The 72,089-nt window shown below is 44.9% G+C and overlaps 1 long non-coding RNA gene across 1 annotated transcript; it reads left to right on the forward strand.

The window, feature by feature from the left end:
- Positions 1 to 26,755: 26,755 nt before the first annotated feature.
- LOC147374878 (uncharacterized) lies at positions 26,756 to 34,824 on the forward strand. The gene is made up of 3 exons (XR_015161476.1): positions 26,756 to 26,957; positions 30,693 to 30,821; positions 31,409 to 34,824. It is a non-coding gene; the product is annotated as an uncharacterized LOC147374878 (long non-coding RNA).
- The last annotated feature ends 37,265 nt before the right edge of the window (positions 34,825 to 72,089 follow it).

Here is a 72,089-nt window from a genome sequence, read left to right on the forward strand (position 1 = left end):
TAATTCTCATGCATCTGAACGATCTTCCCAAAGAAGGCTGTCAATCACTTTATTGCAGAGGACATATAAGAGTCGAATATTTAAGAAAAATGAGGTCCTTGATTTGTAGGTTGAAACATAATATTTGTTTGTTGAAAAGGAAATCTATGAATATATGAACAGAAGAACTTGTTTCCCATGATTATGCAAATACCATCTGGGTCCTGTCCCAGGCAATTTTATTGCTTTTATCAGGAAGTGAAGACAAAAGCTATTTTTAACAATATTTTTATTATAAAAGTAATAAATATTCATTGAGGAATATTGGGAGAATAAAGAACACAAAAGAGAAAACAAAACCCCCAAATTTTATACAACCTTTCCTTGACTCCAAGTTTTAGTCTTTTATTCCCTTCTTTTATTCCTCATTCTGTGTTTCTTAAAAATATGTCATAGTGCATATGATTTTTTATATGTAGTGTAAAATATTTTATATATAATATGTAAGTGCATATAATTTTTTTTTCTCTTAATATGACACTCTAGATATTGGTATTATGCCTACTCTTTATTCTGTTTTTTGTTTTTTTTTTAAATAACAAGTATAGAATTCTAAACAAAATCAAAGAATTATATTATAAACATCTATAAATTTGTGTTTTTCTTTAAATAGCATTAGGGCTTCCCTCTTGGTTCAGATGGAATTTTCCCATGTCATCAAATTTGCCAGAGCTTACCACCTAACTGTAACCAACATTCAGTTCAGTTCAGTCGCTCAGTCATGTCCTACTCCCTGCGACCCCATGAATTACAGCACGTCAGGCCTCCCTGTCCATCACCAACTCCCGGAGTTCACTCAGACTCACGTCCATCGAGTTGGTGATGCCATCCAGCCATCTCATCCTCTGTCGTCCCCTTCTCCTCCTGCCCCCAATCCCTCCCAGCATCAGAGTCTTTTCCAATGAGTCAACTCTTAGCATGAGGTGGCCAAAGTACTGGAGCTTCAGCTTTAGCATCATTCCTTCCAAAGAAATCCCAGGGCTGATCTCCTTCAGAATGGACTGGTTGGATCTCCTTGCAGTCCAAGGGACTCTCAAGAGTCTTCTCCAACACCACAGTTCAAAAGCATCAATTCTTTGGCACTCAGCTTTCTTCACAGTCCAACTCTCACATCCATACATGACCACTGGAAAAACCATAGCCTTGACTAGATGGACCTTTGTTGGCAAAGTAATGTCTCTGCTTTTGAATATGCTATCTAGGTTGGTCATAGCTTTTCATCCAAGGAGTAAGCGTCTTTTAATTTCATGGCTGCAGTCACCATCTGCAGTGATTTTGGAGTCCAAAAAAATAAAGTCTGTCACTGTTTCCACTGTTTCCCCATCTTTAAATATCTTCAGATAGGAACCTTCCTATCAGTCCAGTGGTTAAGACTTCACCTTTCAATGCAGGGGGTGTGGGTTTGAGCCCTGGTTGGGGAGCTAAGCTGCCGCATACCCTGTAGCCAAACAAAACAGAACATGAAACAGAAGCAGTGTTGTAAAAAATTCAATAAAGACTTTTAAAATGGTCCACGTAAAAAAAAAAAATCTTAAAAACTAGAATCTTCAAATGTTTGTCCATAGATGGATATTTATGTGAATGGACCGATTTTTAACATAAAGGGAAAGTATTTCCTGGAGCCATCACATACTTTCCCACATGATTCATGTAATGGTTCATGGGATCTCATTATTTGGCTTTTCAATTGTTTATTTTCAGGCATGTAGATTGCTTCCAATTGTCATTATTACAAAATTGAGTTGTTTAGCAACTTCACCTACTGCCTCTTAGTAGAATTTCCCAAAGGCTTTCAAGTGGCCAGAGGCTCTGTGACCAGATTGCTCTCTGAAAACCTCGAACCAAGGTGTGTGTCTTCAGAAGCAGTCACGTGCCTACTTTTCTACATCTTTGCCAACAAGGAGTTGTTAATCTTATTTCACTTAGAATTTTAGAATTATCTGAATTATTTTAAATTCATTCTTTGATAAAGTTCAAACATTTTACATTTATTTATGGGTTCCTTACATTGCTCTTCAGTCACTAAGTCGTATCTGTTTCTGTGACCCCATGGACTGCAGTACACCAGGCCTCCCGATCCCTCACTATCTTCCAGAATTTGCCCATATATTATTTCTTTGTAATTCCTTAATCACTTATTTTACCTTCTTTTTCAGTTGGCATAGATTTGTCTTTTTCTTAATGATTTGTAAATGGCTGTGATACATTATGGCTTCCCTCATAGCTCAGTTGGTAAAGAATCCACCTGCAATGCAGGAGACCCCAGTTCAATTCCTGGGCCGGGAATATTCCCTAGAGAAGGGATAGGCTACCCACTCCAGTATTCTTGAGTTTCCATTGTAGCTAAGCGGGTAAAGAATCTGCTTGCAATGCAGGAGATCTAGGTTCACTTCCTGGGTGGGGAAGATCCCCTGGAGAAGGGGAAGGCTACCCACTCCAGTATTCTGGCCTGGAGAATTCCGTTGACTATATAGTCCATGGGATTGCAAAGAGCTGGACACAACTGAGTGACTTTCACTATAGCTTCACACTATAGCTTGATACACTGAGACTCTCAAACCACTACCATTTATTTTGGAACAATTTCCACTCATTTGTCTTTAAACTTGAGTATGGAGTTTTCAGATATACAAACTGTTCTCATTTTATACAGTCAATTATTCTCTTGATGGTTTTTGCCTGAGGTTTGAGGTCTTTGGCACCCTTAGATATTATAAAGTCAACATATTCTTCTGTAGTAATTTACACTTTTATTTTCATACATTGCAATTTTTCAGTCCATTCAATTTAATCTATTTTAAGACAGATGGTGAAGCAAGGGCATCATTTGTAGGCTAAGTGTAAAGTGAGAAAATTTTTTAGCAAATAGTTTTCCTGGTAGTAGCCTTTACCTGTCAGTTTTAAGTATCACATCCCTCTCAGTTGCATTTGTCTGGGAAACTAATTCATGCCAGAGTCCTGGAGCCACTGTGAACTGGGAGGCCAGTGTGAACTGGGAGGGCCTGGAGACTTGCTTTATGGGCATATGGAACCGTGCACACCTCTCTCTTCTGAGAGGGTGCAGGAGGGGAGAGAAGGGGAAGGTTGAATCAGGGATCAGTTTTCACTTCTGACAAGATGTGTGGCTTTGGGCGAGTTGGCTCTCTTTCTCATGCCCAGTCTCCTTGTCTACAAAGGCGAGCCCAGGCCGTGAAGACGTCTAGGTCCTTCTTGTCTCTAATGACCCAGTGGCCCTGCAGGGCGGGTGGGGCTCAGGGGTGTGCATGCCAGGGTTCAGGGAGCTGGTGGGGCCTCTGCTCTGTGAGTCAGCACTGGGAGCAGATGCCAAAACCAGTAGCTGCAAAGGCTGATGTGGAAGTCTCTGAGAGACTTCACGGATGGAGGGCGGGTCCTGTGGGAGAAAGAGCGGGTGGCTTCCAGCGTCCTGCTCAAGCCCACCTGAGCCTGTGCCAGGTTCTTGCAGAAATGATGTGCCAAGTCACTGTTGGCTGTCCAGTGGGATGGGTGAGGGCTTTAGCCCTGGTGTGGTGCCAGGAAGGTGTTTTCAACTCCAAAGGCAGCATCTTACCCAGAAAAATTCTCATCCTCAGTAGCAAACTTGGACCCAACTTTCTCACAGTTCAGCAATCTGCCTCACTCTTTGGTTTCTGTTCTCTGCTGGGGCGTAAAGATTGTTGCCCAAATCTGGGCTTCGGTTCCTACCCTGTAGCAACATTTCTTTGGGCAACTCATGTCAAATGATATGGCCCATTTTCCTTGGCTCAGCCTGAATGAGAGCCCTCAAAACTGCAGAGCTGCACCCAGAGATCCATAAAAAGTTTTTTGATTCCAAGCTTTCTGAATGTGACCCGGCACCATTCCGTTCCCCGCTTCGTTTGTAGGGCAGTGTGCAGGAAAATTAGAAATAAGAATCGTGAAGTGCCATTCCATTTAGCATAGATAACCAAAAGATGCTTGAAGATCCCAAAGGATAACTTTGGAATACCAGATTTCCACCATTCTGTCGGTAGAGGTTCTGTTCTGCCAAGGTTATACCCATGTTCAGAAGCAAAGCCAAGGACAATGGCCTGTTGTTGACAATTTAGTACAGGAAAAAAATCAGAATTTTGATTCCAAATCCAGAGAGTAACAAATTTCAAATAAACAATCGAATAAAAGATTATTTTTCTTTTTCAATTTTTTTTTTCCATTTAGACTTTAAAATAAAATTGCTACTCTCCGGTTGCACTGTGGCCCAGTAAAGTTTTAATTTGTTCTTTGTAGTCATTTTCTTCATCCTCAGGCCCCCTTTACATAGTTATGTTCCTGCCTGGCATCTGAGGCCGTGACCCCTGGTGAAGGGTTCCTGGAGACAGAAGCCCTGAGGGGCTCTCTGTCCATGTGGCAGGAGGGAAAGAGTTGGGCTTTGGGAAATAGTGGCGGGAGGAATGAGTGGGAAGCAATAGGTGAACTTGGGGCCCAACAGAACGTCCCCAGAGTGGTTGGGGGGCCGGGGAAGAGGCATGGGCGAGCAGGAGCATCCCTGAGAGATGCCTGCTGCCGCCTGATAGCAAGACTCTGCGTGCTGGGTGTCCACAGCCTTTCCAGGTTTTTCCTCCTGGCATTTGGAAGCACATGAGAGATTGTCTTTCTCTCTCTCACTCCATTTATTCATTCACTCAATTATTTACTTACATCAGTGTGGTCTCATGACTTTGATACTGCACTTTCAAGTATAACCTCATACAACATCATCTCGTTCAAATTGCTTGGTTTTGGCTATTGGGACTATTGGACTACAGTGGGCTCCTGTGTCCCTTGCAACACCTTTACTGCCCATTTGCAAGTTTTTCCCTTTGTAAGTTTTTGAACCTCTTCTTATTTTCAGCGCTACAAGATGATTCAGGCTTATTTTCCACTATAGCCCTAGAATCATCCATTCCTCCAAGGAGCACTGGTTCCTTGTACTGAAGTATCCTTTCATCAAAGTACTAGAAACCAAGATTTGGGCACAAGATGTATACATTACGCTTTTAAACTATTGCTTAAAATTTATTTCTAATATTCTTTACCAGATGTCATAATTCTTTTAGACAGGTTGACTCTTTTACATTTTTCACTATTATAAACTATGGCCTTCCCTGGTGGCTCAGTGGGAAAAGAATCTGCCTGCAATGTGGTAGACCTGGGTTCGATCCTTGGGTTGAAAAGATTCCCTGGAGAAGGGAATGGCTACCCACTCCAGTATTCTGGCCTGGAGAATTCCATGGAAGGTATAGTTCATGAGGTCGCAAAGAGTCGGACATGACTGAGCAACTTTCACTTTCATTCACTTTCTTTAAACTATGTCCGGTGAATCCTGTAAGCAGGTATAGTGGGATTTTAGAGGAATCTCATTGCAGCCTGTATTTCGCCATAATGACCTCTAAAATAATTTCACTTGTCACTTTCAGTTGTAGAAACAGAAGTGTGTGCAAATGAGTATCAGATCCTCTTGGCTGTGGAGCAATTCCCCTGCTCCTCCTGTTCACTCTGTCCCAACCAGAACCGCTCATCCCAGGACAGGTGACAGGGAAAGTAAATACCTGAAGGCTGTTGACCTTGCTCTGGTCTGCAGCCCCCATGAGATACCTCCCTGCCTTTGAATATATGAATATATTCATATTCTCCCAGTGGGGACCGAGTCAATCATTAGCTATCCCTGAGATCTCTAGGTGGACACAGCTTCACAGGATCCTTGCAGAGTAGGAGTAGATGCCCAATATGGTTAATTTGTAAAACATCAAGAGTTCAGTTTAACCTCATAGGACAGACTGAGGATGGGTGTTAGACTCTTTTATCAGCAGGTTTCCACTGAGGGTTCAGATTTCCATCTTACACAGCATCTTCTGTTTTAATCCTCTGTTGCCCTTGCTGGGTGGTCTCCCCAAGCATGGTTTGGAAGGAGCTGTTGGTTCCTTCCTCTTGCTGTTTGCTCTCAAATCCCACAGGGCACAAAGCCATAAATTTTTTTTTAATACGTAGCTGACATATTTAGTCACGGGCACATTACTTAAAAGCCTTGAAATGGCCACACAGAGTAGGGCAGAATCATCTCAGGATATTGTCTTTGTCTCTGGTTTGCATATAAGGCATGAGGATATGGAAGACACTATCGACACACGTTGGTTTCTACAAGTTTTGAGGAAAAACTGTGAAATTCTCTTTGCTTATACTCAGGCTGTATACCAGAATATTCTCTCTCTCTCTTTTTTTTTTGCTTTCTTTTCAGTTTTTTTTTTAAACTGGAGAACAATTGCTTTACAATATTAATTTCTGCTGTACAACAAAGTGGGCTTCCCAACTGGCTCAGTAGCAAAGAATCCAGGCAATGCAGGAAACGGATTTGATCCCTGGGGTGGGAAGATACCCAGGAGGAGGAAATGGCAACCCACTCCAGTATTCTTGCCTGGGAAATCCCACGGACAGAGGAGAATGATGGACTGCAGTCCGTAGGGTCACAAAGAGCTGGGCAAGCTGAGTGAGCACACACTTACAACAAAGGGAATCAGCTCTATGTTAACATATGTCTGCTTCCTCTTGGACCTCTCTCCCCACCCCCATCCCACTGCTCTAGGTCATCACAGAGCCCCGGAACTGAGCCCTCTGTGTTATAAAACAGCTTCACACTAGCTATTTATTCCACACATGGTAGTGGATATATGTCAGTCCTCGTCTCCCAGTTCGTCCCTCTCTCTCCTTCCCCGGCCTGTATCCACATGTTGCTGTTGTTCAGTCACTCAGGTGTGTCTGACTCTACGACCGTAGGCTTCTGCAGCACGCCAGGCTTCCCTGTCCTTCACTGTCTCCTGGAGTTTGCTCAAACTCATATCCATTGAGTCAGTGATGCCATCCAATCATCTCATCTTCTGCCATCCCAGTCTCCTCCTTCCTTCAATCTTTTCCAGCATTAGGGTCTTTTCCAATGAGTTGACTCTTCATATCAGGTGGCCACAGTATTGAATCTTCAGCTTCAGCGTCAGTCGTTCCAATGAGTAGTCAGGGTCGATTTCCTGTAGGATTGACTGGTTTGATCTCTTGAAAATCAAGGGATTTTCAAGAATCTTCTCCAGCACCACAGTTCCAAAGCATCAGTTGTTTGGTGCTCAGCCTTTTTTATGGTTCAACTCTCACATCTGTACATGACTACTGGAAAAATTATAGCTTTGACTACATGGACTTTCATCGGCAAAGTGATGTCTCTGTTTTTTAATATGCTGTCTAGGTTTGTCAAAGCTTTTCTTCCACGGAGCAAGCGTCTTTTAATTTCATGGCTACAGTCTATCCACAGTGATTTTGGAGCCCAAGAAAATAAAGTCTATCACTGTTTCCATTTTCCCCCCCATCTATTTGCCATGAAATGATGGGACCGGATGCCATGACCTTTGTTTTTTGACTGTTGAGTTGTAAGGCAGCTTTTTCACTCTCCTCTTCCATACATCCACATGTCTAACTCCACGTCTCTATTCCTGCCCTGCAAATAAGATCATCTGTACCATTTTCCTAGATTCCATACATATGCATTAGCATACAACATTTGTTTTTCTCTTTCTGACTTAATTTACTCTGTATGACAGACTCTAGGTCCATCCACATCATTAGAAATGACCCAATGTCATCCCTTTTTAAAAGTCATAAATTATTTAACACCTTTAACTTCACCTTACATTCACTTTTAAATGTTTTATTTAAAATTGTGCAGAGAGGTCCAAGCTTGCAGAGCTCTGCATGGAGAATTCACTTTTAAATGTTTTATTTAAAATTGTCCTGAGAGGTCCAGCCTTGCAGAGCTCTGCATGGAGAGTTCCGTGTAAAGTGTGGTACAAACAACAGGATGTGGAATCAGAAAACCAATGAACCAACCAAGCAAGCACCCAACCAACAGATTATAGGGTTGTTCATCTCTGATGGACTTGAGGTTGTGACTTTACAGTTCTGTCATTCCTGGGAAGTGATTCAGTCTCAGAGACGAGAGTGCTTAGCATCATGTATGAAGACATCCTACATCTAGAAAACAGTGAAGACTTCTTTTCCTTGCCTTCCTTCCTCCTGTCTTCCTCCATCCCTTGTGGACTGTCTCCTCCTTTATCTCTCAACGGGAATAGAAGGAAACACACTTCCCTCTAGGCTTTGGAGACAAGGCCCGCCCAGGTTTGTGCGGGTTGTGAAAGGCTGCCCACGTTTGTTTTACCCAATCGCTTACTAACAAGACCACTCCCACCAAAGACAACTCTAAGATATTGCTGTGAGAGCCCTTGCTGAATCATACAAAATTGCTTCCAGAAGTTGGTTAAGCCATGCATCAAAATTGGAACCCATTTTCCCCTTTCTCGTTTTATTTCTCCAAGTTGTGACATAAATTATGCTTACAGAAACAAGAAGGTCATCGTAGAGCCTTTAGTATATTCTGCAAAATACAGAGGTTAACCTGCCAGGTGGGATTATGATGATAAGATAATGAATGCAATACCATGCACAAAACCTGGCACAGATGTGCTTTAAACTTTTCAAAATACTCAGGAGTGCTTTGAGTTAAAAAATGCAAGCTTGAACATTTAAACATTGAGTAAACAGTACTCTGAATTTGAAACATTTTTTTTGTTAGTATGTATTTAAAAAACTTTTTAACTGGAAGAAAATTGCTTTACAATGTTGTATCAGTTTCTGCCATACAAGAACACAAATCAATTGTACTATACACACACACCCACCCACACACACACACACACACACACACGTATATATGTCCCCTCCCTCTTGAGCCACCCTCCTTTCCCCCAACCCCATCCCTCTAGGTCATCAGAGGGCGCCAGGTTGGGCTCCCTGTGTTATACAGCAAGTTCTCGCAAATTAGCTGTTTTACACATGATACTGTATATATGTCAGTGCTACTTTCTCAGTTCGTCTCACCCTCTCCTTCCCTCGCTATGTCCACAGGTTTGTTCTCTATGTCCGCATCTTCATTCTTCCCTGCAAATAGGGTCATCAGTACCATTTTTCTGGATTTCACTATGGACAATAGTATGGAGATTCCTTAAAAAATTAGAAATAAATCTGCCTTATGATCCAACAACTCCACTACTGGGCATAAACCCTCAGAAAACCACAGTTCTAAAAGACATGTGTTCCCCAATGTTCATTGCAGCCCTGTTTACAATAGCCAGGACATGGAAGCAACCTAGGTGTCCACTGACAGATGAATGGATTAAGAAGTTGTGGTGCAGATATACAATGGAGTATTATATGTTTAATCACTTCAGTCACGTTCGACTCTTTGTGACCCAGTGGACTGTAGCCTGCCAGGTTCCTCTGTCCATGGGATTCTCCAGGCAAGAATCCTGGAGTGGGTTGTTATTTTCTACTCAAGGGGATCTTCCCAACCCAGGGCTTGAACCGATTCTCTTTTATCTCCTGCGTTGGCAGGCAGGTTCTTTACCACTAGCGCCACCTGGGAAGTCCAGTGGAATATTACCCAACCATAAAAAGAACAGATTTGAGGCAGTTGTAGTGAGGTGGATAAATCTATAGCCTGTTATACAGAGTGAAGTAAGTCAGAAAAAGGAAAATAAATATTGTATATTAGCATATATATATATATATATATATATGGAAGTTAGAAAATGAATTTGAAACATTCTTAATTGATTTATATATTTGGTTCCTGTGTATCTTTTGTTCCACTTGTATTCTTAAGATAGCTTCATAAAATATTATTCAAAGGCAGGACTCTGTCTTACAGGATTCACTGTATTCTTGGGCTCAGAGACTGCTATAGCTGGAACTCATGCTTGCACCCTGCTGGCTTGGAGGTCCTAGACTGCTAGGTAAGAACACTTCTGTCCATGAAATTGTTCCACTAAATAGAACATGAAATGGTTCCACTAAACTGGAAGGAGAGACTTCCACACAGCCAGTGGGAGACCCTCATGGCCTGGGATTCACAGCCAGAAAAGGAGTTAGTCTGCTGGCTGGAGTTATTGATTCTGATTATCAAGGCAAAATGGGGCACAGAAGACCGTGGCTACATGGACTGAGCCTGGAACCCAGGGGATTCTCTGAGCATCTCCTTGTACTTCTATGTAAGAACTAACTCATCATTAAGTTTAATGGGAAGCTAGAAAGACCAAAGGCAAGGCGGGATCAGCAAGGACACGGATGCTTTGGGTGTGAAAACTTTGGCTCCTCTTCCAGGTAGAAAACCCGGAGTGGCCAAATCCTGGCTGATAGAGATAGTAGAAGAAGCGGCTGTAGACACCAACGTGGCTTCATGACAAGCAGCCAATAAGAGACCATAGAGGCTTTACATATTTTCTGTTTGCTCATTACAAATAAGTATTTTTTTTTATATATTAACCATTCTTCACTCTCTTCCTCATTTTTACTTTATGTGCAAGGTTTTGGAAATTAATTTTTATAATTTATGCAGAAAACCTCAGTGGGACAGTGACTGAATTGGAGGAATAATTAATACAGCTGATAACTGATACAACAATTATTGGGACTATGACTCCTCAATCTTGAGAAAGAGTGAGCATTTCTTCACCTCCAAGATGCATGGCTGGGTCTTGTTAGGAAGAAGATAGAGTGGTTTTGTGGTTTCTCAGGGGTTTTGGGGGGCTTCCCAAGTGGCTCAGATGGTAAAGAATCTGCCTGCAATGCAGGAGACCCAGGATTGATCCCTGGGTAGGAAAGATCCCCTGGAGAAGGAAATGGCAACCCACTCCAGGATTCTTGCCTGGAGAATCCCAGGCACAGAGGAGCCTGTCTGGCTACAGTCCATGGGGTCACAAAGAGTCGGACAGGACTGAGCGATTAACACTTTCACTTTCAGGAGTTTGTGCAGAGCCTCGGTGTGAAGGCAGAAGAGCTAGAGGAGTGAGCTGTCGGCTCCAAGCTCACCCTCACCGCCAGACCTGCAGAAGGAAAGATAGACCCTTTATGAATTTTCCCTTGTCAGCTGGCAAGTCCTGGTCAGCGGAGGGCCCTGGAGAGACATTGCCGGAGGAAGAGACTTCCCTCCCTGGATCCAAGCTGTTCTCCCGGCAGGCTCCTGCTGCGGATGCAACCTCTCCAGTGTCCCAGCTCCCACAGCCTGGGGGACGTTCCCACGTAAGCTGGCTGCAGTGTGGGCAGATGCTACGGTGCCAGCTCGTGGGTGCCTGGCAGCCGGCACGTGGCTTGAAGCAAGGCACCTCCCCCAACACACCCACTCATGAAGTTTCCCTGGTTCTCCAGAGAACACTTTCCAGCAGGTTCTAGAGGGCTGGGTCCCAGCAAGTTCTGCTGATGACACTGCAGCATCTTCTCTGCTGGCTGCTGAGGTTGCTCTGTGAGTGTTCTGTCCTAAAGACCTGGTGGGGGGTGCGGGGGGTAGGGGGCACCCCTCGAGCATTCTGTCTCAGCCCGGGGGTGGCTGTGCCTTCCAGCTGCAACCCCGTATGCTCTAGACAGCTCTTCTTTTCTTCTCAGTCAATCCTTTGTGGCTCCAATCCCCCCTTTAACTCAATTTTTATAACAAACTTTCCCTGTGTACATTACTGTGTGGTTTCTGTCTCCTGGTTGGACTCTAATTGACACAACACTATAATCTTTGGAGGGTAAGAGAGACAAGTTTGAAAACGTAAAAATCGACTTGGCATTGAATAAACCACACACTGCTCCCACTCTTGCAATATGAAACGTCTTCTTCACCAGTTGCGTGTTTGGTTCCTGTGTGTCTTAGATCTGTTCCTTTTGCTGAAATAGCTTCATAAACATCACTTAAAGGCAGTTTGTGAGCTTCATCTTCTCCAGCGTCGACCAGCTTAACGCATCCAATACCTCCCTTTAAGAAAGCGTTACTAGCCGAGTCCCTAGAGTGCTTGCCAGCCTAAGCTTGGTCAAGCTGGACACCATCTGGCACTCCGGGCAGCTTAAACTGGGGATGTGGAGGACGGAATTTTACCAAATTGAATGCGTGCATGATGGTGAAGTCCTTGTGTCTCATGGCCTGACCTCAAACTGCAATCTTAAATGAAAGAAGAAAAAAACAAAAACCCTCCAGAACTTCAAAGGAAAATTGCTTTTTAATTCCTCAGAGGAATGGCAGCTAAGAGCAAAGCCCTTGCAGCTGTACCGGATATAGATTTAGGAAATTATTTCAACTCGTGATATTAGACCTCTTCAGCTGAAGCAATCAGAACCAGTCCTGGCCTGGCAGTCCCTCTCCAGGGCAGCCAGACTGGGCATAGCTGTCTCATTCTGATTGCTGGGAGTTGTTTTTCTCTCAGGAAGGCTGGCTTTCCTTTCCCCCATCTGCTAAATAAAATATGATCTGGATCACTGTTCTTTTTTTTAACCTTTAAAGGGAGCGGCTTTTCTTGTTGAATTCATATGCTTGAATCGCCCCCAAGCCCTCTCCCCGTAGGCACCTTTCACATCTGCTCGTATGAATCAGAAGCCAGAAAACATGTATGGGCGTGCCCCACATCTGCTCACAAAGCTTTGCAGATGGAGCACGGGTGGCTAGGGAATGAACTGAAATGAAAGGAGATGGTGTCTTCACAGGGGAGGGCCATAAAGCACCCCCGTGCGCTTTTCTGGAGCACTGTCGCTCTTCCAAATGAATCTGGGGATTTTTCTGGGAAGAAGAGGGTGTGGTGAGCAAGGAGGGAAAAGTGAGTCTGCCCCTGCAGTTAATGCGCCGCGTCATCCTGGACTGTTGCCTCCCCACCCCGGCTGCATCCTCACTGGCAACCAGAAGGGTCGGGATTCCTTCGAGTTCAGGAATGTTATTACCTGAAGTTTCCTTCCAAATTCCTCAGAAAGAACCCCACCCTGGAAAAAAAAAAAAAAAAAAAACTGTGGCAGCGGCAAGCCCCAGATTCCCCTGCCAAGAGGCTGAGTAGCTGTGTGATGTGGGAAAGACCACGTCCACCCACTCGGACCATAAGGGCGAAGATGACCAAGCTTATTGGAGGGTGGTCCACAGGCGGAAGTTCCACAGGATGGTCTTTATAAAAGGGGTGGGGGGTGGGGGTAAGCTCAAAGCTTTGGAAGTTAAACTGGCAGAAGGCTCCAAGCAGGACAGGATCAGAGGGGGAGGGAAACCAGCCCTCAGATGAGAGTCCAGCGTGGGCGCCAGTGAGGGGGGACGGGGGAGGAAGGGCTCTGTGATTCCCACATGGTGAAGCATGCTTCAGGCGGGATTTGGAGCATTTTGCCGGGAATCCTGCTGTGCCTCATTGCTCAGGCCCTAGGTGGACATCTCAGGAGCGTACCAACCTTGTTAGGAGATGGGGAGACCCCAGTCTTTGGGGAGCCCCCTCACAATCCAACCAGACCCTGCTATGTTCCAAAGAAGAGATGGATTACATAACAATGTGGTTGGGAAGACTTGTCCCCAGTTCCCAGTCATGTTGCGAGACTGCCCCTCCATCAACCCCCACGCCCCGATATTCCTACTTCCATCTGCTCTGCCTCTGGTCACTGCTTTCTACCAGCTCTGAGCTCTAAGGGAAACGCCATTGAGACCAGGAGACGTGTGGGCCTGTGGGTGTGCTTGGTTCATATCAACAAGGCTTTCTTTCCCCCTCATCTTGAGATAACAAGATTTTTTTAAGCTTTTTATTTTATACTGGAGTCGAGTTCATGAACAAGGTGGTGTTAGTTTCAGGTGTACAGCTAAGTGATTCGGTTACACGCATACATCTGTCTATCCTTCTTCATATTCTTTTCCTGTTTAGGTTGTTACATAACATTGAGCCAAGTCCCCTGTGCTATACAGTAGGTCCTTGTTGGTTATCCATGTTAAATACAGCAGTCTGTGAATGTCCATCCCAAACTCCCTCCTCAAAGCTTTCTTGAGCACCTGCCATGGGACAGACTGTACTTGTGCCTCGTGCTTGCTGGCTGTATGATCAAGGGTGATCCACTTTTCTTCTTGAATCTTGGTTTTATCTTTTATAAAATGGTAGGTTTTACTTCCTTTATAGTGCTGTAAATACTAAATGAAGCAATGCACACGGGGCTGAATGAAGGACTTTATAATGTATAATACTATTTGAACATTCATCTATCAATTTCACCACTGTTGACCGAGCATTTGCTATGGACCTAATACTCTTGGCACACTAGAGACACAGCAGTGAAAAAGGAGGACACAGCACCCACCCCTAAATCCTTACATTTGAGTGACATGAGTTACAAAGAAAAACATACAAGCTCCATGAATAATTGCATGACTTCAAATGGTTTTGTAGAGGCAAGAATTTAGAACCGATTCTAGGACTAAAATTCGGGATGCTGGGTTTCTTGAACCCTCAGTCTGCATTTGTGATGATAAGGGCTCCACGCTTGATAAAGAGATTATCATGACTAACCTCGATTGTTAAGGGTAGAGCTGATAAATTTTTAGATAGGAAGGCTTTCTGAATGTGCTAGCATACACACTCAGTTCAGTTCAGTTCAGTCGCTCAGTCGTGTCCGACTCTTTGCCACCCCATGAATCGCAGCACACCAGGCCTCCCTGTCCATCACCAACTGCCGGAGTCCACCCAAACTCATGTCCATCAAGTTGGTGATGCCATCCAGCCATCTTATCCTCTGTCGTCCCTTTCTCCTCCTGCCCCCAATCCCTCCCAGGATCAGGGTCTTATCCAATGAGTCAACTCTTCTCATGAGGTGGCCAAAGTATTGGAGTTTCAGCTATAGCATCAGTCCTTCCAATGAACACCCAGAACTGATCTTCTTTAGGATGGACTGGTTGGATCCCCTTGCAGTCCAAGGGACTCTCAAGAGTCTTCTCCAACACCACAGTTCAAAAGCATCAATTCTTCAGTGCTCAGCTTTCTCCACAGTCCAACTCTCACATCCATACATGACCACAGGAAAAACTATAGCCTTGACTAGACGGACCTTTGTTGGCAAAGTAATGTCTCTGCTTTTCAATATGCTATCTAGGTTGGTCATAACTTTCCTTCCAAGGAGTAAGCGTCTTTTAATTTCATGGCTGCAATCACCATCTGCAGTGATTTTGGAACCCCCCAAAATAAAGTCTGACACTGTTTCCACTGTTTCCTCATCTATTTCCCATGAAGTGATGGGGCCAGATGCCATGATCTTTGTTTTCTGAGTGTTGAGCTTTAAGCCAACTTTTGCACTCTCCTCTTTCACTTTCATCAAGAGGCTTTTTAGTTCCTCTTCACTTTCTGCCATAAGGGTGGTGTCATCTACATATCTGAAGTTATTGATATTTCTCCTGGCAATCTTGATTCCAGCTTGTGCTTTTTCCAGTCCAGTGTTTCCCATGATGTACTCTGCATAGAAGTTAAATAAGCAGGGTGACAATATACAGCCTTGACATACTCCTTTTCCTATTTGGAACCAGTCTGTTGTTCATGTCCAGTTCTAACTGTTGCTTCCTGACCTGCATATAGATTTCTCCAGAGGCAGGTCAGGTGGTCTGGTATTCTCATCTCTTTCAGAATTTTCCACAGTTTATTGTGATCCACACAGTCAAAGGCTTTGGCATAGTCAATAAAGCAGAAATAGATGTTTTTCTGGAACTCTCTTGCTTTTTCCATGATCCAGCAGATGTTGGCAATTTGATCTCTGGTTCCTCTGCCTTTTCTAAAACCAGCTTGAACATCTGGAAGTTCATGGTTCATGTATTGCTGAAGCCTGGCTTGGAAAATTTTGAGCATTACTTTACTAGTGTGTGAGATGAGTGCAATTGTGTGGTAGTTTGAGCATTCTTTGGCATTGCCTTTCTTTGGGATTGGACTGAAAACTGACCTTTTCCAGTCCTGTGGCCACTGCTGAGTTTTCCAAATTTGCTGGCATATTGAGTGCAGCACTTTCATAGCATCATCTTTCAGGATTTGAAATAGCTCCACTGGAATTCCATCACCTCCACTAGCTTTGTTCGTAGTGGTGCTTCCTAAGGCTCTCTTGAGTTCACATTCCAGGATGTCTGGCTACTCAGTGATATTTTATCACACAAGAGCCTGCCGTTTTTTTTTTTTTTTTTTTTTTTTTAGTGTTTGAACATTTAGAAACACAGACCAATCATTTCAGTTTGACTTGGACTCAAACTAGATGTGAGGTTTTTTATTTAATATAAATTTATTTATTTTAATTGGAGGTTAATTACTTTACAATATTGTATTGGTTTTGCCATACATCAACATGAATCCACCACGGGTATACACGTGTTCCCCATCCTGAACCCCCCTCCCATCTCCCTCCCCATACCATCCCTCTGGGTCATCCCAGTGCACCAGCCCCAAGCATCCTGTGTCATGTATTGAACCTGGACTGGTGATTCATTTCATATATGATATACATGTTTCAATGCCATTCTCCCAAATCATCCTACCCTCTCCCTCTCCCACGGAGTCCAAAAGACTGTTCTATACATCTGTGTCTCTTTTGCTGTCTCGCATTCAGGATTATCATTACCATCTTTCTAAATTCCATATATATGCATTAGTATACTGTATTGGTGTTTTTCTTTCTGACTTACTTCACTCTGTATAATAGGCTCCAGTTTCATTCATCTCATTAGAACTGATTCAAATGTATTCTTTTTAATAGCTGAGTAATACTCCATTGTGTATATGTACCACAGCTTTCCTATCCATTCATCTGCTGATGGACATCTAGGTTGCTTCCATGTCCTGGCTATTATAAACAGTGCTGTGATGAACAATGGGGTACACGTGTGTCTTTTCCTTCTGGTTTCCTCAGTGTGTATGCCCAGTAGTGGGATTGCTGGATCATAAGGCAGTTCTATTTCCAGTTTTTTAAGGAATCTCCACACTGTTCTCAATAGTGGCTGTACTAGTTTGCATTCCCACCAACAGTGTAAGAGGGTTCCCTTTTATCCACACCCTCTCCAGCAATTATTGTTTGTAGACTTTTGGATAGCAGCCATTCTGACTGGCGTGAAATGATACCTCATTGTGGTTTTGATTTGCATTTCTCTGACAATGAGTGATGTTGAGCATCTTTTCATGTGTTTGTTAGCCATCTATATGTCTTCTTTGGAGAAATGTCTGTTTAGTTCTTTGGCCCATTTTTTGATTGGGTCATTTATTTTTCTGAAATTGAGCTGCAGGAGTTGCTTGTATATTTTTGAGATTAGTCCTTTGTCAGTTGCTTCATTTGCTATTATTTTCTCTTATTCTGAAGGCTGTCTTTTCACCTGGCTTAGAGTTTCCTTTATTGTGCAGAAGCTTTTAATTTTAATTAGATCCCATTTGTTTATTTTTGCTTTTATTTCCAATATTCTGGGAGATGGGTCATAGAGGATCCTGCTTTGATTTATGTCAGAGAGTGTTTTGCCTACGTTCTCCTCTAAAAGTTTCTGGTCTTACGTTTAGATCTTTAATCCATTTTGAGTTTATTTTTGTGTATGGTGTTAGAAAGTGTTCTATTTTCATTCTTTTACAAGTGGTTGACCAGTTTTCCCAGCACCACTTGTTAAAGAAATTGTCTTTTCTCCGTTGTATATTCTTGCTTCCTTTGTCAAAGATAAGGTGTCTATAGGTGTGTGGATTTATCTCTGGGCTTTCTATTTTGTTCCATTGGTCTATATTTCTGTCTTTGTGCCAGTACCATACTGTCTTGATGACTGTGGCTTTGTAATAGAGCCTGAAGTCAGGCAGGTTGATTCCTCCAGTTCCATTTTTCTTTCTCAAGATTGCTTTGGCTATTCGAGTTTTTTTGTATTTCCATACAAATTGTGAAATTATTTGTTCTAGCTCTGTGAAAAATACTGTTGGTAGCTTGATAGGGATTGCATTGAATCTATAGATTGCTTTGGATTGTATACTCATTTTCACTATATTGATTCTTCTGATCCATGAACATGGTATATTTCTCCATCTATTAGTGTCCTCTTTGATTTCTTTCACCAGTGTTTTATAGTTTTCTATATATAGGTCTTTAGTTTCTTTAGGTAGATATATTCCTAAGTATTTAATTCTTTTCATTTCAATGGTGAATGGAATGGTTTCCTTAATTTCTCTTTCTGTTTTCTCATTATTAGTGTATAGGAATGCAAGGGACTTCTGTGTGTCGATTTTATATCCTGCAACTTTACTATATTCATTGATTAGTTCTAGTAATTTTCTGGTGGAGTCTTTAGGGTTTTCTATGTAGAGGATCATGTCATCTGCAAACAGTGAAAGTTTTACTTCTTCTTTTCCAATTTGGATTCCTTTTATTTCTTTTTCTGCTCTGATTGCTGTGGCCAAAACTCCCAAAACTATGTTGAATAGTAGTGGTGAGAGTGGGCACCTTTGTCTTGTTCCTGACTTTAGGGGGCATGCTTTCAATTTTTCACCATTGAGGATAATGTTTGCTGTGGGTTTGTCATATATAGCTTTTATTATGTTGAGGAATGTTCCTTCTATTCCTGCTTTTTGGAGAGTTTTTATCATAAATGAATGTTGAATTTTGTCAAAGGCTTTCTCTGTATCTATTGAGATAATCATATGGCTTTTTATCTTACACTATCTGGCACTCCCGGTGCATGGAACAGCTTTGGATGTGAAAGGAAAAGGCGTCACTACACAGTTAATAAGAGAGACTCCACAGCCGAGATTCCAAAGTGACTCGCCAGCATCCTGTCAGGGTTAGCGCCCAGCCTCTCCCACTCCTGTCTGAGAGCATCCAGGTCTCTGGCAATGTTCAGGACTGCAGGATAATTTAATATATGGGTTCAATTAAAACAAGGAGACTGAAGAATGCAAACGGGCTGAAATTTCCTTGGAAGAATAAAACCAACAAGTCCTGTTTGGTGTTTGTGTCTCAGAACTAAGAGCTAGTTTCTGACTAGTGATTTTGGAGAATATTTTTGTAAAAATGACATGGCAACTCCCACTTAAACACATAATATTTATATGTTATTAATCATTAACCAACGCATGGAGTTTGGGTTAAAAGAGTAATGAATATAATGGAGAATACCTTGGAAACAAACAAACATCCTTTTAAAAATAAACCTAAATAGGGGTAACAGAATAAATTCAGTACACTCAGTTCTTTAGAAGCAAAGTGCTTGACATTTGGCTAACAACAATCAATGAGTTATTCAAATTACTGCTTAAGATGACGTATTTGTAGGATTATCTCTCATCCGATTCCATCTATTTTTGGTGTGGATTTCCAGTGTAGTGAGCTTGAGGGTGATTTACTTTCTTCTAGTGCTTTATACCCAGTGAAATTTCAGTAATGTCTGTGGTTTTCACTTCCTATAAGAAACACCCATGTAGATGTTTTTTTCTTAAACTATTTTGTCATCCCAACTTGTAACTGGGGAAAGTAGAGGAAGTTACATTATTATTCATCATTTTATTGAATAAGCTTTAGTTTACTCAAACTTTAAATAATGATTTAGATGAACAGTATCATCCATGATGAAACTGGTCCAGGAAATGGGGGTAGAATGAGTTTAGCTAGCCTGTGTGGATTGCTTGTCATTGCTGTTTAATTGCTAAGTCATGTCTGACTCTTTTGTGACCTCATGAGCTGTAGCGCACCAGACTCCTCCATCCATGAGATTTCCCAGGCAAGAATACTGAAGTGGGTTGCCATTTCCTTCTCCAGGGGATCTGCCTGACCCAGGGATCAAACCAGTGTGCTCCTGCTTGACAGGCAGATTCTTCACCACTGAACCACCAGGAAGCCCATGTGGCTTGCTTAACAGCAACAAACTTGTTATGTATGTGCTCATGAAGTTGTCACAACAACCTCTGTCTTGGACTGCCAGGCTCTGTCAGTTTATCGTGCTTTTAGCATCTCAGTAGATTTCCCCAGTGTCCCTAAAACAAAAGAAATCCCCAATCATTTTCTGTAGTTGCTGCTGCTGCTGCTAAGTCGCTTCAGTCGTGTCCAACTCTGTACGACCCCGTAGATGGCAGCCCACCAAGCTCCCCCATCCCTGGGATTCTCCAGGCAAGAACACTGGAGTGGGTTGCCATTTCCTTCTCCAATGCATGAAAGCGAAAAGTGAAAGTGAAATCACTCAGTCGTGCCTGACTCTTCGAGACCCCATGGACTGCAGCCTACCAGGCTTCTCTGTCCATGGGATTTTCCAGGCAAGAGTACTGGAGTGGGGTGCTATTGCCTTCACAACCCAAGAGTCCCAGTATTGTGATAGAAGCCTATAAGGTAGTGAATCAGGAGTTCACACTGTATCTAACAGCCATGATTCCTTGAAGACTGAGTGTGGCCCTTGGTGCCTGGGTGAGTTTGCTGCAGTATCCTGGGGTGTCTTGGTATGTAATTTGGGAACCATGGCCTCGTGAAGTTAAGCCTTAATAATATCTCAGTTTTACTGATGGGAAAGCTGCATTTGAGGGAGGTTAGGTACTTAGAGTTTTTATACAGTCATGGGGTTCTCAAGGCTATTATGCTGGAGTGGTTTGCTGGGAACCCTGGTATGCTACAGTCCATGGGGTCATGAAGAGTTGGACATTGGACGTGACGTGGTGACTGAACAACAGCAAGAACAACAAGGTACTTAGCCAGGATGGCACAACTGGGAAGAAGATGTCAAACCTCGGACAGTTGATTTTAGCCCCTGTGCCCATCTCCCAACTTCTTACTGTGAGGAGAACTCCAGGCTTCCAAAGCCCGAATAGCAAAAGGAAGAAGAGCATTTGGGATGGATATCAAGGGCATCGTCTGAGGCAAAAGGACGATCTGGAACCAATTCATTTATCTTTTTTCCATTCATTTGTTCACTTCGGTTATTTGAAAAGCATTTGTGGCTGGTCCCTGAGCTGCAGGCCATGGAGCTCCTGGTCACATAGCAGGGAGAGATGACAGAGCCATGAGAATTGGTGCCAGACTGGGGGCGGGGGTGGGCAGGCAGGGCTATGAGCAGCCAGGATGGAACTCAGTGTTCAGAGCATCGCCAGGAGAGAACAGAGCGGCTTCTGGAAACTGGTGCAGCCCTGCCAGGCTGTCTTCACATTTTGTTACTGAACAACCTGTGCCCGACTGACTCGGTCCTGTCATCTGACCTTTATCGGATGTCATAGCTACGCATACCTGCAGTGCAAATGTGCCCCATAAGCAATTTCTAAGATGAATAAGCTTCCTCTTGTTCGATGGTGGTGAAATTCACACTTGGCTCCATATGAAATTTGAAAACTGCGTTTTGGTGTCTTAGCAACTTTTTGCCCACGTGTTTTTCCTTTTGAAAATGAGTAAGTCATGAATGACTCCACCCTTTGATCAAATAATGCATGAATTTCCCTTATTGCCAGCTCATTTTTTTTTCCTCTGAGGAGGCCGTATTTCACAAAGGCAGCAATGTGAGAAACATTTCTTGAGCACCTGTGTGTAAGGGGCCTCAGAGAGGTCACTTTTCACCCAGGGCTCAGGCTAGTGAGGGAAGAGCCATGCAGACCTACAAGTACATGGTCCATGATACAGGTCAGGGATGGGGAGCTTGAGTGGAGTCTTCAGAAATAAACAGAGCAAGAAGTGGAAGAGGGCAGGTTCCAGCCAGAGGGAGGATGACTGGGAACCTGGGAATGGCTGGCTTGGGGGAGGCGAGCAGTTAGAGAGGACAGAAGCAGGCAAGGACCTGATTGATTATCAGGAGATGGGAGCCTGGCATTTTCTTGGAGCCTCTAAAGGATTTGAAGCAGATAAGAGTGATAACCTTGGTAACTTGGCCCATGGAAGGAGCCACAGATCTGCAAAGCCAGATCTTAGTATATATCCTAACATTTACAGTACATGTTTACAGCCTCTGCTATTTTCTACCATCATCCAAGGAAGATTTGTGAACACCATGATTGCCAGGCGCCGTGCCAGGGGTCACCGAGGGTGACTCCTGGTCAGGAGGACTCAAGGGCCACTAACAATGATCCGAAAAGTCCTGTTTTCCTCCCTGTGTCCCGGTTTCCCCTTCTACCTCATTTCAAAGGAGAATACAAAAAGAAAAGTTAAAGCACGCCAGGTTACTGGTGACTTTTATGAAAACCCCTTATGATTTTTGCCCCGACTGAAAAGAACTTCTGTTTACTTGAGTTGATGGGGACTGGTCTACGAGTTACCATCTCAGGAAGACTGATGGCCCTGTTCTTTGGCTCTAAAAGACCCTGTCTGCTGTATATCTTCTGAAACATTTCACAGGGCATAAGAACATTTTTTTTCTTTCTCCTAAGATGGGAACAAAGTGCTTTCTTCACGTTGCCAAGTTCACACTGAAGCTGACACAGGGCTTCTCTGCCTGTTTTCCTTGACTTTTTTCCACATTAAATATGCATTTAAGTTTCCTCTATTTTTTTCACGGCTTAATAACTATTTTCTTTTTAAAAAAAGCAAGTAATGCTTTTTGGTATGCTGTACCAATACACGCACTCTTTCTAGTAACAGAACTCCCTTCCATGCAGACCACCATGCTATCTACGAATAAAGATATTTTTATTTCTTCCTTTCCAACTGAATGCCCTTTTTTGTTTTCCTTGTCTTATTGCACTGACTAGGTCCTCTAGTATGATGTTGAATGTCTAGAACCCTTGCTAATGGCCACGTGGGGTCATATGAGGAAGACTTGAAGAAAACTTACAGTATATATTTGTGGCAGTGATACACAGTCTAGCCTCCCCTTCAATCAAGTGGCTTCAGTATAATATCCAGTTATAAGATAAGTAAGTTCCATAGATGTCATGCACAGCACGGCTACAAGTAACATCGCCATATGTAACATAAGAAAGTTAAGAGAGACTAACAAAGGATTAATCTCTAAAATACATAAGCAGCTCATGCAGCTCAATACCAGAAAATCAAACAACCCAATCAAAAAGTGGACAGAGGACCTAAACAGATATTTCTCCAAAGAAGATATACAGATGGCTAATAAACACATGAAAAGATGCTCAACATCGCTCATTATTAGAGAAATGCACATCAAAACTGCAATGAGGTATCACCTCACACTGGTCAGAATGGCCCTCATCAAAAAAATGCACGAACAATAAATGCTGGGGAGGGTGTGGAGAAAGGGGAACACTCTTGCCCTATTGGTCGGAATACAAATTTATACAGTCACTATGGGGAGTGGTATGGAGGTTTCTTAAAAAGCTGGGAATAAAAATACCATATGACTCAACAATCCCATTACTGGGCATGTATCTGGGCTTATACCCAGAGGAAACCATAATTGGAAAAGACACTTGTACCCCAGTGTTCATCACAGCACTCTTTACAATAGCTAGCACATGGAAGCAACCCAGATGTTCATCAACAGGTGAATGGGTGGATAAAGAAGCTGTGGTGCAAATATTCAGTAAGATATTACTCAGCCATAAACATTAACGCATTTGAGTCAGTTCTAATGAGGCAGACTGACCTAGAGCCTATTATACAGAGTGCAGTAAGTCAGAGAAAAACAAGTGTATTAATGTATATGTGTGGGATCTAGAAAGATGGTGCTGATGAACCTATTTGCAGGGCAGCAGTGGAGACGCAGACATAAAGAGCAGACTTGTGGACACAGTGGGGTAAGGAGAGGGTGGGACAAGCTGAGAAAGTAACATTGAAATACATGCATCACCATATGTAAAATAAATAGCTGGCGGGAATTTGTGCATGATGCAGGGAGCTCAGACTGGGGATCTGTGACAACCTAAAGGGGTGGGTTGGGGTGGGAGATGGGAGGGAGGTTTAAGAGGGAGGGAATGTGTGTACCTATGGCTGATTCCTGTTGATGCGTGGCAGAAGCCAACACAACATTGTAAAGCAATTATCCTCCAATTAAAAATGAATAAAGTAAAATAGAAAGTAATTAAGAGAGCAGATTCTGGCTTCTCATCACAAGAATTTGTTTCCTTCCTTTATATTATATCTGTATAAAATGATGAATGTTATCTGAAGCTGTTGGGGTAAACATTTCACAATACATGTAAATCAAAGCATCATGCTGTACACCTGACTTTCAAGGTGATGTATGTCAATTATTTCTCAATAGAACTGAAAAAGCAAGAATCGAGTGAGGTGCCAGGACTCCCTACTAGGTGACTCAGTCATATTTCTGTTCACTGGACTCAGAATATTTCCAGTTACAGATATAAAATGACATAAATAGATGTCTCCTGTATCTCTTCCATAGGAAACACTTGATAAAGTAGTCATCACTGTACTCCCTGCAGGATAAAATATATCAGCGTGCTGACCTCACAGCCCCCTGTGATCTTTGTGGTTGGAGGCTGGCATTTGGCCTCAGTCAGGCTGGAATTCCATCATTCCTGTGGACGTCAGGTCAGGGAGTGTATTTCAGTGGCAGACCTCCCCTTTCCTTCTTGCTTACTGAGGATGCTATGACAGAGATCTTCAGGGGAGCTGGTTCTCAGTTTCTTATGTGCCAGCTTTGGGCACCACCTGAAGACAGTCAAGATGAGGGTGAGTGGGCTGACCGTAATAAAACCTGCTTCTGATCCTCGTCTCCCTCGGCCTTTGGATTCCTTACTCCACGCAGTGTTGTGCAAGTTCTGACACCCTGACCTCACTGAATGTAGGTCACCACTCAATCCAAGTTCCAGTCTATGAAAAATGCCAGCTGGTAAAGCCATTCTAGCCGTGAAAGCTAGAACATTAAATCCTGAATCTTTATACAAGCATTCCTATCTTGGCACATTCAATATGATGCAGTTATATTCATCCCGCTTGGTCTGATACCCTTAAAACCTATGCTTCTCAGGTTGCTGCCTACACAGATCATTTTTGATACGTCATCTTTTGGTGCGTCATCTCTTCTGTGTCCTGAAGACCTTGGGATTATCCCTTGGGTCATGATGGATCTGAGCTGTAGGTCTTGAGGCAATGAGTGGTGTTGAGGATGGGCCTGAGAGGAATAGTCATTCAGATGACTGCTCCAAGTATTGTTCTTTAAACAAGGCAAGGGCACCTCCTCAGTCCTGGAGAAAGGTCTAATTTTTCTGGAAGGGCAACACAAGAGGATTTGGAGGTTCAAGTTTTCCAGATTATCCTATTTACCCAATAGTCCCATCTCATGTCTCAAGACCCCTCCCCTCTTCTTCCAAATAAGTGTGTTTTTCTTAACATAAGCATCCTGTCGAAGTTGCATTGGGAAGGGAAGTGGGAGGGACAAGCTATTGGGTGTAAGATGAGCTCCAGGATGTATTATACAACGTGGGGAATATGCCTACTATTTTGTAATAACTGTAATGGAGTGTAGCCTTTACAAATTGAATTTGTAAGAGTTGCATTATGAACTTAGTTGGAATTCTGTAACTCACAGAGTCAAATTTTGTGACTGAATTTCCATAGCGTTGCCTACATAGCCCACATGGAGATGTTCCAGGTCACCAGGCACCTTGGTGGAGCCACTTCCCTGTGTATACACTTGTCACAGTGGCACATATAAACAAGTATTTCTTTTAAGTCTATAGGAGAATATTTCTCCTTCTCTGTGTCTGCTTGAGCTGAGTTAAAGCCCTGAGTACATCCTTTTCTATTTGAAAGGTGTCTAGTACAGTAAGAAGCAACCACAAACCTCATATGTGAAAGTTGCAAGTATCTGGAGGATGAGGGGTTTCTTAGAAGATTTAGAAATATACCTACTGGCCCTTTAAAGAGTTGGTGCTGTGCTGTGCTTGGTCACTCAGTCGACTCCATAGACTGCAGCCCACCAGGCTCCTCTGTCCATGGAGATTCTCCAGGCAAGAATACTGGAGTGGGTTGCCATGCCCTCCTCCAGGGGATCTTCCCAACCCAGGGATCGAACCCAGGTCTCCTGCATTGCAGGTGGATTATTTACCATCTGAGCCACCAGGAAAGCCCAAGAATACTGGAGTGGGTAGCCTATTCCTTCTCCAGGGAGCTTCCCAACCCAGGAATCGAACCAGGGTCTCCTGCATTGCTGGTGGATTTTTTACCAGCTGAGCTACCAAGGAGTCGGTAATCCATGGCTTATGCCCAGTTGTAATAGGTATCAGGGTGGCCACTTAAATGAAAAGAGAGCCTCATCGTTCCATGAGCATTATTGTCAAGGTAAAATGAACAAATTTAGCTGGTAAAGAAACAATGCAACCTTGTTAGATCCAAATAGTTTATACCTTACAAAGAGAGAAAAAGCAAAGCATGCCACCTCTGCTTGCCCCTTGTCCCACAGAATGATACCAAAATGGCAGAGAGCAGGTGACAACATATGAGTCATGGGGCCCTGTTGCTGATAGACCTGTTTCATGCCACATCCAGGCAGTTACACTGACTGTAGATGGACCCTAAAGGAGGTGGTTGGGGACAGAGTGTGGATGGGGAGAAGGGAGCCTCATACATCCTCAGAACACAGGAGGTGATGAGAAACTGCCCCATAAGCGGGGAAGAGTCTCCTGACAAAGCTCCTGTGCTCTCATATTCTGGTCGAAGCACGGGAGTTCTGCTAAGGTCCACGTTAACCGTGATAGCGCTTTGCCCACACAGCCCTCGCGGAGACATGCAAGGCCACCAGGCACCCCCTGGTGGAGCCACTTCCAGGCCTTTATTGTTCCATCCATTCCTGCTGAAAGCAAAAAGATCATTTGATTTCCAGGCAAAGAACTCCCTCCAGGGACTCCGAGTTCACTGATTCAGAAGCTCTGAGTACAGCTTGTTCATCTAGCACAAGCCATGTCAGGGTGCCAGCGGGGGAGTCAGGAGGGATTACTGACTCTTGCTGTCATCAGGGGCCAGGGCTGCTGATAAGGCTCCCTGGAGCCTCAGCGTGGGCTGAAGCATTTTCCTGTGCTTTCAGACCAGCAATGTAAATAACAGATAATGGCAGCATCCTGACCTGCGAGAGGCAAGGGAGCCTCACCTCACATCCTTCTGGGGGAGATCTGGGTAATCTGAGCAGGCAGTCAACTGAGACCAGCCAAAGCGAGTGGTAGCCAAAGGTGAGTGACATCTGGATAGGGTGGTGAAGGTAGGAGGTGAAGGATGGTGAAGATAGGAGGTGATGGATGGGGAAGGTAGGAGGTGAAAGATAGGAAACGTAGGAGGTGATGGATGGGGAGGTAGGAGGTGAAGGATGGGGAAGGTAGGAGGTGAAGGATGGGGAAGGTAGGAGGTGAAGGATGGGGAAGGTAGGAGGTGAAGGATGGGGAAGATAGGAGGTGATGGATGGGGATGGTAGGAGGTGATGGATGGGAAAAGTAGGAGGTGATGGATGGGGAAGGTAGGAGGTGAAGGAAGGGGAAGTTAGGAGGTGAAGGATGGACAAGGTAGGAGGTGATGGACAGAGATGGTAGGAGGTGATGGATGGGGAAGGTAGGAGGTGATGGATGGGGAAGGTAGGAGGTGATGGATGGGGATGGTAGGAGGTGATGGATGGGAAAAGTAGGAGGCGATGGATGGGGAAGGTAGGAGGTAAAGGATGGGGAAGGTAGAAGGTGATGGACAGAGATTGTAGGAGGTGATGGATGGGGAAGATAGTATGTGATGCATGGGGAAGGTAGGAGGTGAAGGATCGGGAAGGTAGGAGGTGATGGATGGGGAAGGTAGGATGTGATGGATGGGGAAAGTAAGAGGTTATGGATGGGGAGGGTAGGATGTGATGGATAGGGAAGGTAGGAGGTTTTGGATGGGGAAGGTAGGAGTTGATGGGAGGCGAAGGTAGGAGGTGATGGATGGGGAAGGAGGGAGGTGAAGGATGGGGAAGGTAGGAGGTGATGGATGGGGAAGGTAGGAGGTGATGGATGGGGAAGGTAGGAGGTGATGGATGGGGAAGGTAGGAGGTGATGGATGGGGAAGGTAGGAGGTGATGGACAGAGAAGGTAGGAGGTGATGGATGGGGAATGTAGGAGGTGATGTATTGGGAAGGTAGGAGGTGAAGGATGGGGAAGGTAGGAGATGAATGATGGGGAAGGTAGAAGGTGATAGACAGGGACGGTAGGAGGTGATGTATGGGGAGGTAGGAGGTGATGGATTGGGAAGGTAGGAGGTGATGGAATGGGAAAGTAGGAGGTTATGGACATAGAAGGTAGGAGGTGAAGGATGGGGAAGGTAGGAGGTTATAAATGGTGTTGGGGGCTCTGGGTCAATGGCAGCAGTGGGGCCGAACTTTATTCCACTAACTGTGGATGCTACATCTTGAAGACTCAGTTCTGGTTGGACTCAATGTGAAGGGCCGGAGAGGAAGCGAAGAGTGCAAGGGGGTTATGAACACACAGCTCTGGGCTCCTTCCACACCTTCTTGGCCTCACCTAGATCCAAGATGTGACTGATTGGAAGTCCTGGGAGGGCTCTCGTCATGTTTCACAGACAGCTCTGACTTCAGGCACGAGCCCACATCCTTCATGCTCTGCCTTGGGCTCCCACAGAGTTGTGGATGTGGCTGGTCCCCACGTGGCACACGTGTAAGAGCAGCTTAGAAAGGTGAGTGTAGTTGTGCCCCTCAGGGCACCTGAGGCAGCAGGGAGCTGATAAGTAAGTGTTGTCCGTTTTGATCCCGGAGGCAGGGGCAGTGTTTGGACAATTCTAACAGGTATTCTGTGCGCTGAGGTCCTGGTAGGATTGAGCACCAGCTGCCACAAAAGTGACCCTCATGATGCACTTTCCCTGGACTTCAGTTTTCTTCCGCCATTCACACTTCCTGCTCACTTATATTCTCTGAGATCACAGCTCATATAGAATTTCTGTGCTTAAGTCCTTGGGTCCGACTATGATTTCAGGGCTAGTCCGTTGGAGAGGAAGCCAGGCTGGGTGCTGTCTTTCCCACAGGTGGGCTGACAGGTCAAAAAGGCCAGCCAGGTGATGTGGTCAGATAGGGCATGCGCAGTGAGGCAGCTGAGCTTGTGACGTGGGTGGACATTATGAGAGACAACTCGGGAGCCCTTGCTCACTCTTGTCCCGTGTGCCCGCCTGGGGGCATGAGCTCTCACCCTTCCAATCTCTCTCCTGAGCTCTGGAAATGCACCGAAACATCCATCCAGGCACGTTCATGTCCAGATTGAAGTGTCCTCTTCCAAAGCCCCGTCTCCCCAGGAGCTCCTGATGCTGCTGCTCTCACATTTTTTCAGCCTCATGACGTTGGAGGTCCTTGATGACTCCTCCTCCTCTCCCCCAACTGGTGATGAGCTCTACTTCATAGAGGTCTCTGCAACTCACCCCACTTGCCCCTGTGCCAGTCCAGACCCTCCTCATCTTTCTTGGTGTTTAATAATTATTACAGAACCAGTGTGTCTGCTTAAGGCACCTACCCTGTCTCCAACTTGTCATAATCACTCTATTATAAAAATGTTTTGTTCTTAATCATTGCATCTATCCATTCCACAAATGTTTATTGATTTCCCATCTTCCAGCAGGAATAAAAGAGACCAAATCTAAACTCCTTGGCTTGGTTTCCTGGAATGTTCACAAGCAGACTCAGATTGATTTCTCTGGAATCGTTTCAGAACCTCACATTGTCCATCACGGTTACATGTGACATCTGGACCTCCTCAGCCCACTCTTTAATTCAGATCGTTAACCCAGAGTGAGGGAAGGAAGGTGTTTTCTGAACCAGTGCTATTCTTGCTGATGTTGCTCAGTTGCTAAGTTTTGTCCAACTCTTTGCGACCCCATAGACTGCAGCATGCTGGGCTTCCTGTCCTTCACCATCTCCTGGAGGTTGTTTGAACTCATGTCCATTGAGTTAGTGATGCCACCCAATCAGCTCATCTATGCTCAGATGAAACAAAAGCCTTCAGTTCAGTCGCTCAGTGGCAGCCAAATTTGATAGCCATGGGGGAAAAAAGTAACTCAGGCTAGGATGGAGGGTATCAACTCAAAAGAAGGCTGTGGAAGGAAAGCTGAGTGAGATATCCCATGGCTTTCTAGAACAGTCTATCTGATGGCAGCACTCTGGCAGGCAAGGAGGCTTCTCACCTCCCTGAGGAATGCGACGGCTCTGGGCTGTCAAAACCCTCAGGCAGGGCATCAGTGTGGAATACCCACATCTCAATTTTCACTCAATCTGTTCACTTCTGTAGGATCTGGACCCTGGACCATCCCGTAGTCTGTAGGATCTGGACCATCCCACAGTGTGCCCAGCATCTTGTTTGTCTCCCAGGGTCCAGACTCTGGCCACACTGGGTCCTGACTATATTCCTCATGTGGATGAGACTTTGGATCTTTGTTCATGTTCCCCGAGTACCTGGCCACACAGCCTTCCCACTTGTCTTGCACCAGAGTTTCCCAGCTTATGGGATGAGACTCTGGATGAGCCAACCCTACAATGGGGCCAGAAAAGACAGGCCTGGGGTCAAGTAAGAAAAGAGTGGGGTCACTGGTGAGAGGAGGAGCATCTTCCCTGCTGAGACAGCATGTGCAGAGGAAAAGCTGTAGGCTGGGGTTGGGGGATGGGGTTGGCTGGCTGACAGAAGCAGCCAGGAGGAGACAGCAAGAGGATGTGAGTCAAGGTGGGAAGAGTCAAGACTAGAGGTGACTCAAGAGCAGGTCCCATGGCCAAGGTCAGAGCTGGAAGCCAGCTGGTCTGTCCCTGGTCTTGGCCGGGACAGTTTATGATACCTGATTGTCAGATAATCTAGGTGTTATCCATGAGACCGGAGCAGACAGAGCAGCCATTGTGGGAGCAGAAGCTTAAGTCTTGTGGTGACCTAGTTAGTAATGAAGTAACTTCCCTCCTCCAGGCGCTAGGTCCTCTGGGGTCCTGTGGTCAGCAGCTGTTGCTTGATCGTCTACTTTGGGGCTTGCCTTTGGGGCACCACCTCTTCCATATAGGACTCCATTCATCCCATTGTGCACACCCAGCTGAGAAGGTCAGTGATCTCCTACCGTCTGGATGATAGGAACTCCCTGATTCCCCTTCGAAGTCTGCTTTTCCAGCTTTTTTTCTATTTCTATAGTCACCCCATATTAGTTTAATAAATTTCTTTTTGCATGGGGTAGAGTCAATTTCTGTTGCTTGTAGTCAAAGAATCCAAAATGATGCAGGCCCTGTCCCCTTGGATCCTCTGTGGTCTCAAGCATCAGTGTGCCATGCGTTTGAATCAGGGACTGTGCCTCAGAGAGGCTCTCCACCTGGGAGATGCTCCTGGAGGTGGAGGCTGGACTCTGTTGCACTCTTCTTCCCATGGGTCCCATTCCAAACCTCACCCAGGTGTCCGCTGCTGCTAGTTCACTCCTGCTTTGGGGCCTTTGGGGGAACTCTGTAGTCTTCAGAGCAGTGGTTTCAAGGCTCTGAATTCAGTGATGGAACCTCTGGGGTTATCTCAGGAGAGGTGCTGAGGGACTGATTAAATCTCCACACCTCTCTGCCACCTAATCAGAATTGTTCCTCCTTTATCTGCTTCCTATGTTTTCTGCAAAATATTTATTTGAAATACTGCATTTCCTTGTTTTCCAGGTGGCTCAGTGGTAAAAGAATCTGCCTGCCAATGCAGAAGATGCAGGAGACTTGGGTTTGATCCCTGGGCTGGAAAGATCCCCTGGAGGAGAAAATGGCAACCCACTCCTGTACTCTTGTTGGTGAATCCCATGGATAGAGGCGCTACAGTCCATGGGGTCTCAAAGACTCAGACATGACTGAGCAACTGGACACACACACACATTTCCTTACTAAAAATAAACATTAAAGGTCACTGCTTTTATGGACTCGACTCTTGAGAGATTTCCAAGATGGAAACTCACTGAAAATCTGGTCCTACTTTGTCCTAACCGCGGGCTCTCCCAGCTGATGACTCTCCACTGCAAAAATGCACGTAGGCACGGAAGCTATTTTCCAAAGAATCTAAGCTGAAAGTTCAGTTGAACTGACTCTGTACCACCATGGTGTTTAAGCATGACTCAACCAACGGATAAAGTTAATGGAGTCAAAAAACGTATAAGACTCTTGCCAAGGGTGCCAGTGAAAAGGAGTCCCTTCTGGAAGGACACTCAGAGAAAGCTTGGGACCTGTCCCCGAGGCTGCTGAGTGCTGTGTGTGACCCCAGACAGCTCAGTTGAGTGCCTCTCTCCCACCAATGGCAGCAACACAGCGGGCTGCCCTAATCACGCTGGCTGCAGCAGAAAGGCCCTAGAGAGGGCAGCGTTCTGGAGCAGCCAAGGTGAGGTTTGGGCAGAGACGATGGAGAACAGGGATTTCAGGCACGTGAGATGACAGAGGATCTCAGTGCCTGATTAGACGAAGGGAGGTGGGTGGAGAGTCTGATCTGGAATTGTTGATTCCAGTGATGGGTGAGAGGAGAACAAGTGAACCATTTAGGACCAACAGACTAAAAGAGTGAAAGAGAACAGTAAACCAAAGTTTTCAGGAGTGGATAGCTAAAGGTGCTGATGTCAGCAAGTATGGAGAGGGGCTCCTAAATAGTAGACATCGCTTTTCTATTGGTTCCAGACTCTGCATGTGGTTGTCACCTTACATCAACTGTCTTACTCTTGAAAAAAATAACAGCTACCAGACACACAAGATACGGGAGGTGTTGGTCCTACTGATTTATTTATTTTTAAAAGGACCTGGAAACATTCAGGGACTTGCCCAAGGTAGCCTTACTTGTAAGAGGCAGATAGACTTCGAGTTCTGATCTCACTGATGAAAAAATCTAATGCTTTTAGCTATGTGAAGGTGAGCATTTTAGAATTATATAATACAGAAATGGCTTGTCTTGATATACTCTCAAATTAATGAAAACTCCTACTCATCTAAAAGAAAGTTAAAATATAAAAAAATACTAGGCAAACAAGTGGAATTGTCACACAAATTGTAGATAGGATATGTAGAATCTTTTGACAAATTTTATTCTTCTTATAATTGAAAACGGATGAAGTTGCGCAGTCACATCTAACTCTTTCCGACCCCATGGACTATACAGTCCATGGAATTCTCTAGGCCAGAATACTGCCATGGGTAGCCTTTCCCTTTTTCGGGGGATCTTCCCAACCCAGGGATCGAACCCAGGGCTCCCACACTGCAGGCAGATTCCTTACCAGCTGAGCCACAAAGGAAGCCCAAGAATACTGGAGTGGGTAGCTTTATGTTCTTATAGCAGCTTGAGTGGACTGAGATAAGTATCCTGTACCTCTGAGTTGTACAGGTGTTGGTATCAAGCAGGTTTCTGTGTATTCCCTGCTCCGGCTTTATCAGAAGCCATTGGAGGCAGTCAAGCGACGTGCAGTGCAGGTGTGGGGCAAAGCGCTGCCCGGCTGCACTTGGATGAAGCCAACCAGAGCCTACGCGCTGTGCACACAGAGAGGTTGCCACTGTGGTGCCTCGAGCAGGGAAACTTGCCTACCTCCTGTCTGAGAGTCCCTTTGGGGCTCTCGTATCTAACCATGCTGTGCATGTTATCTGGTTCCAATTCTAAAAATGTTGCCTTGCTGATGACTAGAACAAGAGGAGATCCAGTGGGATCTGTAATAGTGTGGTAATAGTGTGGTGGCCAGACCCACCCACTGGAATTTGAACAAGAGTGTTAATGAAACAATGCCCTGTCACCGAAACTGCATATCCGTCAGCCACGATGGATACTCACCACGAAGGATACTTCAGTCTGCATTTTCCTCCTCCTACAGAAGCATTTCTTTGGTAGCTTCCCTGATACCTCAGTTGGTAAAGAATCTGCCTGCAGCACAGGAGACCTGGGTCTGATCCCTCTGTCGGGAAGATCCCCTGGAGAAGGAAACGGCAAATCACTCCAGTATTCTTGCCTGGGAAATCCCATGGACAGAGGAGCCTGGAGGACTACAGTCCATGGGGTCGCAAGAGATGGACATGACTCAGCGACTAAACCACCACCGCTGCCACCACAGAAGCACTCTGTGACTCTGGGCTGCTTGCCTGGTGCGAGGGAATTGGACCTGCATTTCCTTAGCTGACTTGCACTTGTCCAGTGACAGTGGTGGCGATTTCCTCTGAGTTAACTCCAGGGAATCTTGGAAGCATCTGAGCATCGCTCCTCGGTTCCAGAGACATCCTTCCCTGCCTCCATTGTGTCGAACAGTGATTCTCAAAGTGTGGTTTGCAGACTTTTGGGGGGTTTCCCCAAATCCTTTCAGGGTTCTGTAAGGTCAAGTCTATTTTCCAGATAACACTAGGAAAGTATCCTGTGTTAGAAGATTACAATTAACCCATGTAGATACTGTGCCCTGCAAGAGGGGGAGCAGGACTCCCTGCTCCTTAAGTGTGGGCTGCACAAAGTGATATTCTTCTATAGAGAACAGTGTGGAAAGGGGGAATGAGAGTTACTGGACCATAGAAACATCTGAGAAAGACAACTGCAGCCCAGTGATCAAGGCCAACGTCAGTAGAGGTAAGTCATGTTGATAGTATACACCCTTGATAAGACGTGATGAGAATGGCATTTTATTTATGTAGTCTTCCTCCCCCCCAAATTCATGAACTCACGCTAATCAAGAGAAAACATCAGATCCATTCCAATTAAGGGACATTCCACAAAATATCTGAACAAAGCTCTGCAAAACTGTTGAAATCATCAAAACCAATGAAAGTGAGGAAATGATGCAATGAAGCCTATGGATGCATGAGAACTCAATGTAAGGAGGTATGTTGGGTGAGGCTCTGAAACAACAACAAAATATGAGTAAGAACTAGGAAAATCTGTATGTAGACTGGACTTTAGGTGATAATAATGTTTCACTGTTGGTTCTTTGGATGACACAAATGTACCTTACTAACACAAGATGTTAATAACAAGAGAAAATGGGTGTGAGGTTCTTGAGAACATGTTGTACTGTCTGTGCAGTGTTCCTGCAAATCTAAAAGTATTCTAAAATAAAAATCTTACTTTAAAAAACTCACAAAAACATTTTTTTTTTTTGCCTTTTCCACTGTGCTGACATTTCCCCTGATATGTGAGAGCAATGCTGCCAACATCTTGGCAGGAATCTAGGTGACGACATCAAACTGTCGGTGCACCTTGTGTTTTCCATTGCCGCAGTAGTGCAAATGAGGGATTTTATTAAATTCTGACCTTTGAGTGCTTTTCCTTTGAACATTCTGAGCAACAAAATGAGAAGGACACGCCAAGCTCCTCAGTGTACCTAAATACAAGGGCGGGCTGCACTGAAGAAGAGCTCATGTGATCGAGTTGTGACTTTAACAGATCTCTCTCTCTCTTTTTTTTCATGGAATGCCATTTTTACTTGAAAGAATAATTGACAAATTACCATTATTCAGATGTAGGGATTCGACAGTTGCTCAAAAAAGAATGAGGTGAGCCTGTCACTTCAGGGAAAAAAAGTTGACAGTCTTTGTGGCCAATGATAAAACTTAAACAAAAAATTAGAATTTTATATGATGGTCATTAACTCAAATGGTACCCTGAAGCCCCAAACCTTTGTTGATTGGCACATTTACTTGTAGAAATTATTTTGAAGTTCTTAATTTTCCGTGGCTTTCTAACAAGTATTGCATTGGCAAAAAGTAGCATCGCAAGGAAAAATCCAAACTAAACTTTTGGCCAACCCAATAAATATAGCATAATTAATATCTGAATGCATTTTTAAAACTACAATTTACCAATGGAGCGTTTTCTCTTCCTACTGTCCAAATTTGGGTCTCTTTATCTGGGTTTGCTGGGGCTTCCTTGGTGGCTCAGAAGGTAAAGAATCTGTCTGTAATGTGAGACTCAGGTTCAGTCCCTGGGTTGGGAAGATCCCCTGGAGAAGGGAATGGCTACCCACTCCAGTATTCTTGCCTGGAGAATTCTATGGACAGGGGAACCTGGTGGGATATGGTCCATGGGGTTGCAAAAAGCCAGACATGAATGAATGACTAACACTTCCTTTCACTTCCCCTGCATGTGGTGAGTGCTGATCGTAATTTCACTGTAGAGCACAGTGAAGGGACAGTGGCTGTTCAATAGCCCTGGGGATGAGAGTATCGTCCACGTTCTTATTTATCCGAAGGGAGTTTGATTGGCTACCTGGGAAACTGTCGATGGGCCTGGCCATTTGGAGAAAGATGTGGGATTTCCTAAGCAAAGCCTGAGTTGGGGGTCTGTGAAGATCTACTGAGGGGGCACTTTCATCAGAAATGGAGTGAGGTCAGCAGGCAAGGGGGGAAGCTACTGAGCAAGGATGTGGCCTTGGCTGGAGTCTAGCCTCTGCCTGATTCCAAGGGGAGCTCTGGAGTGTGAATCTCATCATAGAGTTGGTCGTCTTTGGAGCAAGGGATTGGTGCCTGACTGCCTTGTATGTGGATGCGAACTTCTGGGCCAGAAAGTTCCAAGGGTGCTTCTCCGGGAAAGGGCATCTGAGTCCTCAGCAGCCAACACTCACAATAGCTGGAGACCAACACGCCAGCCCAGACCTGAGGCCAGGGTACAGTGGGTGTCCACTGCAAGGTTTCAACAATCCCTGTTTGTTCGGAATCAAGGTCTACAGTCCCAGGTGCCAGAAAGGCCCAGGATGACACCAGATCCATATGCATGTTCTTCCAGGATGGATTCCCTTCCTGTTGAGGCTCTGGCAGCAACTCAAGAATGAGCCAGATCTTGGAGTTTTGACATGAAAGCAGACCTTGGGGGCCTCAATCTCCTTTTGACCCTCACCATTCAGAAGACATCTTGGAGAAGTGCAAGTGCAGATGTGTGAACACCTGTGTACCCACACACATGGCATGCAGATGTACATGTGAACAATGTGTAGAGCACACAAAGAGATGGCCTTTCAGTTCAGTTCAGTTCAGTTCAGTCGCTCAGTCATGTCCGACTCTTTGTGACCTCATGAATCGCAGCACGCCAGGCCTCCCTGTCCATCACCAACTCCCAGAGTTCACTCAGACTCACGTCCATCGAGTCAGTGATGCCATCCAGCCATCTCATCCTCTGTCGTCCCCTTCTCCTCCTGCCCCCAATCCCTCCCAGCATCAGAGTCTTTTCCAATGAGTCAACTCTTCGCATGAGGTGGCCAAAGTACTGGAGTTTCAACTTTAGCATCAGTCCTTCCAAAGAACACCCAGGACTGATCTCCTTTAGAATGGACTGGTTGGATCTCCTTGCAGTCCAAGGGACTCTCAAGAGTCTTCTCCAACACCACAGTTCAAAAGCATCAATTCTTTGGCACTCAGCCTTCTTCACAGTCCAACTCTCACATCCATACATGACCACAGGAAAAACCATAGCCTTGACTAGATGGACCTTTGTTGGCAAAGTAATGTCTCTGTTTTTCAATATGCTATGGCCTTTAGGTCAATGCAAAACATTCATGGGACTGTATGTTCTACGTGTTCTCTTGTGTTCCGTTCTGGCTGGTGAGATGTGACTGTGCATCTCATGGCAGAACACAGTTGCTGGTTTTTATACTGTCGCATACTTTGGACCTAGAAGAAAAGACCACTAAAGCTAACAGCGGAACTTGAGGATAAATGGAACCGAGGAGGATAAATCCCCTAAGAGAACTCCCTAGATACATGGTAATCTTGATGGAAGCACGTTTTAGGTGGGAGCCATGAGAAAGGCAAGGGATTTTTCTGCTTGGTTATCTGAACCTAGGAAATGCACTCCTCCGGTGTGTGTTGGTGGTATCAACAGGAGCTTGAACTCAGAGATCCACTCTCTGGCTTGTCTGCTTTCTGATAGGTGAGCTGAGCACGGACTCCACGTATCTGGACCACACACACCTGGGCAACTGAAGCTTGAACTTTCTTCACCCTGTCTCTCACATTGCTCAGTTGTAGAGAAGCCAAGGAAGCAATTGGAAACAGTGGCTCCATGAGAAATTTGTTCTCCGATCAAAACCTTCCTCCCTGAAGGGGTTTCAGGCATTTCCGTTTTCAGAACCACAATATCGAAACAGTGTTGTTTTGGTGAAGCCTCTCTGACCATAAGTGAACTTTGCCTGGAAGTTTATTTTATGCCAGAATTTTACTGTCTAGAGAATACTTCACGTAGAATGTTTAATCAATATTTGGGGAAGCCAATCGGTTTTTCATGAGACAAAAATGCTGTGATGGTAATATTCTGTCTTTGTTGCCTATTGTTTTTTTCTACCTAATAAGATAAAAAAATATTTTCTCCATGAGCAAAACGGTCATTTCCCCAAGCACATTGTAAACAGGAAGTCCACCATCTGTGGCTGCTTTTCTCCCTTCGGTCAGCAAACCACCTGCATCCTTAACTCAGCAGACCATGTTCACCATCATTCTGCCATACAAGCGAAGGGAAAGTTTGGCTTTTGGTGCATTTGTTTTGTTAGGAGATGACAGCAAGGCCCCTAAGACGCCAGTTTCAATATGAAAAAGGTCTGTATCTCTTAAAAGAAGCAATATAAATTTGACCAGATACCAACCCTCTAGCTGAATAAAAACAGGAAAATTAATCTCTGTAGTGAACATTGACAAGCCCATGGCAAGGATGTTACATGGATTAACTCAGTTAATTGTTACAAAACCTCTATGAGTTAGGCGCTCCTGTTATTGAAGTGAAAGTATGAAAATGTTAGTCGCTCAGCCATGTCTGGATTCTTTGCAACTGCATGGACTGTAGCCCACCAGGCTCCTCTGTCCATGGAATTCTCCAGGCAAGAATACTGGAGTGGGTAGCCATTCCCTTCTCCATGGGTCTTCTCCACCCAGGGATCGAACCTGAGTCTCCTGTGCTGCAGGCAGATTCTTGACCATCTGAGCCACCAGGGAAGCCAAGTTATTATCATTTTCAAAATGAAGAATTGAAGCAAAGGTGAGTCACTCATGTAGGAAGAGGCAGAGCTGGGATTTGAACTCACTCAGGCTGAGGTCAGTGCTCACATTGCTTAAGGCCTGGGCACTGATCCTTACAGGAGGAGAAGGCAGTGCCTAGATTCTCCAGCCAGGTGGACCTTCTCTCATGGAACACAGCACAGAGCCTGGGAATTAGGACAGAGTCATGCTTTTCCTTTCTGCAGACATGGTGGAGGTCTGGCCATTGCCCACAGAATGAGTGATCTTTTCTGAGCAGAAGTTGGGTGTTCAGGCGGGAAAGGGTGGGTTCCTCAAAGTCTGGTTGAGAGGAAGTGTAGCTTAAGGAGAAGAATGTTGGGTTGGGGATCAGGGGATGAATGAGGGCCCTTACCCAAGCTCCACCCTACATCAGCTGTGTGACCTGGGGCAAAGCACCTGACTTCCCTGGTCTTCATTTTCTTTACCTGCAAAAAGAGAGGTCTGGAGGACACAAGCAGGTGTAGATAAATGTGGAGACAATGTAACGCACCGAGGCTCATCTAAAGGGCATGTTAAAGTTGGCTTCATTATCAATTTGGGAAGGAAAGATTACACAATATATAGTCCTGGGCACCTGATAAGCTAGTCGGAAATGAACTGTATTAGGCTCATACTTTATAGTCACAGTAGACTCTAAATGTATTAAAGAGGTACATGTAAAATTTTTTTCCTTTAAGAAACAATATGAATTACAAGTGAATGCTTGATTCACAAAAACAAAAGAAGAGGTCACAAAGGAAAAGATTTATAGTAACCTAAAATTAAAACTTTAACCCAATAGAAACTTAGGGGAAATATTTAACAGAAAGGGTTGAGGTCTCTCGCCAATCCTGTAAATACTTATGAAACTGATACTGGTCTTCACCTAGTTCACTAATTTTCCTTGCTGTTTTTTGATGGGGCATGGGGCTAAACCTTTTCAAGTGTTTGTTCTTCTTTTAAGCATTTGCTCATGGCTTCATCTATTATACTGTATTGGTTTGCTCATCTTTTTCGGTTTGAAAAAAATTCTTGAAACATTAAAGAAACCAACCATTTTATATTCTATGCTACAAAGATTTTTCTTTAATACATTGTTGATGTTTAGAAACGTTGAAGTGGAGGTTCCTTACAGATTTTTTTTTTTTTTTTGCTAAAAAACACAATTCTATATACTTGAATCTAACTCTTTTCCTTTATAATTGTTGGTCTTCAAATCAAATGATCTCAATATCATTAATGATTTCACTCAGAATAACTCCCCATTCTTTCATGATTTTATATTTTGCTTTTCAATATTTTATCCATTTGGAACTTATTTTAATATTTAGCATGGGCCAAAGATCCAACTTATTATTTTTTTAACAAATGTACCAAAATTGTTTATTGAATAATTCATTTTCCTACTGATTTTGAAATGACACTACTATCATAAATTACATTCTAACACACTAATGTCTATTTCTTGGCTCTCCTAGTCCATTGATCTGCCTGTCTATCCCAGTGTCAGTTCTATATTTTCTCAGTTCAGTTGCTCAGTCATTTCCAACTCTTAGGGACCCCTCTGACTGCAGCACGCCAGGCTTCCCTGTCCATCACCAACTCCACTTAAATTCATGTCCACTGAGTCGATGATGCCATCCAACCATCTCATCCTCCATCGTCCCCTTCTCCTCCTGCCTTCAATCTTTCCCAGCATCAGGGTCTCTTCCAATGAGTCAGTTCTTTGCATGAGGTGGCCAAAGTATTGGTGTTTCAGCTTCAGCATCAGTCCTTCCAGTGAATATTCAGGACTGATTTCCGTTAGGGTTGACTGGTTGGATCTCCTTGCTGTCCAAGGGACTCTCAAGAAACTTCTCCAACACCACAGTTCAAAAGCACCAATTTTTCGGTGCTCAGCTTTCTTTATAATCCAACTCTTACATCCATATATGACTACTGGAAAAACCATAGCTTTGATTAGATGGACCTTTGTCAGCAAAGTAATGTCTCTGCTTTTAATATGCTGTCTAGGTCTGTCATAGCTTTTCTATTATTGGGAGCAAGCGTCTTTTAATTTCATGGCTGCAGTCACCATCTGCAGTGATTCTGGAGCCCAAGAAAATAAAGTCTGTCACTGCTTCTATTGTTTCCCCATCTATTTGCTATGAAATGATGGGACCATATGCCATGATCTTCATTTTTTGAATGTTGAGTTTTAAGCCAGCTTTTTCACTCTGCTCTTTCACTTTCATCAAGAGGTTCTTTAGTTCTTCTTCACTTTCTGCCATAAGAGTGGTGTCATCTGCATATCTGAGGTTATTGATATTTCTCCTGACAATCTTGATTTCAGCTTGTGCTTCATCCAGCCCAGCATTTCATATGATGTACTCTGCATAGAAGTTAAATAAGCAGAGTGACAATATACAGCCTTGATGTACTCCTTTCCCAATTTGGAACCAGTCCATTGTTCCATGTCAAATTCTAACTGTTGCTTCTTTACCTGCATATAGATATCTCAGGAGGCAGGTAGGGTAGTATGGCATTCCCATCTCTTTAAGAATTTTCCACAGTTTGTTGTGACCCACACAGTCAAAAGCTTTGGTGTAGTCAATAAAGCAGAAGTAGATATTTTTCTGAAATTCTCTTGCTTTTTCTATGATCCAACAGATGCTGGCAACTTGATCTCTGGTTCCTCTGCCTTTTCTAAATCTAGCTTGAACATCCGGAAGTTCTCAGTTCACACACTGTTGAAGCCTGGCTTGGAAAATTTTGAGCATTACTTTGCTAGCGTGAAAGATGAGTGCAATTGTGCAGTAGTTTGAACATTCTTTGGCATTGCCTTTCTTTGGGACTGAAATGAAAACTGACCTTTTCCAGTCCTGTATCCACTGCTGAGTTTTCCAGATTTGCTGGCATACTGAGTGCAGCACCTTCACAGCATCGTCTTTTAGGATTTGAAGTAGCTCAGCTGGAATTTCATCACCTCCGCTATATTTTACACTGCCACTTTATAATGCATTTCAGTATCTGACAGAGTAAGTCTGATTCCTCGCCTTCTTCCCTTCCCTAGAATTTTCTGAGCTCTATTCCCATGTTTGTTCCCCTTGTCATGCTAACATTCCAAATTCCTAAGGGTTTTTTTTTTTTTACTAACTTCCTTTGAATTTATGGATATATTTTGATATCATTCATATTCACAATACATTTTTCCCTGTAAAACATGGTATGCATTTTATTATTTACTTTTTTTTTGAAAATTAAAACAGCACATGCACAGAAAAGTTCAAATGCCATTACAATATTTATAGGGGAAACAACAGTCTCTTTTTGTATGGACATTTACACATGCACTCATCAATAATATTCATCCTACCATATCTATCTTCTTACTGTGATAGGTGAGGAAAGAACCATTCCAATAGAAGCAGAGAAAATGTTTAATAAAATTAAACATCTATCCATAATTTTAGAAAAAAGACTCATAAAATTAGGAACAAAAGAGATTTTATCAATCTAATAAAGAGCATCTTAAAAATACACAGTTCAGCTAGATTGACCATGAAAAAAAGTGGGGGGGGAGACTCAAATATACTAAAATCAATACTGAAATGGGGAACATTGCCACAGACCTTATAGAAATTATATGTATATAATTTATTATATATATTTATACTGTCATGTTTATATTTATAATTATATAAATTGTATAATTTATTATAAATTCTTGGAAAGACACGAACTACTGAAACTGAATAGAGAAGAAATAGAAAATCTAAACAGACCTATACCAGGTAAAAGGATTGAATTATTAATTCAAAATTTTCTCACAAAGAAAATTCCAAAACTAGATGACTTCACTGGTCAATTCTATCAAACATTCAAAGAATTAACATCCATCTTTCACAAAATCTTCAAAAAGAAAAGAACACAGAGAAAAAGAATATAATGAATCATTTCTCAACTCATTCTGTAAGACCATTATTACTAAAACCAGACATCAAAAAAAATAAAAATAAAAAATAAAACCAGACATCACAGGAAAACTACAGACCAATATATTTTATGCACATAGATATGAAAATTCTCAAAAAAAATTCACAACCCAAATCCAGCAGCACACAAAAAGGACTATACCCTCTAACCAAGTGGGATCTAGTCCAGGAATAATATTTCCAATTGGGTCACCTTTATACCTTCTATTTCTTTTCTGAGACTTTATATCTTTTTAGTTTTTTTCACACACGTTTGTAGTTGCTCCTTAGAGTGTTTTACTGATGGCTGCTTTAGAATCTGTGCCAGATAATCCTAACCTTTGTCATCTTGGTGTTGTTATGTATTTCTATTTAGTTTGAGATCTTCCTGATTCTCTATGAGGTGATTTTTTAAAAACAGAAATCAGAACGTTTTGGCTATTATTGACCAAATTCTGCTCCATTCTGGCAGAGTAAGGTGGGGAGATGGGGTGGGCTGCACCCCCGTCACAGCCAGGAGAAGTCGAGGTACAGGTTTCCCTGCAGGCTTTGCGTTTGTGTCTTGGAGCCACGGCTGGGTATGCGTGCCTGTGTCTGTGTGCATGTGTGTGTGGTGGTTGTCTGGGGGCAGAGTGGCTATTGTTAGAAAGTGTTCTGTTTTGCTAGGCTGTTCCATTTCTTTGGCTTTGGGGGAGGGCTTTTTTTGGCTACCCTCGTTAGAGTTTCTGGATTGCCATATCAACATCCAGCTGGATAAGTTAGGCATAAAGAAAACCCAGAGAATCCCACTGCCATATGACCCACCTCCGGTCCCAAGTTCCCTAACTAGTCTGCCTTCCTCTTTCCATCCTTCAGAATCTCCTGTGTTCGTTTATATATAACACCTAGGGGGTTTAGTTCGACTTGGAGGCATAGAGAGAAATACATCTACACCAACTTCCTGAGTAAAGTCTTCTGTAATTTTGAGCGTTGTATTTGATTCCATTTTGTTTCCTCTTGAAATTTATCATTTATCCTTTAAAAATGTTTTAATGGTTGCCTTGGGGCTTACAGTGTATATTTCTAAACATTCTATGGACATTTAAAAACTACTCTGTCCCAGCTCAGGTGTCATGCAGGAACCTGTGAGAGTTCCTCCTCCTGCTGCTGTCTGCTGTCATTCATTTCTCCTACCCATAAGTTACAAAATGCCAGTGCATGGTTACTATTATTGTCTCAAACAATTTTCAGTTAAGAATAAGAGAGGTGAAGATTTTATTTTACATTCATTTTTTCCTTTTCCGACACTCTTCCTTACTTCATGTTGTTCCAAGTTTCTCACAAAAGTTAAACGTTTGTTGCAGGGCAGGTCTGCTGGGTGTTAATGCCCTTGGTTTTTGTTTGCCTGGGAAGGTCTTTATGTCTTCTTCACTGTGGAAGAATACTTTTGCTGGGTATAGAATCCTAGGTTGGTATTTTTCTTTCTTTCAACACTTTCAAGATTTCCCAAGAACAGACTTCCAGACAGCCCAGAGTAGCTTGGCTGAGTCACAGACTGCACATTTTTGGCCTTGAGCCGCATTGCACACAAAAACTTTCATATTTCTGCCAACGGTATACATGAATCTGCCAACATCACCAAGACTTGTTTAGAGTTATTAATTTTTGCCACCTGGTGGGGTGAAATTATATCTCACTGACTTAATTAGCTTTTCATTTAATTATCAGGGAGTTTGGGAACATTTTCATGGGCCTACTGACCATGGGAAATTTTTTCTCATGAGTTACCTGCGCAGCTCCATAGGTTATTTTTGGGTCATTGTAGGTCTGTTACCTTTTCCTTACGGATTTGAAAGACAACATCACACATTTTGCCAATCAGTTCTCTGTCAGTAATTCTGCCTGTGAATATCTTTTTCCAGTTTTCGACTTGCCTTTCCACTTGGCTTTGGGATCTCCTGTTGCACAATATTTTTTCATTTTCATGAAGTCTGATTTATTATTTTTCCTGAATGGTTTATGCCTTACTGCTCATTTAAGAAATTGTTTTCTCTGTAATGTATTCAGGACAATGTTTACCATCAATGATTTTATCAGCTTTCTTTGAAGTAATTTCTCCAGGGTAATTTTTATTTTGCTAAATATTGAGCCTAATGCTTAATTCATTTTAAAACTTTCTTTACTTTTAGCAAATTTTGTTTGGGAAGATTTTTAAAATCTTCCATGTGGCAAGGGTTTCTGTTTTTTTTTTTTTCCTTTTCTTTTACTTTTTTCCCTTAGGGTATTACATGAATTTTATTGCATTACAGTCAGAGAATCTGATATGTATTTTTATGTCTTTCTTTAAACCTCAATCTAAAGCACAGGATCTGAGCATTTCCTGCCACTCATATGGAAGAAGATTCAAAGGCATGAGCAGTACATGTGTTTATGATTACACTGAGAGAGAATGGGTATCACCAGGCCCTAAGGAGAGGAATAAACAATTTAGAGATCCTGCTGCGAGGTGTAAAAATATTCTCATATATATATATATTTGACCTCTTAGTTCACGGTGACTCTGCCTGCTCCAAAACTCATTGTCTGGAATTTAGGTGATCAGGTTAGCAAGTAACCCCTTAGCAACCCCTCCCCATGTATCTATTTTTTGTACTATCAGCCTAAAACAATACAGAGCAATCTAGCTTAGCCCCAAGAAGACTTTGCATGGGAGAAAATAGGACTTTAATTGACTGTAATGTCTATCCCAACTGGCTGGAAATTCACTCCCAGTTCCACTCCTAACTGATGAGTTGGTCAGCCTTGCTTATAAGAGTGTCATGCAATGATCACCACCACACGGCAGACCCTGATAATCATAAGGCCAGAAATAGAAAAGGTCCCAACTCTAACATTGTGAGCCTTCTTCAAAATAGCCCTAGAGAAACTAGAGCATCAACTACAAATCCTCCCTCTCTACTGGGAAATGAATGCCTCAAGTGAGATGCCCCCTCCCCATACTCTCAAAGAAGTTAAGAAGATCCCTTCTCAAATCACCTCTCCCTGATTTTTTTTTTCCTAATGAGTCCCAGGCAGATGGCAGAACCACAGCCAACTGAGGAGTATGTGGTACCTACTGATGGTGCTCAGAGAGGAGATGCCAAGACAGCAGCATGGCAGAAGGAAGGGGTGCAGATGATGTAGACCTGCCTGGAAGCATTCTTTGTGCCAGTGCTGTCTCTAGGATACCATATTTTCCCAAGGTCCCAAACCCCACAGAGTGATGTATATCCTGTTTCTTAATACATAGTTACTGAAAATTAATGACGATAAGCAGCTGCTTTCTATGTCTGCCAAGTATTCCATTTCCATTAATTCTTTTCTATTCTGAAAAGTGGTTGATTCATCCAAGGAAGACATCCAAATGTTAGATATTTGAACTTGGTGTTGCAAAACACTTACATCTGAGTCTCCCCTGGTTCCTTCTGCTTTTTAACTCTGTCATAACACAGCCCTCAACAACTAACAGATCTCATCGAGCTGCAATCAGTAACAAAGCTTTCTGATGGCATTTATGCTTTTGAAAGTAGACAAGAGGAAGGAGTTGCCTGCATACTTTAGAACAGAATATCAGCAAATATTTCTCTGCAATATCTTGCCCTTACTCCAAAGGCAACACTCTTTCACTTACTCCTCCTACACACACACACACACACACACACGTATGAATGCACTCACAGACACACACACACATGTTCTCCTATCATTCCAGATATTCTGGATCCAGACTCATCCCCTCAACACTGGGTCTAAATCCTCTGTTTTTGGCCTCACTAAGGAAACCAAAATCATGTATTAAGTCCTTGACTAACATGTGGCATCCTATTGCTGAGGACTGGGTTCTAATTATCTTGCAAAAATCCTTAAATGTAATATACCTTATCTTTGTGCCTCACTGAAGTCCAACACACTTTTTCCTGTGGGTTCATTCAGCATAATCACTTATTTCTCCAAGGCTGAACATCTGAGGAAACAGTTGATGATGTAAAGGGGATATTGCTTGAAGAATCATCTGACATTGAACATGCACATCCCACACAGTGCAGTGTCATGCCACATGAACATTCTGAGCTTATGATCGCCAGGTCACACTGGAGACCGAGACCAGCCCGAGCGGGGAACAGCCTGGGGACTCCCCCTCCACCCTCAGGAGAGCGTATGCTATCTTTCTGTCAAGTGGAAGGACAGGCAGACTCACTCTGGAATTTTTTCATCTATTTTCTTAGCTGCAACGGCTCAACTTAAACGCATATACGGTTTAGCTCTGCCATCCTTTCCTTAGCCAAGATAACGGGACACCTCTGTTTACTTTGCCACGAATAAGTGCATATTTAAGGAAAGTATTTTCACCATATAATGACTCTGCTGTAAATGCGTAATAAAAGTGTCAGATTTTAAAAATAGGGCACTGGGTGATTATTTCAAAGATCTCAAATTGGTAGATTGAAATATAGAGGCATGCATTCCAAGTGCAAGGGGGTAATGTCTACAGGCTGCACAGGAGCTAATTTTTATCCCAAGGGATTTGTGTGGCTGAGGAGATGCTCTTCTGATTCAGCCAGTTTTCCACACTCCCTGAAATTGAACCTGGATATTAAAGATAGAGGCAAGTTCCTTCAGAAGCACCAGAGCAGGACATAGCTGTTATTTGTGGCCTAAGTGGAATGCTTGCTTGCTCTTTCCCCCAGCAAGAATACTGGAGTAGGGTGCCATTTCCTACTACAAGGGATCTTTCCAACCCAGGGACTGAACTGGGGTCCTTTAGGTCTCCTGCATTGGCAGGAAAATTCTTTATCCCTGAGCCACCTGGGAAGCCCATTAAATGGGCTGCTGCTGCTGCTAAGTTGCTTTAGTCATGTCCAACTCTGTGCGACCCCATAGACGGCAGCCCACCAGACCCCCCCACCCCTGGGATTCTCCAGGCAGGAACACTGGAGTGGGGTGCCATTTCCTTCTCCAACGCATGAAAGTAAAAAGCAAAAGTGAAGTCGCTCAGTCATGTCCGACTCTTAGCGACGTCATGGACTGCAGCCTACCAGGCTCCTCTGTCCATGGGATTTTCCAGGCAAGAGTACTGGAGTGGGGTGCCATGGCCTTCTCCTAAATGGGATGAGATGAGTGTAAATAATTTTATTACTAGAGAAAAAAAGGGATGTCTAGCTAGAGATGCTGAGGTTTGGAGCCTTCATGTATAATTCTGTTTCAAGGAAGCAGAACCAGAATGGAGGGAGGAGGGTTCAGGATGGGGAACACATGTATACCTGTGGCAGATTCATTTCGATATTTGGCAAAACTAATACCATATTGTAAAGTTTAAAAATAAAATAAAATTAAAAAATAAAAATGAATTAAAAAAATGAATACATAGTACAGGCAAGATGTGAAATGTTTATAGAAAACACTATTTACCCAAGAGAAAGAAAAGCAAGGAGGGTGACTACAGGTTGGACTGCATTCACCCGGCCTTTGATATTTTACTTACAGTATGAGTAGACTCTTTCTCCTTTTATTTTTAAGATTGCCACTGATGAAATATGGGAAAGCTATTGGGTTTTTTAAATTGATACCTTCATTTCAGTTCAGTCCCTCAGTCATGTCCGGCTCTTTGCGACCCCATGGACTGCAGCATCCCTGGCCTCCCTGTCCATCACCAACTCCTGGAGTTTACTTAAACTCACTTCCATTGGGTTGGTGATGCCATCCAACCATCTCATTCTCTGTCATCCCCTTCTCCTCCCGCCTTTAATCTTTCCCAGCATCAGGGTCTTTTCAAATGAGTCAGTTCTTCGAATCACGTGGCCAAAGTATTGGAGCTTCAGCTTCAGCATCAGTCCTTCCAATGAATATTCAGGACTGGTCTCCTTTAGGATGGACTGGTTGGAATTCCCTGCAGTCCAAGGGACTCTCAAGAGTCTTCTCCAATACCACAGTTCAAAAGCATCTATTCTTCAGTGCTCAGCTTTCTTTATAGTCCAACTCTCACATTGATACCTTACTGAAGCTATTTGTTGATTCTAATTCATTTTTAGCTCTTACTTTCACTTCTAGGATTCCCATAACCATATCTATAAATTGTGAAGCTGTTTATACTCTATTCTACTATTTACGTCTTCTGTTCATTTACTTTTTTAATGTGACCAGAACACCCAATATGATATTGATTGATTAGTGATAAGAAGTGGCAGTTTTGACTTATTCCTGATTATAAGAAATGCTGCAATAATGTCCTCTCTCTTCTAAGCCCACCGACAGCTATGGACAGTTCTCTGCATCCTGACAGGTTTCCACTTCAAGCACCTGTGCCTCGCTTTTCTTCTGGAGGCTTCCTCCGAGGCTCTGGGAGTTTACTTGCCTGTGTGTAGAACTATCTCTGAAAAGTGTCAGGGGAACCAGCTACTGGGGACAGTCGTGAACAAACGGGGATGGGAGTGGGTGAAAAACGCCTTCTCCTCCTCAATCTCAGCCGGAATAATTCTGAGGAGGCTGCTTTACATGCATGTATTTACCTCTTCTTCTGTGATCTTTAAACATTTTATTTCTTTTTCTGGCTTTTTTGCAATGCCTGAGAATATCAATACAATTCTCAATAGGAGTGCCGAAAATGAGCATCTTTACCTTTGCTTTTCAAGGACTCTTTGGTTTGTTACTCCTTCACTGAAGATTTGGTAAACCCACTTTTATGGAATCCATCCTTGCTTAGCCTCCATTTCCAGGGAAAGTTGTGAAGACCTCTGCCCGCTGAGCACAGTGGATTTTAATTTCTTTTTTTACAGTGATTTTTATCCATGTGTCTTTCCTTACCTGGGTGTGATCTTTTTCAGAGTAAGAGGAGACTGATGGATTAGAAAGACAAACTGATCTAGATGCAAAACCCTCCTTTAGTACTTATTTTTTAAGTAGGCTATTCTGTGTAGCTGAACTTCACAAGTGTCTTTTATAAAACAAGGATAATAACACATGGCTTGAAGAACATTTTAAAATCTTACCATCAAGGAAGTAGAGGGTTGGGGGATAATTCCATAGGGCACACAAGCCTAACGTTTGCCATGGGAAGGGATGCTGGCTGAAGCCGCTGCTCTGGCATAATGCCTGTGCTCTCATGCCCAAGCTGAGAACATGAGTGTGAACAAGAAAACCCCCGATTCTCATTACCTCTCTGTTCCCTGATCAGTCCCCCTCAGCACACCAACATGCTCCTCTTCCTCAATGAAGGCAGGCTCATTGCTGCCTCAGGGCCTTTGCACGGCCTTCTGCCCAGAGGGCTCTTCCTTCTGCTATATTTGCAGGACAAGGCTCCTCCATCCTCCATGCCCTTTCTTAAGACAACGTAACCCTCTCCCCCAACCTTTTATGTCTCCATTTTTCCTCCTTAATATTTTCCACTCATGATTTAATTAGAAATAATTTAATGACTTTTTATTCTTTGACCGTCTCTACCGCCCAGAAAGAGGAAGCTAGGATTTCTATATTATTCAGTGCTATAACCCCAGAACCAAGAATGGTGCCTGACACATGGCCAGCACTCATTAACGTTTGTTGAATGAATGAACCCTGCTTTGGGGCCCAGCCTCGGGCAAAGCCTGGACCCAAGAGAAGGTTGCAGCGGTGGCAGCGGATGGTTGGCCTCAGCTGTCAGTTCAGTCCCATCTGCTCACAGTGATCATGCTTCTGTGAAGGTGGAATAATAAGCTCAACACACTGGCTTGACAGAAGATGCTGTGGAAAAGCCTGAACAAAACTTTTGGCCAGCCCAATATTTTTCCGTTGAGCCTTGGGGCACAAGATTGAAGCCTCTTTGGACTGAATTTTGGATAAATCGGGGTGGGAAGTGTGTACTAAGTTTGCAATGGGAAAGACGATGATCTGAGCAGTTAATTGGAAACATAAAGGACGAAGACCGTGTCTGTGTCTGGAGAATAGCGGGGGGCAGGCTGCACTCATCCCATTCCTCAACCTGGGTGGGTGTGTATCACTGCTCAGCACAGCACAGGCACGTGGAACTACTTCCTCATGAAGAACGAACTGAGAAGCTTCAGTGTGCAACTCGTTGCGTTGTTTGACTGTGGATGATTGTAGCCTTGGATTTCCTCTATTTTTCAGGCATGTTAAGTAGCTTCAGTCGTGTCCAACTCTGTGCAACCCTGTGAACTGCTAGGCTCCTCCGTCTGTGGGATTCTCCAGGCAAGAAGACTGGAGTGGGTTGCCATTGCCTTCTCCAGGGGATCTTCCGAACCCAGGGCTCGAACCGACGTGCCCTAAGTCTAACCTGCATTGACAGGCAGGTTCTTTACCACTAGTTCCACCTGGGAAACCCCCATTTCGCAGCATTTGGATCTGATCCTACTGACACGTTACGGATTTTACTTGGCACATGATTCAAACTACCTGCAACTTATGTGCCCACAGAGCAAGATTCATTGCTTGGGGACTCCTCGATTAATTCTCACAGTTGGCCCAGAAGCAGTGTCAACATTTCCTAGCATGGAAGGCATAATTCTCTTTCCTTACCTTGGTCTTGGGCTTCCATGGTGGCTCAATGGTAAAGAATCTGCCTGCAATGTGGGAGACCTGGGTTCGATCTCTGGGTTGGGAAGATCCCCTGAAGGAGGGCCTGGCAACCTACTCCAGTATTCTTGCCTGAAGAATCCCCATGGACAGAGGAGCCTGGCGGCTACAGTCCACGGGTTCGCAATAAGTCGGACACGACTAAAGCGACTTATCATGCACTCACACACGCACCTTGGTCTTAGGACTCAGTCATTCTCGCAGAGACTCTTCCGTCTCTGGCCTCTTCCGTCTCCGTCTCTTCCTCCATGGCCAATCCATGACTGTCTGCCTTTTTCTTATATTCTAATCCTCGCCCCCCACCTGAAGTTATCATTTTCTTGCTTCTTAGAGAAAATAGACTGTGTTCAATGATTTAGTCTGAGTCAGGGAGAAGAGGGTCAGGACTGGTGGTGAGGATTGCTCACCCATCTTTGGAAGGAGTCATCCTCAAACCCAGCAAGGCTTTTCCTGGGGCGCACTTTCAGAAGAGTGCCCTGCAAGGTCACCCCCGTCACCGCGAGGCATTAGTCTCCTGCGGCGAGCTGAGCCATCCCCTCCACACTGCACCGTCTTTTGTGCCAGGTGTTCAGTGTCTGCAGCTCGTCTCTAGGAATCAGAGCTGAACAGTGTCGCTCACACTGTGCCCAGTCCCGCCTGGGCTGTGTGAGGATGGCTCACGCTGATTCCTCAGCCTCTCCCCTGGGGGTCCATCTATGGAGGGCTCAGAGAGCAGTCAAGAAGGCAGATGAGGGCCTTTGCCAAGGGGAGATGGGGACACGAGAGAGGCTGGGCCTGGGGCCAGGCTGCTGTCCTGGGAGCCAGCAGGCAGAGGACTCGGCTCTCTTCCACCCCTCTTTGCCAGCTCTGCCACGGGGCCGCCAGAATAACAAAGACAAACCATCTCCAGGCTGTACACTAAGATTTTTCCAGTCCCATAAAGGGAAAATAAAATCAAAAGCCACAGATGACATTAGGTTTGGAGCCTGTGTGTACCCACTAATCAAAGCCATGTGCATGCGCAGCAGAATTACAATTGGAAAAAAAAAGAGAGAGAAAAACCCAGCCTCCAATTTGTTCACAAAGATGCGTGCATGGCAACAGACTTGGTGATGCAGCTCCTGCTGAAGAGGCTGGGAGCACGCTGAGAGTATGCGGGGGTGGGGGGGCGTGGTGCGGTCCAGCTGGGAGCATGTGCCCACATTATTGATCTCATACTCATATGGGCTTCCCTCGATGGTCAGCCGGTAAAGAATCTGCCTGCAATGGGGGGGTTCGATTCCTGGGTCGGGAAGATCTTCTGGAGAAGGAAATGGCATCGCAGTCCAGTATTCTCGCCTGAAAAATCCCATGGACAGAGGAGCCTGGCGGGCTACAGGGTCGCAAGAGACAGACACAACAGAACAACTAAACCGCCAGCATCAGCCTATGTTTGTGATTCTCAGACACCGTTCCTCTCTTTTGGAGGAAGTGGGGCTGTTAGGAGAACTGCCTCTGATTTTTCTCTGACTTGGTCTTGTCTCTATCCCAGCAAAGGGCAAAGTCAAAGACCTCTAGAACAGAGTCTTTAGATTTCTTTAAAGGTGGAAACATCCAAACATTCTACTGGATCATATACTGTGTCAGGAAGCAAAGCAGGGCTTCCTGTTCAGGTAGCTGTAAACTCCCTGTTGATTGTCTCTGCACTCAGGGGCATCCCAGGATGCTATGACCGTCCTCCTTGGGTGGCCCATGGTACTAATAGGCCACATGTCACACCATGCAAGGGGGTTCTTTCCAGATTAGACTTTATTTTGCAAGCACTCCTGGAAAGAACTCTACTACAATCTCAATAACATAAGAAGTCTACAGCCTCCTTGAACCCACTCACAGATGGAGTAAGGACGGTCTGTGTGGTGAGGAAGAGCTAGCCTTCTGTCTGGTGCCGGGGCAGTGTTGCATGATGTGGGTATTTAGTTAGATGCCTCTGAATTCTGTTAAGGATGAGACATACCCCTGTAATACCATGAGATTCCAAAATGCACTACGTGCCCTTAAACCCAATGTCCCTCAGCAGGCCCTGCTGTCCAATCCTCTCCCCTTTCCTCCTCTTTCCTCTCATTTAGGAAACACATTTTTCCAAGTTCTCCTGGAGCGTCTCATTATATGAGTTTGTATGGTCCCTTGCACATTAGGATTTTAAATTGTTCAAATATGTTAGTGGCAGAATATATGTTGATTGCATGTCATTGGGTGAATGAAACTATCTCTCCTTTTCTCCTTCAAAAAAAAGAGTCTGAGAAAGATAATGTAAGGCTTATAAAATTTAATTTGACAGGCAATTTTCAAGAGTTTTCACATCAGTTTCATCTGGACTTGAGAGCGGGCAGCTCCAGCCGCACGAGGGGCACTGGGCCTGGGCGTGCTGTGATGGTAGCCCTGCTGCCCAGTCCTGTGGGGCAGTGACGCTCCGTTCAGTGACCTCATTCCCAGGCCTGAGGCCCCACGGCTCACAGGAAGCCGCCGTCCATCGTTCTGTTAAACGATAGACACGCTTTCCTGTGAGTATGCATGCAGGTAATTTCAGTGGTGAGGAACCCGCCTGCCATGGTAGGAGACACAAGAGACACGGGTTCAACCCCTGGGTCGGGAAGATCCCCTAGAGGAGGAAATGGCAACCCACTCCAGTACTCCTGCCTGGAGAATCCCATGGACAGAGGAGCCTGGTGGGCTACAGTCCACGGGGCCACAAAGAGTAGGACAGGACGGAGCCACTGAACACACAAAATATTTTATTAATATAAAAATGAGGCAGATTTTACATGCTGTTTTGTGATCCTTTTAATTAAAATGAATATAATAAATCAAACATCTCTCGGTGTGAAAAGTGTGCCTCAGCTCCATCGTGACCAAAGACACCCCCCTAATTTCACTGTGTGACTGCTTTGTTCATTTATTTAAGCTCAGATGAATTGGTAGACAGTTTACAAAGACGAAGGCTCAGGGCCTGTCTCTCCGTGGATCTTCCAAAGCCCTGTTATTACTTCTGTATTCCCAATTTTATATTGCTTTTCTTAAATCAGGCTTCTTGACATGCATCAGCTTCACGTCCTGTAAAAGTGTTTTTATGACCATTTTATATGCTTGTCTGAAGCCTTACTTCCTTTTCATTCCTCATCTTTTTTTATTCTCCCACCTTCAGGAGGAAGCACCCGGCAGTCTTGACAGGTCATCACAGGATCACTTTGATAACCCATCTGTTATGCACTGTGCTAAGTCACTTCGGTCGCGTCCAACTCTTTGTGACCACATGGACTGTAGCCCGCCAGAATCCTCTGTCCATGGGATTCTCCAGGCAAGAATACTAGAGTGGGTTGCCATTTCCTTCTCCAATGTCCTTCTCCCTTATGCACCGAGTCCCCCCAAATTCATATGGTGGAAACTTAATTCCCACAGTGATGGGATTGGGAGGTGAGGCCTTGGGGTGATTAGGTCATGAGGGTGGAGCCGTCCTTAATGGAATTGGTGCTCTTAGAAAAGAGACCACGAGGAGTCTCCCATTCCTTCTACCCTGTGAGGAACGAGCAAAAATTCAGCCGAACCAGAAAGAGGACCCTCAGGAGACACTGAATCTGCCTGCACTTCAATCTTGGGCTTCCAGCCTTCAGATCTGTGAGAGATAGATATTTGCTATTTAACCCACCTCTCCACTCCAGTATTGCCTGTAGAATCCCATGGACAGAGGGGCCTGGCGGGTTACAGTCCATGGCGTTGCAAAGAGTCGGACACAACTGAAGTGACTTAGCATGCGCAAGCACACGCCACTCGGCTGATGGTGTTTTTGTTAACAGCAGCTGAAACAGACTAAGACCCCATCTTTAAGTCAAATACTCTTTAAGTGTAAGGAAACAACCAGTGCCTAGAGGGGGAGAGGCCAGGACCCATGGTTCTTGACCCTGACTCCTTGACGGTCACCAGGTTGCTTGCAAAAATCTCATCGCAGACTTCCCTGGTGGTCCAGGGGTTATGAATCCAGCTGTCAATGCAGGGGACACAGGTTCCATCCCTGGCTGGGGACGATTCCACATACTGCAGGATAAAGAAGCCAGCCCGCCACAACTACTGAGCCTGCTCTCCAGCTCCTGTGCTCGCCAACAAGGGCAGCCATGCAATGAGACGCCCGTGCTCTGCAGCGAAGAGTAGCCCCACAACCAGATGGAGCCCACACGCAGCAACAAAGACCCAGCACAGCCAAAGGCAAACAAATGCAGCTTTCAAAAATAAATAACTAAACTAAAAATTCTCATCCCCCAAACCCCCCAGATTATTCCAATGGGGAACCAAGGTGGAGAACCATCTCTAATTGGAGAAGCTCACACAGCTCTGACCTCTGGTTAAGGTAGGAGGTCCTCACTCCTATGGCTGGAAGGACATGCCTAAACAAAATCTTAATTCCTTTACAATCTCTCGTTTCTTGTTTCCTTGAACCCCCTGCAAACAGACGGGCGGCAGTGGGCACAACTGAGGGACTCTGGAGAGGCTGCTCTTTGGTATGTCCCAAAGGCACTATCTGGGCTTCCCAGGTGGCTTAGAGGTTAGAGCTTCTGCCTCCAATGTGGGAGACCCGGGTTCAATCCCTGGATCGGGAAGATCCCTGGAGAAGGAAATGGTAACTGACTCTAGTACTCTTGCCTGGAGAATCCCACAGATGGAGAAGCCTGGTAGTCCACAGTCCATGGGGTCGCACAGAGTTGGACACGACTGAGTGACTTCACTTTCACTTTCTAGTGGCAGGGGAGATGATGTTCAAACCCAGGCCATGAGACACTAGCCCAGGATCAGAGGGGAGAAGGCCCAAAAGTCGGGGTCTCAGCTCTGAATAATTCCCTTCTAAGTCTTCCCAAAGTCTTTGAGGAATAGATAAAGAAAAGGTGGTACGTATATACAATGGAGTATTACCTGGCCATTAAAAGGAATGATGCCATTTGCAGCAACATGGATGGACCTGGAGATTGTCATACTGAGTGAAGTCAGTCAGACAGAGAAGGGGAGATATCATGTGACCATACTGAGTGAAGTCAGTCAGACAGAGAAGGGGAGATATCATGTGACCATACTGAGTGAAGTCAGTCAGACAGAGAAGGGGAAATATCACGTGATCATACTGAGTGAAGTCAGTCAGACAGAGAAGGGGAAATATCACGTGATCATACTGAGTGAAGTCAGTCAGACAGAGAAGGGGAAATATCATGTGATCATACTGAGTGAAGTCAGTCAGACAGAGAAGGGGAAATATCACGTGATCATACTGAGTGAAGTCAGTCAGACAGAGAAGGGGAAATATCACGTGGTCATACTGAGTGAAGTCAGTCAGACAGAAAAGGGGAAATATCACGTGATCATACTGAGTGAAGTCAGTCAGACAGAGAAGGGGAAATATCACGTGATCATACTGAGTGAAGTCAGTCAGACAGAAAAGGGGAAATATCACGTGGTCATACTGAGTGAAGTCAGTCAGACAGAAAAGGGGAAATATCACATGGTCATACTGAGTGAAGTCAGTCAGACAGAAAAGGGGAAATATCACGTGATCATACTGAGTGAAGTCAGTCAGACAGAAAAGGGGAAATATCACGTGATCATACTGAGTGAAGTCAGTCAGACAGAAAAGGGGAAATATCACGTGATCATACTGAGTGAAGTCAGTCAGACAGAAAAGGGGAAATATCATGTGACATCCCTTATGTGTGGAATCCAAAAATAAATGATACAAATGAACTTAGAAAACAGAATCAGACCCACAGATTTAGAGAATGAACTTGTGTTTGCCAGAGGGAAGGGTGGGGGGAAGGGATAGTTGGTTGGGATGGACATGTACGCACCGCTGTATTTCAGATGGATAACCAACAAGGATCTACTGTAGAGCACAGGGAACTCTGCTTCATGTGATGCTGCAGCCTGGATGGGAGGGGAGTTTGGGGAGAATGGACACATGCATACGTATGGCTGAGTCCCTTCACTGTTCATCTGACACTATCACAAGGTTGTTTGTTAATGGGCTGTACCCCAATACAAAATAAAAAGTTTTAAGAAAAAAGAAAAGGAACTGAGGGTACAGCTTTGTGTCTGGGAAGAAGAAGAATGAACAAAGGCTTTTTTTTCAGATGTTCATGTGCACGGACCACGGTCTCCCATGTGCTATAGTAAAGCTTGGGATTTTGCTAGGTGTTCTCAGTGCTTCTTAACAAAGACAACAACCATATTCTGGGCTTTGGAGCTGCAGAGTCTAGCCAAACTCAGAAAGCTCCGCCAATTCAAATAGACTTCCCTTGAAAATAGCATGAAGCATTCTCCCTCTCCACCCAGATTTATGGGTTTCCAGCCCTTTGGTATAACCAAGTATCAACACAGCTTCTGATCCGTTTCAATCCCCCAAAGGGTTTGAAGCTGCCTGTTTGGCTGCCACTCTCGATCTTGCTGAGAGGACAACGATGAAGCCTTCAGGCTGGGCAGAGTCCACAGGGCGAGTCCCTTCCTTCTGCCACTCTGTTGTAATTGCCTGTAAGAACACTAATTTGCTCTGGCCGAAGATCTGTACTCTAGAAATCAGATATGTTACTCAACACTTTGATTTATTTTGATTTATCTTAGGATCATTAAAAATTAAGTGAGAGAGAAAGAAGCACAATAAATAGAATTCTTCTTGAAAGAATGAAAATCCTCTGGGTTTGCCTTTGGTTTTTAGAACAGAAAGCAGGCCTGGATTTTTGGCCTCTGGAGACCATCTGCGGGTCTCAGCTACACAGCTGAGCAGGGGACCACGGGCTAGCGGAGAGGAAAAGCCTGACCTACAAGGGTTTCTGTGCTGCTCTCCTAGACAGATGGGAGCAGACAGGCCAACCGCGGAAGAACAGGCCTCTTTTCCCTCAACGCTCCATCGGAATTGAAAGCACATGCGATAATGACCACTTTTCAGCACCGCGGTTTGGTGATTTTTCCAGTGGGGGAGCTGGTTCATGGTGGAGTCTGTGAGCAATGAACTAGGAGTTAGGAACCAGGAAGAGATGAAGTTTCCTTGTGCTTAGTCACTCAGCTGTGTCGGACTTTGCGACCCCACGGACTATACCCTTCCAGGCCCCTCTGTCCATGGGACTTCCCAGGCAAGGATACTGCAACAGGTTGCTATTTCCTTCTCCAGGGGATCTTCCCGACCTAGATATCAAACGTACATCTCCTATCTTCTGCATGGCAGGAAGATTCTTTACCCACTGAACCATCAGAGCCAGAGCCGAAGTTTGACAGCAAACCTTTCGGTCACGTTCGTGCAAAATTTCAGGAACCACCGGAGTGAGACTTTTCAGAAGAATTTTCCATTGCCTTCAGAGGCAACCTCAGATTCTTGCTAAAGAAAAAAGAGCTGGTCTGATGATTCCAGGAGGTGATGTGCTTCAGGGGCCTTTCTTTCGTCATGTAAATTCAGGCAATTTCCTAAGAGCAGCTCAAGACAGCTGCTGTTCCCAAATCTCAGATAACTGTCAGTTTCACAGAACTTTCTCTGCAGTTCTGGGGCCTCTCCCACGCCCTCATTGCTATGCACAAACTCGTTCCTTGTGGAACATTTCATTTCCTGGAAAGTGGCTGAGCCAGCAGAGCTGCAGGCCCAGATGTTACCCAGTGCACTCAAGAGGGGACCCGAGTTCACAACACCTGTGTGAGCGCTCCGGGTGAGCCCCCCACCCCCACCCCAGTCCGGGAAGATGCATGTTCATGGTGTGCACGTGACCCCAGTGTGGCTGGAGACTGACCGCAGCTGAGCCTCCCGAGGTGCCCTCCCCGACACGGAGCCTCCGCCCTGGGAGGAGTGCAGCGCTCCCGCTTCCTCTGATCTTCTGTCCCTCCAGTGCCTCTTATGTGTCTTGTATCAAGTGTGCCGCCCTCGTGACGAGAAGCAGGAAGCGGTTCCACATGGCATCCTCGCAGACCAGAGCCTGCAGACAGTTCCGGAGCCTGGACTGTGGAAACAGCGACCGTAGAGCAAAGCAAGGACCGCTTAGAAACATGCACATTACCATATGCAAAATCAGAAAGCCAGTGGAAATTCACCGTGTGATGCAGGGAGCTCAAATCCGATGCTCTGGGACAACCTGGAGGGGTGGGACAGGGTGCGAGGGAGGCTCAAGAGGGACGGAATGGATGTATACCTACGGCTGATTCGTGTTGCTGTGTGGGAGAAGTCAACACAACGTTGTAAAGGAATTACCCTCCAATTAAAAATAAATTAATTAAAGAAAAAAAAAAAGCAACGAAACAGAGCCAACAGGCCTGCTGAATTGCCCAAATACCCGGGAGATTCTCCAAATGTTCCAGTTGTGGTCAGTTCCTCCTCACTGACTGGACGCAGGCGGACCTGCCCCAGGGATAAAGCAAGACCCTGCCTGGTCCTCCTGGGTCAGTGTGGCACAGGGGCTCAGAGTTATGCATCAAGAGCAGCTGTTCGAATGGAGTGGTTTGTGGCATATCCAAACTCCTCTCCCTGACCTTGGGTGCTTGAGGGGTCGGGGCGGGGCATTAGCAGCTGAGATTTGCAGCTCAACGCAAAGGCCAGAGGTGAGGGTACTGAGATGATCTGGAAAGTGGCTCTGGAAAGCTGCTCACTTTCTAATCCTTGAGACCCGTGAATGTTGGTTTGTACGGGTGTGCGCTCTGTGCTCAGTGACTGACTCTTTGCAACCCTAGCTACTGCCAGGCTCCTCTGGCCATGAGATTTCCCAGGCAAGAATACTGGAGTGGGTTGCCATTTCCTTCTCCAGGGGTTTTCTTGACCCAGGGAGCAAACCCAGGTCTCCTGCGTCTCCTTGCTTTCAGGCGGATTCTTTACCTGCTGAGTCATCGGGGGAAGCCTGAATGTTAGTTTATGTGCAAAAAAGGGGAGATTCTCTGCAGGTGTGCCTAGAGTAAGGCTCTCAAGATGGAGCGATTATCCTGGATTCTGTTGGTGGACCCTAGCTGCAATCATGTGCATCCTTCTATGAGGGGGTGGAGGGAGATTTGACACACAGAAGGGAAGGCAGCAGATCACAGAGGCAGAGGTTGGAGTCAGGAGCCAAGGACTGTGGCAGCCACCAAAATCTGGAGGGTGTGAAGAATGGGTTCCCCCTGAGCCCCCAGAGGAAGTGGGGTCTGCTGAGACACTGTGATCTCAGCCCAGTGATACTGGCTTTGAACGTCTGGCCTCCAGAACTATAAGAGAATAAATGCATTGTTTTAAGCCACCAAGTGTGTGGTCATTTGTCATGTCAGCTACAGGACACCATTAACACAGGGGGCGGAGGGAACAGGTCCAAGGGTGGGGTCTTGGAGATGACTTGCCTTTAAGGGGGTGGTGGTGAGCATGTAGAAAAAGAAGTTGGCGTCAAAAGCTAGGGGTCAGGATGATAGACCACAGGCAGGAGTCACACTGAGATCTCCATCCCCATGGCATCCAGCCCAGATAAGGCATCTCCCCTGTGAGAGTCTCCTCCTGACATGCCCAGGAACCTAGCGACATGGGCTCTGGGACCATCAGGCTCTATCTCAACCCAGATGTGAGTATCTGGTGAGGGACACATCCTTTCCTGCCTAGAAAGGTTGACACTGATAGCTCTCGAGAGTCCTTATTATCAGCTAATGTGTTTTTAGCAGTCTGTGTGCTCAGCTGTGCCTGACTCTGTGCGACCCCATGGACTGCAACCCTCCAGGCCCCTCTGTCCATGGAATTCTCTGGGCAAGAATACTGGAGTGGGTTACCATTTCCTTTTCCAGGGGATCTTCCGGACCCAGGGACCAAATCCATGTCTCTTGAGTCTCCTGCATTGGCTGGCAGATTCTTCACCACTAGCTCCACCTGGGAAGCCCGTTATCAGCTAGGTGAATGGCTAAACGGATTCAGGGAGAACTGCCTCTTACTCTGGAGAAGGCAATGGCAACCCACTCCAGTACTCTTGCCTGGAAAATCCCATGGATGGAGGAGCCTGGTAGGCTGCAGTCCAAGGGGTTGAGAAGAGTCGGACACGACTGAGCGACTTCACTTTCACTTTTCACTTTCATGCATTGGAGAAGGCAATGGCAACCCACTCCAGTGTTCTTGCCTGGAGAATCCCAGGGACGGGGGAGCCTGGTGGGCTGCCATCTATGAGGTCGCACAGAGTCAGACACGACTGAAGGAACTTAGCAGCAGCCTCTTACTCAGTCCTGTGGGGCCACAATGAGTGAGTCGTGGGAACGGCCTGATCTTTAGGAGAGGGAGTGGCTGGGAAGTGGCCTTTGGAAGAGGAATTGCTGATCCACCTCACCTGCAACCTAGAAAAATTCTACCCATTCTTCCATGTACCTTCTGCCTTGGAGGTGGGAACTGGAGACCTCAAGGGACCCTGAAAAGACCTCTGTGGTCCTCTTCCTTCCTGATGGAGGTAGGCCATCACACGTGCCTCGGGTGCATGCTGCCTGCAGGAGGAAGCGGGTTAGGTCCCATGTTTTCTTTGTAACTCTTGGGCTTCATGCAGCAGGATGCAGTTTACCATGCTCATCCATGGCACAGTGAGGAGGGACGGATGCGAGGGGTGAGACCCCGCTGAGAATTTCGGGCCACCCATGGAAAAGACATTGCTCGTCTTCAGATATCTCGGAAGTGGGCAAGTTCCTGGGCTGTGGATGGGGTTGAGCTAAGAGCATCACACCAACCCCAGAGGTTCGTGGGAGATTGGTGGAAGGTTGTTTTCCTTGCCTCAAGGCAGTGACACCTGAGTCTGCTATTTCTTAACTCTCTCCCTTGTCTGGAACTCAGATCCCTCATCTCTGTTTCTTTGTTGCCTCGAGCTGAGTTTCCTGGGAGCCTTCAGCAAAGGAGCTGAGAAAATGTCTGATTCCCAGAGTTAACGGAATTACCATGATGTCCCCAGAAGACTACTCAGCTCTTAATTCAAATGTCAACAGTATAAATGCTTCCATTCCCTGAGTCGAGAATCTTCAAAAGCAAAAATAGTCCTTCCTTAGGTCAGCAGTCCTTGGCTTGTGGTTGCAACCCCCAGGGGGACGATCTAGTCACTGGCAGAGTGGGTGAAAAATCAGGAACAAATGTCTTGGCGTGATGACTGTCCGCGCTCTGCAGGGACAGAGGCATCCATGGGATTCAGAGTTTGAGTCACTCCAGGGGCCGTGACAACAGCTGAACTCTGTGTCCAAGAGGTGTCCCATGGCTGACTCAGCCTCAGGGCCTCCCACGCCTTGGCTGTCCCATTTGCCCACTGTTTCCTGGCCGTGGGGGCATCCACGCAGCAAAGGATGGAGCCCACAGGGGCCCACGAAATTGCATTTCCCACAGCTCAAAGAAAGGACCTGGGGTTTCAGAATGAGTCAGAGCAGGGCAAGCTGGGTGAGGGTTTTTGGATGACTTTTTCTTTTATTCCAAGGAACTTGAATGCTTGCAAGCTGTGAGCTCAGGCTTGGCCAAAGGAACCCAGAGAAGCAAGAAATGGAAAAGATGTGACTGCATTTAAAAGTTAATCTTACTTTCCTAAATCAAGGAACCCTTGAGCATAACAGCTTGGAGAGGCAGACCATAAAATTTCCTAGACACTTGAACAATGACCATTGAAACTGCAGGAAGAGTAACTTCCACTGAAACGGGCTGGGCCGGTCCTCCCAGCATCTCCACATCCTACCACCTCCAGGACAGTGAATGTTCTCCAGGGGGATGGAGACCTGGAGCCCAGCCCGTCGGTCGCTCCAAGCCTCCCTGAAGATGCTCTGATTGCTCCTTGGGCCCTGGGGCAGTCAGCAAGTTCTCTGGAGTTCACCCATTGAGTCCTACCCCCAAATGTGTGGGAAAGAGTAAAAGGAAAGCGACTAAGAGGAAGGCTCTTAGTCCCTGCTTTCCCCCCATTCCTCTTGTGTCTCAAGTCACCATCATGTGGAAGAGAACATTTCCCAGTGCTGGGCTGGGCAGAAACTGGTGCTCACGGGTGAGACAAGCTGGGCGGCTGAAAGGTGGAGGTGGTGGAGTCCAAGGGGATCTGGGTGAGGCAGGCAGAGTCATTATGGGCTCAGTGCAAAGAGCCATCACCTGTGCTGTGGGTCTGGGGTGGAAGGGATAGATGGAGGCTGGTATTGGCCGCCTGCTCTCTGTGGCTCTCGCTCAAGCCCAGGGCTCCCACTGAGCAGCATCTAGTTTAAAGATGCTCCTCTGCTTTACCCTGTGTCCTCAGGGACTTAAGACACAGGCAATAGGAGCTCTGACAACTCTCCTATGTCTCCAAATATTAATATTTGTCGAGTACCTGTTACTACCTGTCAGCTATGGTGCTAGACATTGAGCAAACAGCAGCAAAAAAAGATCAAAAGTAATAAGAAACAAACAAAAATCTCCCCAGAATCCTGCCATGATAGACTTTATATCATAGTCAGAAAAACCAATTTTTAAAAAATCACCATAATGAAGAAGTCAATGTCAGCCCTGTCTCTTTGCGCATGTAAAGGGTCACACAGCTCTTGGAACCATCCTTACGTCATTTGCAGGTAGAACAAGTTGTCATTGAATGAGGTCCCTTCCTCCCCCTGCATTTGTTGCTTTAGGACTTGTTCCTTGCCTGAATCCAGTTCATGTTGGGGAAGGACATGGTTGCGCCTCTTACAAGCCTAACCAAGAGGGAGAGCGGCAGTCACTCTGCAGCTCCCTGTTGCATCTGGTCGGCCTGCCTGGCTCAGATTCACCAATGAAGCAGGTGGGTTTTAGGGGGAGTCACCACACATTTAGATTAGAGGCACAGTTCCTATTAGAAACTATTATTATGACCTTGCTGCTACCCAATGCCCTAGTTTATCCAGGGGACAGGTGATGGGTGTGAGGACCACAGATGTAGCCATAGCAACAGAGAGAAGTGAAGACAGATGAGGTTTTAGAGACCAACCTATAGGATGCCCTAACGCATTGGTTGTCAAGGATGGAGGGAAAAGAAGAATCAAGAAAAATCCCTTGGATGGATATTTGGCTTGAGCGATTGCATATTATCAATATATGTATAAGAAAAGAAGTGGTGTCGGACGTTGTTATAGAAAAATGCTAAAATGTCAATGTTTAGTTTTGATCATCAATTTTCACCGAAATCACTGATGATTCAGCCTAGCTGGTATTGACGTTGGCATCCTGAGGGGAAAAATACATTATAGGGTATCAATTTTCCCCCTGAAGTGGAAACAGTCAAGGCTAATTAAAAAAAAAAATTCTCTGTGATAATTATAGCTAAATCATGAGTGATTCTTTTAAAAGAAAGCACAAAAGTAACCCCCAAAGTAAGGAAAAAGTAACCCTCCAACCTTCCATTATTGTTATTTAACTTCTTTGCCCATAAATTCCCCTTCTGTAAACATAAAAGGTTTCAGTTTAATGTCTAAGTAAAAGGAAAGTTGACTGAACCTCATACACCACCCGCCTGCCCCACTAGACAAGCTAGTAAAAGAGTCTCAAACTGGAAACAGAAAGGGCACAGACGAACAGGGTGAAGTTCAAGATGAGTGATACAGGGATGTTCTGAGCTTGAAGTCTTTCCTAAGCATCAAAAACTAGCCCTCACCCCAGCCCCCTGCTCCCGGCGGAGCTTGCTGAAAGGCTGAGCATCACTCCTACTGACTCCTCGAACCAATGAGGAAATAGCTTGGGAGGACATCTGGGAGGAGGCAGTCTACAGCTAGGGAAAATGTATGGCATTTGCAGCCAGACACACCTACGTTCGGTCCTGACCTCCATCACCTCCTAGTGAAGTCTTTGGGAAAGTAATTTCTCTGAGCCTGGTCTGAAAAATGCAGATTCTGTGACAGACCTCCCTGGCTTTTCTGATGACTCAGCATTGTGTACAGGACGCGCTCGGCACAGTGCCACCCTGTATGGAAAGCCAATAAACAGAGCCCAAGTCAGGCTCTTCAGAGGACTGCGACTTAATGGTAGAATTCAAGGACTTTAGAGCACACAAGGGATTTTTAAATTTCTTTTTTTGGATGGGAAAACCTCCTTTTTTAAATTCATAGGATTCTTAAAAAAATTTACACATAGTATTTACCAATGGAATACAGAAAAGTGAAATTAAAGAGCATCTGTTTTATTACCATGATTCAAGGTCTTTATGTTAAAAAATGTTAAAAAGTTCAGTTCAGTCGCTCAGTCATATCTGACTCTTTGCAACCCCATGGATTGCAGCACACCAGGCTTCCCTGTCCATCATCAACTCCCAGAGCTTCCTCAAACTCATGTCCATTGAGTCTGTGATGCCATCCAATCATCTCATCCTCTGTCATCCCCTCCTCCTCCTGCCTTAAATGTTTTCCAGCATGAGGGTCTTTTCCAGTGAGTCAGTTTTTCGCATCAGGTGGCCAAAGTATTGGAGTTTCAGCATCAGTCCTTCCAATGAATATTCAATACTGATCTCATTTAGGATGGACTGGTTGGATTTCCTTGCAATCCAAGGGACTCTCAAGAGTCTTCTCCAACACTACAGTTCAAAAGCATCAATTCTTTAGGCCTCAGCTTTCTTTATAGTCCAACTCTCACATCCATACATGACTACTGGAAAAACCATAGCTTTGACTAGACAGACCTTTGTCAGCAAAGTAAAGTCTCTGCTTTTTAATATGCTGTCTAGGTTGGTCACAGCTTTTCTTCCAAGGAGCAAGTGTCTTTTAATTTCATGGCTGCAATCACCATCTGCAGTGATTTTGGAGCCCCCCCAAAATAAAGTCTTTCACTGTTTCCATTGTTTCCCCGTCTATCTGCTATAAAATGATGGGACCAGATGCCATGATCTTAGTTTTCTGAATGTTGAGTTTTAAGCCATCTTTTTCCACTCTCCTCTTTCACTTTCATCAAGAGTCTCTGTAGTCCTTCTTCTCTTTCTGTCATAAGGATGGTGTCATCTGCATATCTGAGGTTATTTATATTTCCCCCAGCAATCTTGATTCCAGCTTGTGCTTCATCCAGCCCAGCGTTTCACATGATGTACTCTGCATATCAGTTAAATAAGCAGGGTGACAATATCCAGCCTTGATGTATATTGTATATATTCCTTACTGAATTTTGAACAAGTCCATTGTTTCATGTCTAACTGTTGTTTCTTGACCAGCATACAGATTTCTCAGGAGGCAGGTAAGGTAGTATAGTATTCCCATCTCTTGAAGAATTTTCCAAAATTTGTTGTGATCCACACAGTCAAAAGGCTTTGGTGTAGTCAATAAAGCAGATGAAGATGTTTTTCGGGAACTCTCTTGCTCTTTTGATGATCCAACAGATGTTGGCAATTTGATATCTGGTTCCTCTGCCTTTCCTAATCCAGCTTGAACATCTGTTGAAGCCTGGCTTGCAGAATTTTGAGCATTACTTTGCTAGCGTGAAAGATGAGTGCAACTGTGTGGTACATTCTTTGGCATTGCCTTTCTTTGGGATTGGAATGAAAATTGACCTTTTCCAGTCCTGTGGCCACTGCTGAGTTTTCCAAATTTTCTGGCATATTGAGTGCAGCACTTTAACATCATCATGTTAAGAAATTTGCTTGTAATAATAAATTCTTATTCTTGAAGTGATAAAGAGGGTGGAAATCTGACAAGCCCTCCAAAAACAACAAAAATCTCATGCCAAATTTTAAGACTATCACATAGTTTCTTCTGATTCAGGACTTTACAATGTTGAAAGCAGGTATTTCAGCCAAGTTTAAATACAGGGAGGACTATATATTGAAACATTTTGGGTTCACAGATAAACACATGTATTAGCATGGGTGTGATTTTTTTTAACTGTTTAAAAATTATGAACAATTTGTATAGAACATCATCTGGAAACCTAAATCTGGGGGTACTTGTCAATAAGTCCTTCTCCTGAATAAGCTGCTGTGTTGTGTGCATTTGTCTTTGCACTTTCTAGAAGGTTCAGCAACCAGCAGTGGGGACTCTTCCCCAGGTCTGTCCTGACTTTCCACCTCCACACTGTTTGCTCTATATGATATAATTAAAACAGCATTGGGCTTGGAGAATATGAATACTTGACATCAAACTTCTCTCTGACTTTCATTAACTACACGGCCTTTCTGTATCAGCTATCACTGTAGTAATGCTACGTAACAAACACTCCCAAATGCAATAGCTTTTTATCAGTGCAAACCAACGTGCTCATGAACTCACATGCTGATGCCACAGAGCTGGTCATCCCTGGGCTTGGTGGGCAGCTGTGCCTCAGGCTGTGGGCCTACTGGGTTTGGCTACTGACTTTGAGATAAACTGAATCTGCTCCTAGGTTTTGTTCAGGGTCAAGGCTGAAAAGGCAGTGGCCACCCAAGGAAAATTCTTTTAATAGCAGACCTCAGAGTGGTTTAGCCAAGCCAAAGTGCCCAAGAACATCTAAGGCTTGTGCTCATACATATCTGCTCATGTTCCTTGTGTTCTGAGAAACGTGTATGCAGATCATGAAGCAATGGTTAGAACCGGACATGGGACAATGGACTGGTTCAAAATTGGGAAAGGAGTATGACAAGGCTATGTATTGTCACTCTGCTTATTTAACTTGTATATAGACTACATCACGTAAAATGCTGGGCTGAACGAATCAAAAGCCGGAATCAAGATAGTTGGGAGAAATATCAACAACCTCAGATATGCAGATAATACCACTCTAATGGCAGAAAGTGAAGAACTAAAGAGCATCTTGATGAAGGTGAAAGAGCAAAGTGAAAAAACTGGCTTAAAACTCCACATTCAAAAAGCTAAGATCATGGCATCTGGTCCCATCACTTCATGGCAAATAGAAGGGGGAAAAGTGGAACCAGTGACAGACTTTATTTTCTTTAGTTCCAAAATCACTTTGGATGGTGAGTACAGCCACGGAATTAAAAGACCCTTGCTCTTTGGAAGGAAAGCTATGACAAACCTAGACAATATATTGGGCTTCCTAGGTGGCTCAGTGGATAAAGAATCTGCCTGCAATGCAGGAGGTGCAGGTTCAATCCCTGGATTAGGGAAGATCCCTTGGAGGAAGGCATGGCAACCCATTCCAGCATTCTTGCTGGAGAATCCCATGGACAGAGGAGCCTAACAGGCTACAGTGCATAGTGTCACAAAGAGTCCAACATGACTGAGGTGACTGAGCACAGACAATATATTAAAAACCAGAGACATCACTTTGGTGACAAAGATCTGTATAGTCAAAGCTATGGTCTTTCCAGTAGTCATGTATGGGTATGAGAGTTGGATCCTACAGAAAACTGAGCACTGATGAATTGATGTTTTCACATTGTGATGCCGGAGAAGACTCTTAAGAATCCCTTGGACAGCAAGGAGATCAAACCAGTCAATCCTAAAGGAAATCAACCCTGAATATTCACTGGAAGGACTAATGCTGAAGCTAAAGCTCCAATACTTTGGCCACGTGGTGAGAAGAGCCGATTTATTGGAAAAGATCATGATGCTGGAAAAGATTGCGGGCAGGAGGAGAATGGATGACAGAGGATGAGACGGTTAGACAATATCCCTCACTCAATGGACATGAATGTGAGCAAACTCCAGGAGGTTATGAAGGACAGGGAAGACTGGTGTGCCGCAGCCCATGACCCCAAAGGGTCAGACACAACTTAGCGACTGAACAACAGCATGTTCCTTTGGACAGAGTGCGTCCCAGTGTGATGGAGCTGCTTGGGAGGGGAGGTGTGTGAGTATTTGTGGACAATTGTCCAAACTATCAGGCTGTCCAAAGCCATCTGTAAAACTAGGAGCAATGGTTCCCACCTCCTGGGCTGCTGTGTGTGTGTGTGACAGACATGAGTGTCTGTTCCACAGATGAAGTCAGCTTTGTCCTGGCCCAGTTGTCCAAACACACGAATGTCAGATACACAGCTCTCCGTGCATGAATTCCCGGCCCCCTCAGAGAGGGCACCCACAGCAAGGCTAAGGTGACCTTGTCCTCGCTAAGTGACCACAGCTTCCCCTACTCAAGCTTTCACTTGGTTTTAGGGCCCCCACCCATCAGCCAGCTCGACCCTCATTTGGCAGAAGGGCTTAATAACTAAAGCTGTTTTTTGTCTTTTTCTTCCTAGGAACTGTAGAGACCAAGACAGATAGTTGCTCCCTTTTATCTCTTTCTTCTCCTAAGCTCACTCCAAGTACAGATCTTATCCAAAACACATCTTTGATAATCTGATGCGAGTTTGGCAGCAAAAGAGGATTCTTGAAGAATTTATGTCACCATCTTGATAACAGAACTTTCCACAGTGATTCCCTTAGAACGTGTCTGTTTAACTCAGAGGGGTTTGGGAATAGAGCTGCTTTTCAAACGGACCAGCTTGTGGTCAGCAACTTTAGCCTTTGGGACATGAAGAATCTTGTTTGTGAGGACGGTTGCTTTGTTTACAGGACAACACATGGTTGTAGAATGGCTGGTGATCCAAGGGTGAAGTATCTCGCTGACAGCTTTGTGGTCCATGGCAGTTATATGTTCCAAGATAGAGACTCTGCTTCTGTTGCATCAGAGCTTGTAACTTACAATTCATCTTGACATGGAGGCATTGAAGTCTTTTGTTTAAGGCTTAAGTTGGACTACAGTTGTGCATGCATGCTCAGTCATGTCCGACCCATTGCAACCCCTTGGAGTGTAGCCTGCCAGGCTCCTCTGTCTGTGGGATTTTCTAGGCAAGAATACTGGAGTGTCATTTCCTCCTCCAGGGGATCTTCCTGACCCAGGGATCGAACCTGTATCTCCTGCATTGACAGGCAGATTATTTACCACTGAGCCACCTGGGAAGCCCAGACCACAGTTGGGAGAAGTCTAAAACAAAGGAAAAGTGCGCTCTGCAAGTGCACTGCAGCAAAGAAGATGCTACTGTTTTGGAACACAGAGAGCTGAGTCAGCTTGATCCACTGAGGCGTGAAAGTTAGGATGCCATAGTGTCCTGTGTCAAAGGGGCTTTGTGCCTGGAAGACTCAAACCCCGTCTCTACCAGTTAACACTGTGTAGTCTCAGACATGCCACTTCATCGCTTCATGCCTCAGCTTCCTCCTGTCTAATGCATGCAATCAGACCTCACTCCCACTGGATGGGGTGGAGGTTGGAGATAATGTAGCCAATCAGCCAACACAAGGTGCTGTCATGAGAGACTGTGAAGCACAGGTATTCAAGTCCCGTTTGCTAGTGTCGCCCACCTGGATGGGGTCACGGACCCACCTCGCACCAGCTGTGTGGCCTTGGGGACGTTGCTCCATCTGCCTGAGCCTCAGGGTCCGAGTCTGTAGAGTGATGATGGTGGATCACCCAGCATACAGATGCTGTGAAGGTCAGATGCAGTGAGGAGGCGTGTCGGGTGTCCTGCACAGAGTCGTGCTGAATCCCATGACATCAAATGTTGCAGGAAGAGGTAGGGCACAGCTGGCTTGTCACGGCCAAGGCTGAAGGCAGTTTGACTCAGGTGGACCCAGGTGCCTTGGAAAGGCCTTTCCAGGTTGCACTGGTCAGCTTTGTCCTCTACACGCCCACTTGCTCCTGAGCGGTCTTGAGCTACCGCTCAGGGCTGCGTGGCCTTGGAGCCCAGCTGGAGTGTAGTGTTGTAAGGACATCCACACGACGTGGCGCTGAACTCAGAGACACCTGCGAGGCTGCCGGAAACTGGGGGAACTTCTTTGAGATTCTCCAAGGTTGGATGGCATCACTGACTCAATGGACATGACTTTGAGCAAACTCTGGGAGATAGTGAAGGACAGGGGAGCCTGGCATGCTGCAGTCCATGGGGGCACAAACGGTCAGACATGACTGAGTGACTGAACAGTTCTCTGTGAACCAGGAGGGGCAGAATAACTACTTTCCCATTGAGACAGAGCCTGGCTGCATCTCACTAAGCCTTGATGTCTTGTTTTGGAAAAGGATCCCGAATCATTTGTTTCTCCACTTTTCCTGAAGAAAGATCATTGTCTTTTCCCTCTGTTTATTTACTTTCGCCAGTATTTATCTTGAGGCAAAACCCAGCCACATGCCAGCTGCTTTGTCTTCACACTGGAGATTTCAACGTTGGGGGATCATGAGATGTACTGAGAGACGCCTCCATGTCGGGGAGAGAGGGCTAGTTGGGGATCCCATAAAGCCTCAGGCTGGAGCCTGGGAAGCCTACATGATGGGCTACAGCAGGGACCTGAAGGTTTACACGGAGTCCTGACACGCTTTCCACAGGTTATACTCCCGGGGTGACCGTGGCTCGGCTATAACTAGGTTGCAGCCAGCAGATTCATTCATTCTATTAATATTTTCTAAACATCTACCAGGCATCAGGCAAGATCCCCTCATCCTTGCCACAAAGACTGGGGAAGAGGAACATTTAGCAAGTAATCTGAGACGTAAGAAATCAAGCAGTGCCTGGAAATAAAATACAGAGTCCCGAGTGCCTCTACCATGGACCTGATTTATTCCAGAGTCAGAGAGTGTTCTCCTGAGAAAGTGAAGGTAGCTGAACCCTGGTATGTTCATGTCCCTGGAGAAGAAAATGGCAACCCACCCCAGTATTCTTGCCTGGAGAATTCCATGAACAGAGGAGCCTGGTGGGCTAGAGTCCATGGGGTCACAAAGAGTCAGACACAACTGAGTGACTAACATACACACACATTCATGTATTGATTTAGGGTGTGAGAGTCGGTCCCTGGAAACAGACCCACAGAGGTTTTACGGAAGTGCTCCCAGGAGAATTCCATAGGGATGTGGAGCAGGCAGGACTGGACATGGGGAGGAGCTGAATTATAACATGGCTGCAAATAAGACCCCAGTGAAACCAACAGGTGACTCTATAGTAGAATTGTCCTTTAGAGTTGTCCCAACCGAGGGGAAAGAAGTGGGTCTCTGTGTCTCCAGGTCA

The sequence above is a fragment of the Bos grunniens genome, chromosome 3 (genome assembly GCF_055505025.1).
Source record: "Bos grunniens cultivar Pamir isolate PY7600 chromosome 3, Bosgru_T2T1.0, whole genome shotgun sequence".
NCBI lineage: Eukaryota > Metazoa > Chordata > Mammalia > Artiodactyla > Bovidae > Bos > Bos grunniens.